Source organism: Oncorhynchus mykiss, chromosome 28, assembly GCF_013265735.2.
Source record: "Oncorhynchus mykiss isolate Arlee chromosome 28, USDA_OmykA_1.1, whole genome shotgun sequence".
NCBI lineage: Eukaryota > Metazoa > Chordata > Actinopteri > Salmoniformes > Salmonidae > Oncorhynchus > Oncorhynchus mykiss.
Window position 1 is genome coordinate 8,309,771 of NC_048592.1, and position 70,230 is coordinate 8,380,000.

At 43.3% G+C, this 70,230-nt stretch overlaps 2 protein-coding genes and 1 long non-coding RNA gene across 6 annotated transcripts in view; 1 reads left to right on the plus strand and 2 right to left on the minus strand.

Annotated features, from left to right (window-relative positions):
• Positions 1–2,710: 2,710 nt before the first annotated feature.
• Positions 2,711–15,122, plus strand: LOC110508447 (dynein, cytoplasmic 1, intermediate chain 2a). Of its 2 annotated transcripts, XM_036966833.1 has the most exons (17): positions 2,711–3,187; positions 6,264–6,384; positions 9,245–9,362; positions 9,622–9,676; positions 9,830–9,892; positions 10,157–10,281; positions 10,393–10,494; positions 10,600–10,762; positions 10,851–10,950; positions 11,110–11,235; positions 11,315–11,461; positions 12,988–13,101; positions 13,190–13,323; positions 13,428–13,572; positions 13,830–13,970; positions 14,046–14,171; positions 14,266–15,122. In XM_036966833.1, the coding sequence occupies exons 1-17, from the start codon at positions 3,174–3,176 to the stop codon at positions 14,377–14,379; spliced, it is 1,908 nt and encodes a 635-aa protein (XP_036822728.1). In that variant the 5' UTR covers positions 2,711–3,173; the 3' UTR covers positions 14,380–15,122. The 2 variants fall into 2 exon arrangements, with proteins under 2 accessions (XP_036822728.1, XP_036822729.1); XM_036966834.1 differs by lacking the exon at positions 9,830–9,892 and having other exon boundaries at positions 2,717–3,187.
• A 1,002-nt stretch (positions 15,123–16,124) lies between these two features.
• LOC110509207 (calcium-binding mitochondrial carrier protein Aralar1-like) lies at positions 16,125–25,574 on the minus strand. The gene is made up of 17 exons (XM_036966855.1): positions 24,493–25,574; positions 22,989–23,134; positions 21,741–21,856; positions 21,002–21,141; positions 20,564–20,710; positions 20,301–20,439; positions 19,933–20,026; positions 19,766–19,850; positions 19,609–19,693; positions 19,316–19,474; positions 18,800–18,852; positions 18,567–18,647; positions 18,277–18,417; positions 18,030–18,168; positions 17,767–17,925; positions 17,577–17,667; positions 16,125–17,486 (listed from the first exon to the last, which is right to left on the minus strand). The coding sequence occupies exons 2-17, from the start codon at positions 23,096–23,098 to the stop codon at positions 17,243–17,245; spliced, it is 1,983 nt and encodes a 660-aa protein (XP_036822750.1). The 5' UTR covers positions 23,099–23,134; positions 24,493–25,574; the 3' UTR covers positions 16,125–17,242.
• Positions 25,575–48,057: 22,483 nt separating this feature from the next.
• Positions 48,058–70,230, minus strand: part of LOC110508449 — a 25,763-nt gene continuing 3,590 nt past the window's right edge. Inside the window, exons 1-3 of one of the 3 annotated variants that reach the window (XR_005040288.1) lie at positions 59,279–59,332; positions 51,170–51,291; positions 48,058–48,999 (exon numbers count right to left, since the gene is read on the minus strand). This is a non-coding gene — a long non-coding RNA (uncharacterized LOC110508449). Of the gene's footprint in view, positions 49,000–51,169; positions 51,346–59,278; positions 59,333–70,230 lie in introns of those variants that run through there. The other 2 variants (XR_005040287.1, XR_005040286.1) reach the window with 2 other exon arrangements.

Here is a 70,230-nt window from a genome sequence, read left to right on the forward strand (position 1 = left end):
AAGTTTCTCTCCTCCTCCCACATACAGAATATATAATTAAATAGTATAGGCTAAAAACTAAATTCAATATGACCACAATAGGTTTTCCTTATTATTTTATACATAGAGATAAATGAATGCCTTTAAGTATAGGCTACACATTAAGTATTAAGGCATAAATGCATTTTCAGATGTTAGCATTTGTTTAGCTACACAGGCTGTCAGAGATAAAGCAGTATTTTAATGAATAGCTAGAAATGTATTGTTTCTTACATGATTCTTACCATGTGTATTACACTATTTATAAATATTCAATCGCTTTGTGTGTGTGTGTGTGTGTGTGTGTGTGTGTCAAATCAAATTTTATTGGTCACATACACGTGTTTAGCAGATGTTATTGCGGGTTGTAGCAAAATGCCTGTGTGTGTGTGTGTGTGTGTCGATACTTGAATTCTGCTACCACACATGGTGAGTTGAAAACATGAGTTTTGTTGTATTGGAACATGTTCTAAGGCATCCTATAAAATGAAAGAGGTGAACATGAATGTAGCAGGAAGACAATGATAGGATCTCGATGGAGAAAAAGCTTTGTTCCAAATCTGGTGCAATGCATCAGCCTGCAGCTAGGCCTATGTGTTATGTTGTGGTGAAGCCTTTGTGACATCACTGTGGAATTCACGCACACAGGGACACCTGCACACACATTATTATCTTTGGACTTGTTTGTGTTGTTTACTGGGTGAATGACTGAATCCTTTACACCCTAATGGAGCCGACCAGGTGAAGGCAGGTCAATGGCACTGACTGAACAATAAGAAACTCACAGTGGGTTCCGCTGCCGAGGTCTGCCTCTGTAACAAAAACAGACGGGCCGTTTCTGATTCTGACAGCACAAAGTTATCATAGAGAAAGGATCATCACACACATGCACACACACACACACCTGCCTAAGTAAAGACTCACTCTTGTGGGGGTGTGTGTTAGTGTGTGAGAGCCTACAGTAGGTCTGGGAGTAGAGGAAAAGCATAAGATTCACAATCACTGAACTCACTCATTTTCTATCTATGAATACATATCTGCAGGCTTGAATGAAACGTGTGAATATTTCATGGGTTTTTTTCTCTGAATGAGAGCTTGTTTTTTAAGTTTGTGGGAGAGAGTGTGTATGTTGGGGGGGGGGGGGGGGGGGGGGGGGCGGACGGTATTTTACCACTTGTTTCAGTTGCAAGTTACACCATGAAACGGGTTATATTTGGTGGAGAAAGTGAGTGAGGCACAGACACACATATGCACACATATGCACACACACACACACACACACACACAACCGATATGCACCTGCTCAGTCATGGTAACCTGATTTTTAAATCATGAGATGAGTTTCCATGGTAACAGAATGATAACCCTTTACAGTCATTGTTACAGAGGAAGATTGAATAAATACAGTAGATTGAACAGAAGCGCACACGCTCTTTCTCTTCCCATCCACACACAAAGAGCCCGAAATAACATTACAGTTTATGCTGTATAAACATGACAGTCATTCCCTATAGAAATTTAGTTCACTAATGTTGAGAGATCAAGAGAGAGAGATCAAGAGAGAGAGAGAGAGAGAGAGAGAGAGAGAGAGAGAGAGAGAGAGAGATCCTAGACGACTGCCTGTTGCCATGTGATGAGAACCAGAGCCAGGGCATTCCAAGAGCATCAAATGTCCGCCAGTCTATAAGAAAGGCATAGAGAGAGGTGGCAGCCATTTTGAAAAGCAGCTGCAGTGAGCAAGTGAATAGGGAACGTGGGGTCATCAGTATCTGGCCACGCTTGAGCGGAAGATCAAAGTACAACGCTTTCAAACCAACATAATTTCAACCTTTAACTCTTACCCCAACCCACTACCCTTAACTGTAAACAAATAGCTCATATACTTGCTCAACAGTTCTCTTGATATAACAGTTTAGCCATTCTAGCAGAAGTACAAAGCAATGAACTGAACAACAGTTGAGGTCCAATGTGTATCCACTAATTCCTTATTTTACATATCAATCACGTGTTATAACAAATGTACACAAACTCAAAGACATGTAACATCAGAAAGAGAGCATGATGACCCCAAAGTACAGATGTCTGTAACCTGATCTACCTTGGAATATAATGTTTATCCCAGACGTTTAATGTTGATGAGAGCCAGGGTTTACAGGGAATGACTCTCTTAACTCCTTGATGAGAAAAAGCCAGGGTCAATCTGCTATTTTATATTAACCATTGGCTCCATCTAGCGGTACATGAGGCTATTCAAATGCAATTTGTCCATCCTTGTAGCTAAATGGTTCTCGCTATTATGGGTCTTTGGGACGTCCCTTAAAAATGGTTACGGTTAGTGTTTGGTTATGATCCTAGGGTAGCACTAATTTGTGTGGAAGTTGTTCACAGATCTAGAATCAGATTATCCACCCGAATTCCAAATTTAACCAGGATGGGATAAACACAAAACTGACCTTGGATTAGCTTCTGTGTGGAAAGTATTCCTTACTTATTAGTAACGACCCAGGGTCGGTACAATATGTTGACATCATCCATTCATCATCATTGTTTGGGCCTGGGGAGCTGTCAGTTTCACCTACCTAGTACTGTACTGTTAGCTAGCGATCTACTGTAACCACGCGATTTGGAGTTCATTTACAGCATTGTTTATATAAAGTGCATGCAATATTAGCTACTTTCATGTTTATTAGTTTAAAAACGTGATACGCGAGTTGATCATGTTTGATGATCACCTTAAAACATACTGACTGTTTGTTCGCATTTAGCTAGTTTGCTAGCAGGGTGGGGAGTAATGGGATACAAAAAACTGTAATTGTAATCCGTTACGTTACCAGCAAATATATTGTAATCAGATTACAGATACTTTTGAAAAAGTACATTATTACTTTGAGGATACATTTTAAATTCAGAAAGGAAAAAAATATTTTACACTTCTCTGTTTTCTCAATGACATTCAAATCAGCATTGAAAAAAAGGCAGTTTTAAATGTGTTCAACGTGAGCGAGTCTGACCATAACTCAGAGACCACTATAATGACACAACTAATGTGTTTGATGGATTGCGGGAAAAGTGCAGGAATAGGCTTTTATAGGCTACTGTCCAAGCTATATCTTCCAATGGAGCGATTGATGGCATCCTAAGATTATCCAATTTGAATGGACGCTTGGAGGTAAGGATGACAATGGTGGTGTAGTCCACGGCAATAAGGATATCACTTATTATTGATATCTACATAGCGCATTGATGTGAATCACACTGCTGCTCTCTCATTTAACTATTTGCGCCTTACGGATTGTGGTTGATGTGGATGGCTGTTCACAAATCTAAATGTGTATTTGAAACCAATAATGGATGAATTCAAGAAGTTTAAACTGCCTATCAATTGTTGGTTTTGAAACCAGTGAAAAATGCGATCTTGCAACAGCAGCATAGTGCGGATCCCAGCCTAAAAATGAGTATTTTATTGCACAATCTAATTCATGCTGATAAAAAAATAAATAATCCATTGGCCTAATGGACACATGCTCAAACTCGCACACTTTTGATAGATTTAAAGGGGAAATCGGTAGTTGCATAAATTTTTGGAAATTATACATATATAGTAGCGACCCGCACAGACAGCTGTGTGTTATGTGTTAGGCTAGTAGGTGGTTGTGTTGTACTTACCAGTACCCAGTGTTCGCGGGGTCCGACATGCCAATCAACCTGCTATCTGCCAATCACGGGAATGCCTGGAATGTTCTGATGCTGCGCATCCTGGCGATTGGCGGAGAAGCGTGGAGGGGGGTTGGGCAGGGGGGTGGAGCATTGGAAGTTAAGACCAGGTTTAGCCTTTGTTCTCTCTCTTACCTATGGGCTTCACAAGAGAAGGTCACGATTGGCTTGTGGGCTACGGCCAAACAGTAGCCTGTGTAAATGTAGCCGATGTGAAATTGCTAGCTAGTTAGCGGTGGTGCGCGCTAGTGGCGTTTCAATCGGTGACTTCACTTGCTCTGAGACCTTGAAGTAGTGGTTCCCCTTGCTTTGCAAGAGCCGCGGCTTTTGTGGAGCGATGGGTAACGATGCTTCGAGGGGGACTGTTGTCTGTGTGCAGAGCGTCCCTAGTTCGCGCCCAGGTCGGGGCGAGGGGACGGACGTAAAGTCTATACTGTTACATTGGTGCCGTGACCCGGATCACTGGTTGCTGTGGAGGAGGAGGTCAAAAGGGGGGTGAGTGTAGCCAATGTGAAATTGCTAGCTAGTGGTGTGCGCTAGTGGCGTTTCAATCGGTGATGTCACTTGCTCTGAGACCTTGATGTAGTGGTTCCCCTTGCTCTGCAAGGGCCGCGGCTTTTGTGGAGCGATGGTTAACGATGCTTCGAGGGTGACTGTTGTCTGTGTGCAGAGCTGTTGTCTGTGTGGTTCGCGCCCAGGTCGGGTGAGGGGACGGAAGTAAAGTCTATCCTGTTACATAAAGTTGGGTTAATAAACTCAATTCGTAAACTCAATCCTCTGTCTGGACAATTGTTCCTTTATTCAGGTCATTACAATATATAATGTCCAGAAACAAAGTACTTTCTTCTGAAACTCCTCAGTCTATTTTTGTTCTGAGAATTGAAGGTTATTCCATGTGAGAATTTAAGTTTCAGAAGAAAGTACTTTGTTTCTGGACATTTTGAGCCTGTAATCGAACCCACAAATGCTGACGTTCCAGATACTCAGCTAGTCTAAAGAAGGCCAGTTTTATTGCTTCTTTAATTAGAACAACAGTTTTCAGCTGTGCTAAGATATATATGTATATCCATTGATTCTTGAAGAATATAACTTATAAATGAACTCATGAACTTAGTTCAACTCCACAAGAACCCAAAATGTCAACTTGTTTTTCTCCAATGTTTGTAAATGTAAACAAACACTGTATAGCCTCATAACATGGTTAAAACAATAGTGTTGATATCATGGATGGTCAGTCCTTGCATCCATAACTCTGTCTATTAATCTGAGAGTGGTTACATTTCTCCAGGCAGCCGTTTTGTATTTGTTTCATCTGTGGATTTGCTGTATATTATCAAAATATCAAAGTGTCACCAACAAAAGTTAAACAGTAGGCCTATAGCAAAAAAACGTTTTTTCACATGTAAATAGCACTTTTTAGTAGTGCTCAAAACATGCCATTCCATGAGCACAGCATTTATTTTTCATCTCGATTCAATGAGCCCAATCAGTCCTCCATGACAACAAAATCATAAACAACAGAGTAGGGCTGGCTAATAAGTCCTTAGTTTTAGGGTTATGGTGAGGTAAAGCCATTTGGCTAATCTATATTTCCAGATTTCTAAATCCTATCCTGCAATAGATGTTGTTCAATTGGTAACATACATTTTTTTGTATTTTTCTAATGCCTCTTAAGGGGAAAGTAATCTAAAAGTAACTGAATGTAATGAGATTACGTTACTGGTAATCCAAAAGTTACATTACTGATTACAGTTTTGGACAGGTAACTAACTAGTAACCGTAACAGATTACATTTAGAAAGTAACCGACCCAACCCTGCTACGGTTAACTGTCAGTGTCACTTTCAGATTTATCACCAGTTAGCTGTAACGTTAGCTATTTAGCTAACGCCCTTCCCTTGCAACAATGCCAAGGAGATCATTGCCTTGTGGATAAATAGATTACTATTGTACAATGTAGCGGCGTCTTTCGATGCAGTCAGTGTGCTCTGTTGCTGGCTAGCTTGGCATCGAACAGGATATAGATGATGACTGTTTGCCAGAGACCAAGCTCCTGCTCTCGCAGAATCAGATGGTCATACTGAGATGTGATGTGACCAATCATTCAACGTCCCACTCAACCCGTTTCCAATAAACCACCTAATTAATTTGGTGTTCACTGAACTGTTAATAACAAACCGTTGATTAATGTTGTAATTTCATGATTCTATCTGCTGCATGAATCAACAGACAAAAAGTAGGCCTACATTAATCAATATGAAATGTATGGGGTTATTTCTATCCCGCGCTGTGCCCGTGATAAGATCTGACCGAAATCGTTTGTTCAACATAACAACCCAGCTAAACATAGGCGTAGCATATTATTTTCCATGTCACACTCAGATAAAGGACACATTGTCATGAACAGTTATCCCATTGTGTTCACATGATTACAGTGTGATACCACCAGCAGCTACCATCACACACACACACACTCTAGCAGTTAGATCTTCAAAACTCATATTGACTTCTCTTGTTCCCTCTCTCTTGTAGCATGGCGGATAAACAGGATAAGAGTGAGCTGAAAGCAGAGCTGGAGAGGAAGAAACAACGCCTGGCCCAAATCAGAGAGGAAAAGAAGAGAAAGGAGGAGGAGAAGAACAAGAAGAAGGATGTAAGTAGAGAGAAGAGAAGTAGAACATGCTAATGGCTGGCTTGATGCGGAGGAGTTGTGGGGGCTCACATCCCTGTAACATTCATCTGTATGCAGATTAAATGTATGTATTCTATTGCCCCTACTGCTGACCAGGCTATGCTAGAGATTCAGTCCGATTTAGTCGCCTTGCAGAAAGCCCTTGTTGATTTCAAATGGTTAGTTATTGCTCCAAAAACTAAATGTGTGTTGTTTTCTAATTCTCATAGGGATATTTCAGATGGTTTACACATTTATGCATTGGATGGTTCTCTCGTCGAGCAGGCTGCCGCCTATAAATATCTGGGTATTTGGATTTCCACAAATGTTATGTTAAAAAAACATATGGATGAGCTAGATACCCACTGGGCGCACACATTGGTTGAATCAATGTCATTTCAATGAAATGACTTTGAACCAACGTGAAACAGACGTTGAATTGACGTTTGTACCTAGTGGGTAGTTTAGAAGCTGAGATTTAAAGTAGACTTCTTTTATAGAAATAAACTCATCAAAAAAATAAACGTCCTCTCACTGTCAACTGCGTTTATTTTCAGCAAACCTAACATGTGTAAATATTTGTATGAACATAACAAGATTCAACAACTGAGACATAAACTGAACAAGTTCCACAGACATGTGACTAACAGAAATGGAATAATGTGTCCATGAACAAAGGGGGGGGGGGGGTCAAAATCAAAAGTAACAGTCAGTATCCGGTGTGGCCACCAGCTGCATTAAGTACTGCAGTGCATCTCCTCCTCATGGACTGCACCAGATTTGCCAGTTCTTGTTGTGAGATGTTACCCCACTCTTCCACCAAGGCACCTGCAGGTTCCCAGACATTTCTGGGGGGAATGGCCCTAGCCCTCACCCTCCGATCCAACAGGTCCCAGGCGTGCTCAATGGGATTCAGATCCGGGCTCTTCGCTGGCCAGAACATGGCTCACAGAACATCGCTCACACTCACAGAATGAGCAGTATGTCTGGTGGCATTGTCATGCTGGAGGATCATGTCAGGAGGAGCCTGCAGGAAGTGCACCACATGAGGGAGGAGGATGTTTTCCCTGTAATGCACAGTGTTGAGATTGCCTGCAATGACAACAAGCTCAGTCCAATGATGCTGTGGCACACCGCTCCAGACCATGACGGACCCTCCACCTCCAAATCGATCTCGCTCCAGAGTACAGGCCTTGGTGTAACGCTCATTCCTTCTACGATAAACGTGAATCCGACCATCACCCCTGGTGAGACAAAACCGCGACTCGTCAGTGAAGAGCACTTTTTGCCAGTCCTGTCTGGTCCAGTGACGGTGGGTTTGTGCCCATAGGCGACGTTGTTGCCAGTGATGTCTGATGAGGACCTGCCTTACAACAGGCCTACAAGCCCTCAGTCCAGCCTCTCTCAGCCTATTGCGGACAGTCTGAGCACTGATGGAGGGATTGTGCGTTCCTGGTGTAACTCGGGTAGTTGTTGTTGCCATCCTGTACCTGTCCTGCAGGTGTGAGGTTCGGATGTACCGATCCTGTGCAGGTGTTGTTACACTGGGTCTGCCACTGCGAGGATGATCCGTCCTGTCTCCCTGTAGCGCTCTCTTAGGCGTCTCACAGTACGGACATTGCAATTTAATGCCCTGGCCACATCTGCAGTCCTCATGCCTCCTTGCAGCATGCCTAAGACACGTTTACGCAGATGAGCAGGGACTCTGGGCATCTTTTTTTTGGTGTTTTTCAGAGTCAGTAGAAAGGCCTCTTTAGTGTCCTAAGTTTTCATAACTGTGACCTTAATTGCCTACCATCTGTAAGCTGTTAGTGTCTTAACGACCGTTCCACAGGTGCATGTTCATTAATTGTTTAAGGTTCATTGAACCAGCATGGGAAAAAGTGTTTACAATGAAGATCTGTGAAGTTATTTGGGTTTTTACAAATTATCTTTGAAAGACAGGGTCCTGAAAAAGGGACGTTTCTTTTTTTGCTGAGTTTAGATCATGCCTCTCCTTAAACAGCAGGAAGCAGGTTGTGCAGGCAACCTTCCGGCCAGTTCTTGATTATGGTGACACCATTCATCCGAATGCAGCAGCCGCTACTCTAAAACCCTTGGGTGCAGTGTAGCGCACATCACTTTAAATCACAGTTGACAGGTTTAATAATCACTGCCGTGTCCTTGATCAGAAGGTCAGCTGGACCGCTCTAAATTCCCATAGATCACTTAATTTTCCCCTTTTTACATAAGCTCTGCTGCGCAAGCTTCTAACATGTCTCACTTCTCTGGTAATGTATAAAAACAAGAGACCCCAAGCCCGCTTACAGGGTTAGTTAACACTTGAAGTCCCTCGTGTCTCTACCAACCTAGGACAATCAGCATTTAGTTTTAACACCCCCTATGTTTGGAATAATTTTACAATCCACGTTACGTCTTGAATCCCTGGTGACAATAGGGCACTTTAGAACGCTGATGAGGAATGAATCCACTGACGTTTGCACGGTTTTTTTTTTTGTTGGTTGATTGTAGTCATTTTTGTGTTGTGAAACGTACTGTATCTTCTGTATCTTGTCGCTCTTTTATTGTATCATCATGTTGATTTGTGAATTGTTTATTCTCAGGGCACTATTGAGAATGAGACCCTGGTCTCAATTGGGCTCCCCTGAATAAATACAAGTAAAATAAATAGTATATTATTATTAGTGTCATGTAATAGCCTATGCAGTATTTATACATGGTTATATTGTATTTATTACGTTATCTTTTTCCCTGTCTCTCCAATTCAACGGATCCCTCTCACGCTGCCTCTCCTTTTCTACCCATTCTCCCTCTTCCCCACTTCCACTCTCTCCCCCTGTAGGGGTCTGACTCGAAACGGGAAGGGGCTGCAGCAGATGACTCTTCTGACCTGGAGAAGAAGAGGAGAGAGGCTGAGGCTCTTCTGCAGAGCATGGGGATCACCCCAGATATACCCAACAGTAAAGACACACACATGCACACACACACACACGTACACACACACACACTAACGTACACGTACACACTCTTGTTTTTTAACAAGCATTTTTGCATGAAGCCTCAGCGTGCCACTTGTCCCCTGCTTTTTGTTCTCTTTTCTTCTCTCCCGTCATTTACTACTAACCAACTGACTCTCTCATTCACTCCCTCATTCTTTGACCCCCCCCCCAGCCCAGCCTCTGTTTCACTATCTAGTCACTACCCTTATGTCTCCCTCAGCCAAGTCAGTGGGCAGCGAGTCTGGAAGCCAGGACTCTGGAGATGGAAACTCAAGGTCTGTATGTGTGTTTGTGTATTTGTGATTAAGTACTTGTATGCTCAGTGTATATTATTAACCTGCCAGCTTTCTCTCTTTCTTCTGTGTTACTCACTCTCTCTTCCTGCTCTCTCTCTGCTTCCCCCTGGTGGTGTGTTGTGGCTGTATCAGGACATTACCCTGGGATCCTGACCCCTCTACTCTGCAGCTGTACTCTGACTCTGAACTACTGGGGTTCACCTCTTTCTTACTCTATAAGACAGATTCCCCTACTTGGGCTGTGGTTTTGCTCCTCTCTTCTGTTTCTCTTGGTCATTTCTTTGGTAGGCCTGAATGGCCCTTGTTAGCATCATACACATTGCTGTCTGCTAGCACATGTAGAGTGTTCGTCTTTGTAATGGTGTGTTTGGATGTGGAGTGTGAGTGTTTGTATAATGGTGTGGCTGTGTTTTTAAGTTTGTATGTGTCTCTCTGACTATGTGTGTGTCTCCTGTCCAGGCGAGGTTTTAGGCTTGGCATGGCAAAGGTGACCCAGGTGGATTTCCCTCCAAAAGAGATGGTGTCCTACTCCAAGGAGACACAGACCCCCGCCGATACACAAACACACACCCAGGCTAAACCAGGTAAACTTTGTGTTTCATGGGTTAGCGGCAATTCTACACACTTTTAATGTTTCAATGTACGTTGTGTTGTTGTGAGCATGATGTTGTGGGTGTGTGCGCGTGCGTGTGTAGCAGAGGAGGAGGAGGAGGAGGAAGAAGAGGAGGAGATGGACGATCCCAAGCCAGCAGAGGACTCCCAGGAGGAGAAAGCTGATGAGGAGAAGCAGGAAGAAGGTGAGATTGACTTTACCCTCCTGCCTCTGTAAGTTGACTATCCCTGCCTACACCACTTCCGATATTCATGTGTGTGTGTGTGTGTGTGTGTGTGTGTGTGTGTAGTCCCTCCCAAGGAGCTAACTGAAGAGGAGAAGATGCACCTGCTCAACTCTGAGGAGTTCATGGCCTTCTTCGATCGAGGGAGCAGGATTGTAGAGAGGGTTCTCTCTGAGCGAGTGGACGTCTGCTTCGACTACAGTGGCCGAGACCTGGAGGACAAGGAGGGGTGAGACACACCTGAACACACAACTATAGAGAGTGTATGTTCTTATTTCTCTCTCTCTTTCTTTCAATATTCCTTTCTTCCTTTCCAGTGAGATGCAGGCGGGGGCTAAGATGTCTCTGAGTAGGGTGTTCTCTGACGAGCGCTGGTCCAAGAACAGAGTGGTCACCTGTCTGGACTGGTCTCCTCAGGTAGGAGTGTGTGTGTGATGATTCGGATTAGGGCCTATCTTTTAAAGAGTTACATAATCTCTTGTGTTGGACTCTGTTCGAGTCATGCAAATCTGTGTATTTGATTCCTGATACACTTCTGTTTTACCCCTGTTGACTGCTGTCTGCTGTTTGATTCAGTACCCTGAGCTGCTGGTGGCCTCCTACAACAACAATGAAGATGCTCCTCATGAGCCGGACGGAGTGGCTCTGGTCTGGAATATGAAGTATAAGAAGACCACACCTGAATACACCTTCCACTGCCAGGTACACAGACACACACACACACACGCACGCACACCACCTCTCTGTGAATATAATTCTCTTCTCTGTGTCTCTTCCCCAGTCTGCGGTGATGTCAGCGGCGTTCGCCAGGTTCCATCCTAACCTGATTGTGGGTGGGACTTACTCAGGCCAGATCGTCCTATGGGACAACAGGAGCAACAAAAGAACATCTGTACAGAGAACTCCCCTGTCTGCATCCGCTCACACGGTAACTCATGTACACTACAAAGGAACGTTGCTGACAGGTGTATAAAATCAAGCACACTGCCGTGCAATCTCCATAGACAAACATTGGCAGTAGAATAACCTTACTGTAGAACTCAGTGACTTTCAACATGGCACCTTCAGTCAGTTCGTCAAATTTCTGCCCTGCTAGAGTTGCCCCGGTCAACTGTAAGTGCTGTTATTGTGAAGTGGAAACGTCTAGGAGCAACAACGGCTCAGCTACAAAGTAGTAAGCCACACGAGCTCACAGAACGGGACCAGTCAGTGCTAAAGGACATAGCATGTAAAATCGCCTGTCCTCGTTTGCAACGAGGGCTGTTATGGTGACCGTATTACTGCTACACCAGCGGTCACGAATCATGAAGGCAGTCAAATTACACATGACAATTTAGTCACGGTAATTAGGCTTCTCCAAGCTCTGATGGTCATTAGTAGCCTCCCAAACGTGCTAACTGCCTGGTACTCAGCCCTCTATTGTCCCTCTAATCACTCTGACATCAATGCAAATGTATTCGAAAATCAAATCAAACACTTCATGAGAACCCATGAGCTCATGTTGCACACATTTCTATAGGCTAAAAAAAGGGAGTAATGGCCTCTATTAAAAAGAGGAGGATTCTATCAGTTTTCTATAGGAAAGGCCTATTATATTTTTTCTCAACTTTCCTAATATTAAGCACATTGCTTATCTTTACAACAGGAGTATAGCCTACCTGGCATGACAATTAACCACAGGAAAAGCTTCCTCCATTCCCTATTTAAGTGTAGAGATTACGTTTTTTTTTCCCCTGCCCATGTTGAGACAATATAATGGTCCATTCTAAATCAAAGCGAATTTCACACACATATTATTTAGTACATGCAAAGACGAGATTAAATCAAGAATAGTCTTATGGGTGACAATATTAGCCTATCACTTGTGAATGATATATCACTTGTGAATGATGTCCAGTTTAAGGCAAGAAACAATGCCTTTTGTTTAATCATAGTCACACACCTCATGTAGCCTAGCCCATAGGCCTATATGTTTTGATAAGGTTTGTATCACAACTAAAGTGGCCAGATATTGGTGTGGAAGAACTTAACTGGTCTGCACAGAGCCCTGACCTCAACCCCATCGAACACCTTTGGAATGAACTGGAACGTCGACTGCGAGCCTAATCGCCAAACATCAGTGCCCAACCTCACTAATGCTCTCGTGGCTGAATGGAAGCAAGTCCCCGCAGTGATGTTCCAACATCTAGTGAAAAGCCTTCCCAGAAGAGTGGAGGCTGTTACAGCAGTAAAGGGTGGACCAACTCCATACTAATGCCCATGATTTTGGAAGGAGATGTTCATATACTTTTGGCCACGTAGTCAACATTGAGTGCTCAATAGCTTTCAAATTGTGAAAATGTTTAGATATTATTTTACGGGTACAAGCTACAATCAGCTAAATATAGACTGGACTGTGTCATGTTAGCTACATGGAAACATCACCCATTTCTAACGGTGTCCTGTGATATTCAGCACCCGGTGTACTGTGTGAACATGGTCGGGACCCAAAACGCTCACAACCTCATCAGCATCTCTACTGACGGAAAGATGTGCTCTTGGAACCTAGACATGCTGTCTCAACCACAGGTACGACTGCAGTGTGCGTTTGTGTTCTAGGACATTGCGAAGTTAGTGTTTTGGCAGTCTTAATGCTGTGTGTGTGTGTGAGATACAGGACAGTCTGGAGCTGGTGTTTAAGCAGTCTAAGGCAGTATCGGTGACCTCCATGGCGTTCCCTCTGGGCGATGTCAACAACTTTGTGGTTGGGAGTGAAGATGGATCAGTCTACACCGCCTGCCGCCACGGGAGGTGTGTGTGTTCAGAACTTTGCTTTGTGGACATAATTTTGTGGCCAACACCAATATATGTGTGTGTGTTCAAACATTGTGTTTGTGTGTCTGTGTGGGCTACAGTAAGGCAGGCATCAGTGATGTGTTTGAGGGACACCACGGTCCAGTCACTGGACTGAGCTGTCACAGTGCCGGGGGTCCCGTGGATTTCTCCCATCTCTTCATCTCTGCTTCCTTCGACTGGACCGTTAAGCTGTGGACCACCAAGGTAACACGCACATCTTCTTCTGGGAGCCCTCGTAGTAGAGTATGATCTCCCTCCAGGTGTCACGGGTCCCGGTTGTTGTGTGGGTCTGGCTGGCCATGGGCCCGGGGGTGGCTGGGCAGGTTGAGCCGTGATCTGCAGCTTCTGTGGCAGTGGGGGCAGGAATGGTTCGTTCTGTGTCCCGGGCGTTGTTACTGGCACCGGTTACTGTGCTTTGCGGCGACACACACTTACACTTTCTCCCAATTGTCTCTCTGTAGAGTACCCGTCCTCTGTATTTGTTTGAGGACAGCTGTGACTATGTGTATGATGTCATGTGGTCTCCCATTCACCCCGCCCTCTTCGCCTGTGTGGATGGATCAGGACGGCTGGACCTGTGGAACCTCAACAACGACACAGAGGTACACACACATTTCAACGCACGGTGCAAAACAACAGATATGCATATGAACAATGCAACATTGTGCGTGTCCTAGGTGCCCAGTGCCAGTGTGGTTGTGGATGGGTCTCCTGCTCTGAACCGTGTGCGGTGGGCTCACTCAGGGAGAGAAATCGCTACAGGAGACTCAGACGGGCAGGTGCTGGTCTACGACGTAGGAGAGGCGAGAGATTCCTCCCTTATACTACACCTCAATATACTGTACATGTCATACCAGTATGTAACCCATGTGTGTGTATATTCTCTCGTTTCCACAGCAAATCTGTGTGCCCAAGGCAGATGAGTGGACCCATTTTGTGCGCACGCTCGTGGAGATCAACGAGAACCGAGACGAAGGAGACGAGCTCGCCGCGCAGCGCCTGCTCGCCTGATCACCATGGTAACAGGGTTACTTTGGGGACCACGCCCCTGTTGCTTCCAAATCCTCCCTCTGGTTGGAGCAGGCGTGATGTCTATGCCTCAGGGTTCTAGAACGTCGACAGTTCTGTCCACAGCTCCTCCAACTCCAGTCCTTTTCTAAATATGCAAAACGTACCTTTTCACTACTTTGTATTTGTACATTTTCCAGACGTATGTATGTTCCCTATGGGCTGACGATGTGTGTTTAACTGATGGTGAAGAACAGAAGAATATCACTCATGCTATGCACATTCCAATCTTCATAGACAAGGACAGCCATGTCCTCAGATTTTAGCAACAATTTTATTTATCCATGCTTTTATATCACATTCGGTTGCACATATTTTAAACATATTTCTGCAGACAGCTTTACTAATATCCAAGACAAAAAGGCTTTTTAAATTAACAAAATATTCTTCATGGCAAGTTATGAACCAAAGTTATTACTTTTTCTTTGAAAATGTAATGTACCTGTAGGTCTCTTAATAGGAAAACAGTTTCGGTCTCCTTCCTGAAAGCATGAATAATGAAGTCTTCCCTCATACGAAGATGTGGACCCAAGCAGAGCCATAGATACAGTACAGTGCTTCCGGGAAGTATTCAGACCCCTTGACTTTACCCACATTTTGTTACAGCATTATTTTAAAATGTATTAAATAAATGCAAATCCTCAGCAATCTACACAAGCAAAAACAGGTTTAGATTGTCGCAAAAATAAAACAGAAATACCTTAATTACATTAGTATTCAGACCCTTTCCTATGAGACTCAAAATTGAGCTCAGGTGCATCCTGTTTCCATTTATCATCCTTGAGATGCTTCTACAACTTGAAGTCCACCTGTGGTAAATTCAATTGATTGGAAAATGATTTGGAAAGGCACACACCTGTCTATATAAGGTCCCACGGTTGACAGTGCATGTCAGAGCAAAAACCAAGCCATGGAGGTCGAAGGAATTGTCCGTAGAGCGCCGAGACAGGATTGTAGAGGTACAGATCTGGGGAAAGAGTACCAAAAAATGTCTGCAGCATTGAAGGTCCCCAAAAACACAGTGGCCTCCGTCATTCTTAAATGGATGTTTGGAACCACCAAGACTCTTCCTAGAGCTGGCCACCCAGCCAAACTGAGCAATTGGGGGGAGCAGATTCTCTGGTCTGATAAAACCAAGATTGAACTCTTTGGCCTGAATGCCACGCACCATGTCTGGAGGAAACTTGGCAACATCCCTACGGTGAAGCATGGGGGTGGCAGCATCATCCTGTTGGGATGTTTTTCAATGACAGGAAGATCAAGGGAAAGATTAACTGAGAAAAGTACAAAGAGATCCTTGACGAAAACCTGCTCCAGAGCACTCAGGGACCTCAGACAGGGGTGAAGGTTCACCATCCAACAGGACAACAACCCTAAGCACTCAGCCAAGACAACGCAGAAGTCTCTGAATGTCCTTGAGTGGCCCAGCCAGAGCGTCTCTGGAGAGACCCGAAAATAGCTGTGCTCCCCATCCAACCTGACAGAGCTTGACGGGATCTGCAGAGAAATTGAATAAACTTCGAATACAGATGTGCAAAACTTGTAGCGTGATAGCAACTACAGCATCAAGCCAAAGGTGCTTCTACAAAGTACTGAGTAAAGGGTCTGAATACTTACGTAAATGTAATATTTCCGTTAATAAATTAGCAAAAATTCCTACAAATTAGTTTTTGCTTTGTCATGGGGGGGGGGGGGGGGGGGGGAACTATTTAACAATTTTAGAATAAGGCTATAACATAAGGGGTCTGAACACTTTGCCAAACTCCATGTACAGTGCCTTCTGAAACTATCCTCCACGTTGGGTACCGAATTCTAGTTAGTATTCCAACAAGACTTGTCACAACATTGTCCATTATAATTCTTTGGAGTTTACCAAACTCTGTATAGATATGTTGTGTATCTAATTACATTTTATCTAGTTTTCCACCAAAACTATTGGTTAGCTTTAGCTTGGCCATTTTTGCTGTTCATTCTCCTTGATATAAAATATTTTCAGGTGTGAAAATTAAATCATTGTTTATTTCAATAAAATACACAGAATGAATTTAAGTTACCTAATCCTTTGCCGATGATTCTCCTCAAAACAGTTTGAAAAGGTCTGTAGATCAGTAAGAGTGATTCTCAAGAGACGAAGGCCCAACGTCAATCTAACGTAACTCCAACATGAGTCACGTTGCTTTTTAACATTACCGCAACATTTCTGTACCCGAAACGTTGCGCTAACATTACCATAACATTGTTCTCCAATGTTACATTAATATTGCTCTAACATCAGTAATGTTCCTTTGCAGCTGTGTCACGTCTCTGTACAGCAACTTCCTGTGCAAGGCCCACTCAGAATAAAGGCTTACACATGCCGTCCAATCAAATATCTCCCACACACTGTCCAATCATAGTAGCCCCCCAAATAATTATAATCAGTTATTCATAAGAGGAGCCACCAGAGAGATGGAGAGGAATGGGAGCGAGAGCGCAAAGGAATAGAGAGAGAGAGAGAGAAGGCTCCTTTCAAACCACTGATTTCATATGAAAAGCAGAATGGAAAGAAAATGAGAGCCACTGGAGATCCAACAGTAGTGTTCAGGTTGATGCCTGCTTCAACAATGGACCTACAGTCATGTCTCCAGAACCAGGGTTAGAGCACTAGAGTAGACCCTGGGGTGTTGGTGTTTATAGCTGTGCACATGGCCCCTAGGACTGTACGTGTGTGCATATCGGTGTACATGGCCCCTCAAAATGTGTGTGTTGATCAGTATGCATGTCTGTCTACGTGCATAGCCCTTAGTGGAGTGGTGGTGGCAGGCAGTTAGAGGCTAGTTTTTAGGGGGGCGGCAGCCTCCTCTTGAAGGGGGGTAGAAGAGGGGTCAACGGGGTCAGGGTGAATGGAGAGCACTCCAGAGGACTTGAACTTGGGCAGGTGGAGGCCAAACTTGTTCTCCACACCAGCGAAGGTGGCTGCAGCCAGACGGTAACCTCCCACGTGGTCAGCACTGACCGGAGGAAGCTCAGAGACACGAGATTTAGGAGTGGGCTCAGACCCCGCCGGACGACTGGAGAAAGATCGAAGGAAATGAGACATTGGAGCTTAACTAACAGTGGTATCTTGGGTTATAACAGTGTGTGCGCGCGCGTGTACTCACTGTCCTCCGAAGTCCACATATAACCACCTCTGTAGAAGCTCATAGGTCACCAGAGTTACTCCAAACTGAGGAGAGGATCGACATATACGAGCTGGGGGGGGGGGGGGGGGGGGGGGGGGGGAGCGAGACAGAGAAAGTGAATTCCTATGTGTAGTCACTTTGACAGACAGACAAACACCACAACACACACCTCCAGCTCCCTTCCACAGTGCTCCGAATCCCTCCTCCTGTGTGATTTTCCTGAAACAGTCCATGACTCCAGTGTAGGTGGTATGTCCCGCCCTCGCTGCTACCTGCAGGCGTGTCTTGATGACATCAGCAGGTGTCACCAGGGAGGCAGCAGGGATGCCTGGGAAATGGAGTTAGAAAGGGTGTCACTTGAGGCCATGACTGTTTTTGATAATCATATCAAGTAGAATAGAAAATGTGAATAGGTCTGTGAAGCGTGTGTACCTCCGATGGCTCCAGAAGCTAGCAGCTGTAACGGGCCTAGTCTACCCTGCTCGTCGGCAAACTGAGCCTTGGTGTGGGCATACACTGGGAAGAAGATGGCTGAGAACGGGATGTCTCGCAATAAACATGCTTTAGCACCCTACATACACAAGAAAATAAAAGACATTACTTTCAATGAAAAGGGCTTTCGTTTACCAAAATACAAGAACAATGGCACCAGACGTAATGGCCACACACACACGCCTACCTTGTAGAGGCCAAACAAGCCAAGGTCTCGGATGACACTGAGGGCGCCAATTCTGGGTCCTGTCGTGATCTCTCCTGCCACCTGCAGTCTGATCTTGACAATCTCCAGCGGGTTCGTAAAGACCACTTGGGAACCCCCTGCCTGCAGAGAGAGAGACATAAGGTGAAATGAGTGTGAAAGACATGGAGGGATGGGAGGCTACCACAGCTTCCCATTCAGGTAGAACAGAATGGGACGCGTTTAGAGTTGGGAAGTTTGACAGGAGCAGGTTTGGTCGTCGGGTCACTCACACAGGCTCCGGCCAGCACCTCAGCAGCGAAGGGAATGGTGTCGTCTTTACCAGTGAACTTATCTCTCACAAAGTCATTCATCTACAGGGAGAACAGAGAGCGAGGAGATAAATGAGCAAATAAGTACTACAGAGAGAATAGTCAGGCATGTCTTCAACAAAATAAGTGTTGCGTTATCTTAAGGTGCACGTCCATCGCGATTGGCTGAGTGGAGGGGGAGGAGTGAGACTCACCGTAAGTTTGATTGCCTTCTCTGGAGCCACGCCTATGAGCTGGGGAAGAAGACCTGCAGGGCAGCATGGGAGATTGAGTCCACATATGACATGAACCACGTCTCATGACGACAACAGTTTCTTAGGGGAGAAAGGGAGGAGAAAAAGAGTACGAGTAATGAAGGAAAAGGTGAGAATTAAAGAACAAAGGAAGAAGTGAATGGATGGAGGCCGGTTGAGTGATGCAGTGTGGGTGAGCCAACAATAAATGGCAGTCTCGCAGTCCTTTTTCCATCAACAGAAGAGACAGCAGAAACGCAAGGGCAGTGCAGAAAGGCAAAATAGCAGGCCATTTTTTTTTAAAGAGGACCGGGAGGAAAACAGCAGCCAAGAGGGGAGGAAGACAGCAGCCAAGAGGGGAGGAAGACAGCAGCCAAGAGGGGAGGAAGACAGCAGCCAAGAGGGGAGGAAGACAGTAGCCAAGAGGGGAGGAAAAGCGAGCAGGAAAGCAACCAAGAATGCAGTGTCCGTCCGTACCTCTGTAGAATCCAAAGAATCCTTCGTAGCGCAGCACCTTCTTGGCACAGTCAAAGCTGTTCTTGTACATCCGTTCTCCTACGAACGAGCCTGTACTCCTCTGGTTCTGCATCCTGGTCTTCACCAAGTCTATCGGATACACTGCCGTAGCTCCCATAGCTAGGAGACACAGTGTGCTATTGAAACTAGGCAAAACTTCTTTTTTTAACCAAGTCACTTTTTATTGGGGGGGTGGGGGGGTGGATATATTCCATGAAAGTATTCCTTACATCACACCACCCCCAGTCCCTTACCTCCAGCAAATGAGCCCAAGCTGAACCGGTAGGCCGACTCTGCGGCCTGCAGCAGTACGGACCTGGAACCATCACCCTGGCTCTGCTACACAGAGAGAGGAGAGTTTGACTCACATGCACACTCACGCGCAGTCACACACAAATGCACGTCTCTTACCCGTTTCTGTAACTCGGCCAGGTGATAGGGCAGCACTCCCTCCTCCAGCGGGGCTATCCTCTCAATGTCAGCAAAGTTCAGGCGCCTGAGACAACACCGCGTCATTACCACAACACTCTGAACAGGTGTGTATACAGTACGAGGCTTTGAGAGCAGTGCATGTTTACCCAGAGTGGGAGTGTAGGCCTGATAGCTGGTACAGGATGTCAATCTCCATGGGAGAGACCTGGCCAAACTTGTTCGCAGCATGGGCAAACTCCTCTAGAGAGAGATGGGTTAATAGCCTGCATAACACACGCTGTGCATCCACACATACTGCAGAGAGATTGAGAGAGCTTGCCAATGACAGTTCCCCTGCTGACAGACGACTGGCAAAGTGGGATCACGCTACTCCTCTCACACGTCTGGAGCACTTCTGACCAGTGTGGCTGTGTCAGTACAGAGTGTGTGTGTGTGTGTGTGTGGAGATATACGATGGGAATGTGTGTGTGGGTATACACAAGGGCCTGTATAGCTTAAGGTGCACGCATGTTACCTTGAGTGACCTGTGTGTCCTTGCGGGTCCCGGCCAGCGTGCTATAGATCTTGCGGATCAGCTCCATGTTGTTGAGCAGAGCGTTGAAGGCGTTGAAGTAGGAGAAGCTGACCATGTGAGAGGTGCTGCCCCCCGCAGCCTGGGAGGACAATCGCACCGAGGAAGGCGTTAGAACAGGAACAGGGACGCCCTCTCCATTACTCCCCCTGTTTGTTAACACGCGGACTCTCTTATCCCACACACAATCATACACTCGCTCTTACCGAAACCAGGTTTTCCTCCACAAACACTGTAAGCATGTGGTGTCGGATTGTGGCCATGATGTCACTGAAGTCCATGGCAGAGATGGTGCCGCTCTTGTTCTTGTCCTTCTGGGCAAAGGCCTGGCGCGCATGCTCCAACTGCAACTCCTGTAGGTAGAGAAGAGCGTGTGCAGTGCTTCCCCTAGGATATTTTTCAACCGTGGTGGCAAAGTTCACGTGGGCTGTGGTAGCGGGCGAGGCCACTGGCATAGTTTTAGATGCCCTCCTCTTGGCCCGAGACAAAACAGGACCGTTTTATAAAGCTACATTTTCTACACATTTGCCACAGGGCGGATTATACACGTTCATGCCGTGTTGTTATGCTATTGGAATTTCACACGCGCAATACGTCACCGCGTGAGCGCCATGGAGCGCGTGCATGCATGACTGAGTGTATACCTGTAGAAACTGGGTGAACTCCAGGTAGCCGAGGCATTTCTTGCGGTCGTGTCCAAAGTGCAGGCAGATGAACTCACAGTCCCAGTTAAAGGGGATGTGGTGGTGCACAGTGGTCTGGCTGAAGATGTCCCGCACATTCTCTGTTTGAGGGATGGACAGATGGAGAGAACCGTAGAATTAGAATGAGCAGAATGGACATTCCCATTCAATGCAACGTTATGTGACGGGGAGGAAGGGCAGCCATATTAGTTGTGCCATTTTAAAAACGTCTTCGCATCATCTCACACTTTCTTTCTGTGCATCTGTGAACACCGGGACAAGAATCGGTTCTGCTCAGTCTATGACAGACCAGCGTTAACCTATATTCAGACATGAGATTAAAACAGTGGCCTTCAGGCTGAGTGACTGTACTAACGAACCATAATTGGTTCCCTTTAATTAGGCGTGCCATATGCGTGCGTGCACTAAAAAGTGTTTGAATGTGAGTGTATATAAGAGAGCATATTAGTGTGCCAAGTCTCAAAGAATAATCCTATTAAAAAATTAAAAAAAATAAAAAAAAAGATTCTCTGGTACTTGTCTACTTTTTAGCCAGTAGTTCTGAAAGAAGCGCTGCTCACGAGCCAAAAGTGGCCCCCGAAAATTGCGTACTACGTCACATATCTGCATTCTTTTGGGGGCTGGAAACAGTTGAAAGCAGGTAACGCCACCACCCCAACACACACAGTCACGTACGTACCAAAGGAGATGTCTCCAGTGCCGGTCTTGTTAAACAACTGGAAGACTACGATAAAGAGAGCGTCCGGAACACACAGCGCTGACTCAAATGCCAAGAACTCCTGGAATGAGATCAGCCTGTGTGTTAGAGAGAGAGAGAGAAAGAGAGAAGCAACATTAAAACAATATGCGCGATGCCATGAAGAACAACGCTTCAGATACAGATCCAATCAGAGGGAGAAAGGTTCAGTTTTCACTGAAACATAATAAAATGTCAGCAGTGATGTAGGGAGAAATTAGGCCATGCACTACTTCTTCAAAATGACTTCATGCATTTCAAATAGTGTAAACCAATTGCAATGGATTTCAGGTCATTTCTCTAGAGACTTAAACGAAAAGACTCGCTGCTTGTAGGTTGTTACTTTTAAACAGCGCTGAATGACAGACATGTGCGTCATCCCCCTGCAAGACACACACACTTGTATCCATTACATGACTGACCTAGGTTACAAACTTCACTTAGTATTTTTACTCTTTACGTCTTTATTTTTTTAACCTTTATTTAGCGAGGCAAGTCAGTTAAGAACAAATTCTTATTTACAATGTTGGCAGGTACCCCACAATTCCCCGGTAGGCCTTGTTCGGGGGCAGAACGACAGATTTTTACCTTGTCAGCTCGGGGATTCGATCCAGCAACCTTTTGGTTACTGGCCCAATGCTCTAACTACTCTAGGCTACCTGCCACTCAAAACATTAGTTCCCTGACCAGGAATCATACCCGGGCCGCGGCGGTGAGAGCGCTGAATCCTAACCATTAAAGGCACACCTGTTACTTTGAGACATTTGACCTTGAAGGAGTAAATGTTTTCAGAATCATGAACTATTTAAGCCTCTCATAAGAGTGGATTAAGTGTATTGAAAGGGCTTGTGCAGTGTGTGTGTATAATCTAATCTATGAGCACCCATTAAGGCTGCTTCTGTTCTTAGACCAAATAACATCCTAATGAACTGATCTAAGCATCACCATTGTATATGTGTGGGTATGAAACCTCTATCATTCATTACTGCAGGAGCCTTCTGCACAATGAAAACAATCTCCCATGGTTGATGTGGAGAGGGAGCACGACAGGAGACAAATAGAATGAGGGAGACAGCAGTCTAAGCATAATCAACTGTTAACCATGTACTTGGTGGAGACAGGATAAGGGAGAGAGAAAGATAGCGAAAGAGACGGATGAGAGAGAGAGGGTTAACGTAGGCAGCTCTTCACCCGTCCTTGGTTGTGTCGGCTACACCGGCGATGAGCTGGACAGTTTTGGGGTTGTGGTGGATCTGTGTGTGCAGGCCCAGGTACTTCTGCACAAAGTCCCCTGGGGTCATCAACTTCTCGCCATCTGCATCCACAACACTGGCATGCTGGGGGGGGGGGGGGGGGGGGGTTAAAACAGAAATAGCCATAGTGTCACTTTGGGTTTCCTGCTAAACACTGACACACTAAAGGTGGATTAGGACAGAAAGGGTCCTTGACCTCACCCATCACACTGGCATGCTAAGGTGGTTGAGTGTGATGAGGTAATGTGGCATTGATTTTGTTACGGCAGTGAATAACTGAAATATCTACGAACAAGCCATGAACAATCAATAAAATAGGCCATCGCTCTAAATATAACTTCCAAAAAAAAAAAAAAAAGGTAATTATGAAGGACTTGTCCTGCTGACATCCCACGGTGAAGTGTTATTTATAAAGGGTTCCGTGTCAAATCCCTCAGACAAGGAATTTTGCAGAATATTTTTTGTGTCCCTTTATGTAACCTCTCCAACACCTTGAGAGACATCTTTAGACATTTGTGTAAAGCCCACCTGTCTTCACCAGCTTTGTTAACCCACACGAGGCACTGTCTGCTATCAAAAGTGCGAGGGCGTGTCGTTGAAGCACAACATCATGAAACTACAGTACACAACAGAGAATACACTATAGAAGAGTCTTCGCTCAGGTTCCCGCTCAGGACCTCACTGTAGAGCCTAATGTACAATCTGCTGCCCCGCACTCATCTTGCAAGGTGAGACATACAGTTTGGACACACCTACCTCATTCCAGGGTAAAAAAAAAACAAACTAACACATATGGAATCATGTAGTAACCCCAAAAAAGTGTTAGACAAATGAAAATTATATTTGAGATTCTTCAAAATAGCCACCCGTTTTGCACACGCTTGGCATTCTCAAGCATTCCTAATGAAGCTAGTTGTGAGAATGCCAAGATTGTGCATCTGATACTTCTAAAATATTGCCGGGTTACTACATTATTCCATGTGTCATTTCATAGTTTGTCTTCACTATTATTCTACAATGTAGAAAATAGTCAAAATAAGTAACCATTGAATTAAGTGTGTGGCACTGTAGTGTGTGTGTGTGTGTGTGTGTGTGTGTGTGTGTGTGTGTGCAGTGCTCAACTTGGACTGAAATGGGTGTCGGTACTCATTGTGGGTTTATATTTAGGTGTAGGCGCTCCACAATACTTTTGAGCTAATAATTCTGTAAGAAGATCAGGAGTTCAAGCAGCAGAACATTGTGAGATTCCGGTATTCAACTCCAGCGAACTTCTGCCCAAATCAAGCACTGTGCGTGGTAGGGGATTCAGTCACACAGCTCCTCACAAGACACCCGCAAGCTAAATGATGTTAGACCTCTAATTAGTTCAGTCTAGCCCAAAATCTTTCCACACTGAAATGAATTCTACAGCAGACGTGAAGGACAACCAGAGATGTTCTTACCTTCTGAAAAATAACCTTCAGCTCGTTCGGGTCCGCTCGTTTGGTGGATTGCACCTGCCAAGCATTACGAATAATAGTACAACGTTAAGGTAACGTTTCCCAAACTCGGTGCACGTTTTGGTTCTTGCCACACAGCTGATTGAAATAATCAACGAATCATCTAGCTTTGATCATTTGAATCAGCTGTGTAGTGTTAAGTAAATAAATAAAACGTACACCGAGTTTGGGAAACGCTGTATTAACGCATCAAATGACGTTGTGCAGCGAAAACACAGTGAACGTATTTATATAGCTGAATGCAAACAGATCAGCAGTTTTGGTTGATGACAACTAACGTTATCAGTAATAAATATTATCTAGCTGGTGACAATTGGATAAAACTGGAATGCCTTGAGGTTGTGTCCTTGCAACTAGAAATAACAAATTAAAATATTCCAAAAGCAGGCAGAGGACTTGAAAGATTGCGATAATACGAGACCGACAATTACTTGTCAAAACGAATGCTAATGGAGAAAAAAAACATCACACAAGCTATTACTGTGTAGGCGAGTTGACCATGAACAACAACGTTTCTAACTAACGAAAGTAGTTAACTGTTTCCAAGTTGTGTTGCTATTCTTATGTCTATCTACTCAGATGAAGACACAAACCATTCCAATGACTCGTTGGGTTTAAAACCGCAAAGAATAGATCAGACGAGTGGGTAGTTGAGTGATGCGGTTGTCATCATTGCACAATATTGCCAGTTAGCTGTAGTATTGCAATGATAATCAAAAGATACAGCTGCTAGCCCTATCGCCAACTGGTTTGTGGCTGTTCATTCAAGGCAAGAGACCGGGCGTTAGCGCAGTCAAATGATCCCAGAAACGATGTACAACGAAACAGATAAAGCACGTAGACTACATTAAAAACTATTTCTATAAACGTAAAGCAAGCAATGCCGAAGTCACCTCGAACGTCATAATGGTTTTGACGTCACGTATAGTCGCTGGCGCAAACGCTTTCACTGGAGAATCCCAAATAAATTAAATTTAAAAAAGCGAGCTCCGGTGCAATTTGGGACGATTGCAACAAACCCGCTAGTCTAGTGCAATGTGTCCCATCTGTCTTTTTTTGTTAAAGAAAAGGTGTGTTAGCTGTAGTAATCGTGTGCCAACATTCCACGGTTTGAGCATTCCGTAGATGTTGTAAGGATACGTCTTTTTGCACAGGTTTGAAATCGGAGCCTGAAAATAGACCAACTCACTGACCACAATCCAGATCATTTGACCAATTAACCTGGCCACACATCATTTTGAGTTTGGGAAAACGAATAATAAACCAGGTGTATTCTGCATGCATAGACCTATAGGTTACACATCAACCAATTATTTAAAGACCTGTAGGCTCTCTCTGAGACTGAAACTCACTCAACCTGGTAGACTGGAAACCCTGAAGTAGTAATCCAATAAAAACCATTTTTTTTATGTATATATTTTTTTAAATACAACTACAAGAGCCTGCTCTCAATATTCAAAATGCACCAGAGAGCATCATTTAGCAACAGATGATCAAAAAGCACATTTATCTGCCAAAACTAAGGAAACACCAACATAAAGGGTCTTAGTTTTTATTTGATTTTTGATTTTACAATTGCTAACAAGTGTTCAGCTATACTTTAAGATGCTTTTTCTAAACTCATAACACAGCAGCACATCAACATCACACAATTAGCCAAATAGTTCATTTTCTGCTCAGAACCACATTTTGTTCATTAAATACATTTAAAAATGCCCAAAACAACTCTCTCTACAAACACTAACTCTCAAAACACGGCAATCCCGACTCAATATCTAATCATTCTGTCACAACACTAGCACATGTTTTCTATCCAAGAGGAACATATAGTCAATCATAACACAATGACTTTCAAAATACTAACAGTTGATGGCATTACGAAAACTGCATTACTTTTCATGTTTCAGTTCTACCTGCATACAATAGACAATATAAAATCCATAGTTTTTTATAATTCAGTTTCCTTTTACTGTAAACCATTCTAAATTGTTTTGGTTGAGTGTCTAATGTGTGCATGTTTTGGGTTGAGTGTCTAATGTGTGCATTTTTTGGGTTGAGTGTCTAATGTGTGCATTTTTTGGGTTGAGTGTCTAATGTGTGCATTTTTTGGGTTGAGTGTCTAATGTGTGCATTTTTTGGGTTGAGTGTCTAATGTGTGCATTTTTTGGGTTGAGTGTCTAATGTGTGCATTTTTTGGGTTGAGTGTCTAATGTATGCATTTTTTGGCAACATGCTATCTAAAAGTGAATGAGTCATATTTACTTCATAGAATGTACAGTACAAAAAAAATTGTAAGTGACGGAATTGCTGCCGTAAAAGCTTTATTAGCAACATGAAATTGCTGCCGGTGATCAACAACACATCCAACATACATGGCCTTTGGTTCCAAATGTGTACAAAATAAAACACAATTACAGTAAAAACAAGGCACAGAAGTGAAAAAAACACAAAAATGCAGTCCTGCTCTAATCTATACCATCTTCAGCAGTCTCGTCCACGTCACATCTTATGTCGTCTCTCGCTATGCACCTTGGATAGAAACGCTTGTCATGCTTTACCCACCCCTGGCAGTCTTCAGCTGAGATGTCTCTGCACCTTGGATAGAAACGCTTGTCATGCCTTATCCACCCCTGGCAGTCTTCAGCTGAGATGTCTCTGCAGCCGGCTTCCATTGCATCCAGGAGGGACATTTGGTCATGTGGCCGATGATCATACACTTTCCACCTCCAGGTAGAAAAATATTCCTCAATGGGGTTGAGGAAAGGCGAGTAGGGGGGGAGGAAAAGGGAAACCATTTTTGGATGGGCTGCAGACCAGTTTGTGATTGGTGGAATGCTCTGCAGCCGGCTTCCATTGCATCCAGGAGGGACATTTGGTCATGTGGCCGATGATCATACACTTTCCACCTCCAGGTAGAAAAACATTCCTCAATGGGGTTGAGGAAAGACGAGTAGGGGGGGAGGAAAAGGGAAACCATTTTTGGATGGGCTGCAGACCAGTTTGTGATTGATGGAATGCTACATTGTCCCATGCAATCATAAATGTCCTCATGTTTCCACCCAGCTGTTCCCTTTCTGCTTCTGGCACCAGTTGTTGGTGGAGGTCATCTAAAAACAAAAGAAAGTGCTCAGATGTTGTAGGGACCAATCTGGCATTTCTGCAGGACCAAACCAATCTTACTCCTCTCCCCCTACCTCCCCTTCTCCCTTGTCCTGGTCCGACTACTCCTTTGCCTGGTCCAGTTACTCCTCTGCCTGGTCCAGCTACTCCTCTCCCTGGTCGAACTACCCCTCTCCCTGGTCCAGCTACTCCTCTGCCTGGTCCAGCTACTCCTCTCCCTGGTCGAACTACCCCTCTCCCTGGTCCAGCTACTCCTCTGCCTGGTCCAACTACTCCTATCCCTGGTCCAGCTACTCCTCTCCCTGGTCCAGCTACTCCTCTCCCTGGTCCAGTTACTCTTCTCCCTGGTCCAGCTAATAAATCGAAAGAGTCCCCTTTTTACTGTGTATGTCCATGTAATTGAGAGAACTTCAACATCTGGCTATGTCTTCGATTGAGATTAGAATCAGCTGTGGTTGGTCTATTTTACACAATTTACAGTAAATCAGCTTTTTCTCAATGTTTCAATTATCTGTTCATTCAAAAATGCTTATCAGCTGTTTCAATATAGCTTTTGAGCTGCTGTTGTTGCAGAAGTAGAGGCTTTATATTATATTTAAGGTTTTGAACACTATGTCTTCATTTCTGGCATGCTGTGTTCAAGCATTTGTAATTAAGACAAGAAAGATCCGTAATTTTGGCATTGCGTAAGCTTGTATGTTAAGAAAATGTAAGCATTTTAGAAACCTGTTGCATATTCTGGGAAAACAACCTAAATTGCATTAATGATATGGTCCACAACAGACAGATGTTGTGCTAATTGTGTTTAGAGTTTTGAAAATGTGACTACAGATTGTAGAAAAGGATGTTAGCGATTGTAAAAAAAAACTGTAAAGTGGTGTTGTATCACCACGAGATGCCAGAACAGCTTCAAAAGTGCCTTGGCATAGAGTCTACAAGTAGACATAAACCATGCCAGGAGAATGCACCCCACATCATGACATATACTTTGTATCCCTTGTTTACTCAAGCTTTTCCTTTATTTGTGGCAGTTACCTGTATGCCTATGGGGCTATGCATGCAGAATACACCTGGAATACACCTGGTTTATTATTTGTTTTCCCAAACTACATTTTTTTGGGTGTGACCAGGTTAATTGATCAATAGATCTGAATAGCGGTCAGTGAGGTAGTGGTCTAATTTCATGCTCACATTTCAAACCCGTGCAATAAACGTATCATTACATCACCCATGGAATGCTCAAACCGTGGAATGTTGTCACGCGATTACTACAGCTAAATTAACACAGGACACGGCCCAACCTTTAGCACAAAAAGACAGATGGACAGACTACACTAGACTAGTGGGTTTGATGCAATCGTCTCAAATTGCACCAGAGCTCGCTTTTTTATTTAATGTATTATTACTTATTTTAATTTATCAGTCCAAGTCGAAGTTAATTTATTGAACAATAAAATATTAAATGTCTTAAGAGGAAAATACAGTCTATTCCTGAGCATCATCGCCTTTTTATAGTGTATCAAAGCATACTTCTTGGCTTTACTCAGCCAGGACCGGATTAAGAAATCATAGGCCCCTCATCTTGGCAATAGCCTGTCTCAAAATGAGCTACTTTGAAAAATAGTGCTGCTGTTAGCTACAAATTGGGAGGTGTTGAGAAAAAAATGGTTTCTATTAGTTCCACGGACAGATTAGTCTTCTGATTTCTAAACTGTACATACAAATATAAATACATCTGCAATACGAAAACCGACAGCCCCAATCAACCATAGAAATATAATCCATAGATGGCACTTTCCATTCAAATCAGGACTGGCATCCATTGCTAGTGTACCCATTAGTTTAACAGTCAAATTGCCAGGGTAAGAGGTTACAAAACCCTTTTATGGATTATAAATCTATGGCCACAAGGAACAAGCTGTAGCCTATATTTGGCGTGCATACTGCCCAAACTGCAGCCTTCCTGACTGTAGGCATACAGGTAACTGCCAAAAATAAAGGAAACACTTGCGTAAACAAGGGATACAAAGTATATGTTATGCTGTGGGGTGCATTCTCCTGGCATGGTTTAGGTCCACTTGTACAATCTATGCCAAGGCACTTAGAAGCTGTTCTGGCAGCTCGTTTTAAGACACTTTATTTTGGTGTTTCCTTCATTTTGGCAGATACATGTATGTGCTTGTGATAACATTTATTCCACAGTTATTTTTTATAAACTATTGATCATCTGTTGCTAAATGTTGCACTCTGCTGTATTTTGAACATTGAGAGCAGGCTCCTGTAGTTGGATAAAAAAAAAAACAATTATACATTTAAATGTTTTTATTTTTGTTTATTTTATTTTTTTTGCCTCTTGGGCCGTCTACGGGCTTGGGCCCAGCCCGACGTCAACCAATGATTTAATGCCCTGTAGGTTCTCTCTGACACTAGAACTCACACAACCTGGTAGACTGGAAACCCTGAAGCAATATTCCAATAATTAGCCTAATCCAAATGCTGTAATCCTATACATTGTGAAGGCCAACTAAATATTCTGTTTCCTAGATTGTCTATAGGGCCTCATCTCAAATTCCAAGTTTTTCACATCCCATTGTTCACCAGGTTGAATAAAAATCATAACCAAATTTGAAACACTGTGTGTAAACTTTCCCCCTTTCCGCTGATCTGACATCAGTTTAAAACGGACTCTCTCTCTCTCTCTCTCTCTCTCTCTCTCTCTCTCTCTCTCTCTCTCTCTCTCTCCCGCTCTCTCTCTCTCTCTCTCTCTCTCTCTCTCTCTCTCTCTCTCTCTCTCTCATTTTATGGCAGGCAGCAATGTAGTGCGCTGCCAACCCACAGCTCTCTGCGTCCTCCCCCAACAGGACGGGTAGCCTATCCTCATCAGAGAGGTATTTGAAACCTTGAATAAAGGTTTCACATTTAGGGAAATTACACTCTAATTGTTTAATATATTTTTTTACATTTTGTCAGGAAATGCAGCTGTCTCAGGTTCTGCTGTGGTGCCGTGGTTGCACAGCCTTTCCTCTAGAGGGAGCCATGTTTTCATGTGTCTACCCTTCTCAATGGCAAGGCTGTGCTCGCTGAGCCTGTACTTTGTCAAGGTTTTTCTAATGTTTTGATCAAGAACCATGTTCAAATAGTTTGCCACGGTGTACTGTCATTTTAGGGCCAGATAGCACTGCATTTTGCTTTGTGCTTGTGTTTTCCAATAAGTAATTTGTTTTGACTTTGATGTAATTTGGTTAATTCTGATTGATTGGATGTTCTGGCCCTGAGACTTCAGTGTGTTAGTAGAACAGGTTTGTGAACTCAGCTGGATGAGGGGACTCTTTTCTCTGCTCAGCTCTTGGCATTGCATGGCTTGGTAATGTATGAGAGGGGGTCACTGTATTTTAGATGTTTCCAAAACTTAATTGCTCTTTTTAAAATATTTTTTTACTAGATGATATTGGCCTAATTCTGTCCTGCATGCATTGTTTGTAGTTTTTGTCGTGGAGAATCGTTTCAAAATATAACACTTACAAGAACTTGTGAATTCAATATAGGCTTTTAATACAAACATACAGTATCAGAAGCCGAGCTGGTCCGCAGAACAACTCCCTTCCCTAAGCTCTGGCTCTGTATTTATACACATACAACATATGAGTCCATCTCACATGCAAATGAAGTTACTTCCCTCAATCCATCTGCCACCATTATCTTTCTATCTGTGCTTCCTGCTTGTTCACGCCCAATAACACCCATATCTGCTTTCAGTTAAGTTATAATGGTGGCAGGACCTCTTCATGTCCCAAAAATAATACATGCCCATCTTATCCTATGGGCCCCTTATGTTTAGCTTGGTGTGTTCTCTGGTATGTCTGTCCTTGTTAGGACTCGTAGGCTATATGTCTCTTCTAACATTCCTTCAGCATCTTCATGTCCTAAAAATAATATATGTACTATGTCTATAGTCCATCAGTTGGTCATTTGGCTGACCCCCTCCTTTGTGTGTCCCTCTGACCTCGGTATGTCCAGCTGTCCTATGCACTCATGGCCTTGCTTTTGTTTCCTGTCCTCTACAATAGACAATGCATTTTACCCTAAACATTTATGCATTTTATCGCTTTGGCCATTACGTCTGTTATTTTTTGGTTTCCTGTTTTTACCAGAATGGCAAATGCACTCTAAGTGTGTCCTCTTCCCCTTGTGGTCTAATGTACACCTTTGCTCTACAGTATTATGTTTATCCCTATATGTACCGTTTGCTCCCACATTTTCCTCTGGACATGTAGGATAATCTTACAGAACTCTGCATGCAGGGTTTCAATGGGGTGTTTGTCCCATTGGGTGAAATCTTGTTTTGCAAGTGGACCCCACATCTCGCTGCCATAAAGTGCAATTGGTTCAATGACACATTCAATTAGTTGTAGACAAACTTCAATAGGTATTTCAATTTGAATTAGTTTTTTAATGTCGTAGAATGCGTTGCGTGCTTTCTCTCTCAGTTCATTCACTGCATCATTAAGGTGTCCAGTTGAGCTTATTTTTAAACATAAGTAATTACAGTGTGTGCAGTACTCTATATATTTTGTACCAATTGAGAACTTTTGTCTTAATTCCCTGAGATCTGGATCTTCTTTGGAAAATTATTTTAGTATTTTGGGGGTTTATTGCCAGGGCCCAGGTGCTGTGGGTGACAGCAGGCATGGGTCATCGGCGAGCAGGCATTTAACCTTTGAATTGTGGAGACTAACACAAGGGGCTGAGATTTTTTACTAGAATAGTGGCCAATTCATTTATGTAAATATTGAAGAGTGCAGGGCTCAGATTGCAACCCTGGCGAAGGCCCCGCCCCTGGTTAAAGAATTCTGTTATTTTCTTGCCAATTTTGATGCTGCACGTATTGCCAGTATACATTTATTTAATTATTTAATATATTTTACCCCCTACAACACTTCCAATAACTTTGTAGAACAGTCCTGTATGCCAAATAGAATCAAATGCTTTTTGGAAGTCGATAAAGAAAGCATACATGCTGGTATTACTTTGGGAGACATTTTTATCTATCAGGGTGTGTAAGGTGTAAATATGATAGGTCGTGCGATGTTTTAGTATAAATCCAATTTAGCTTTTACTCAAAACATTGTGCTTATTAATTAAGGAAGTTTAGAACTCTTACATTTATAATACTACAGAAAACCTTCCCCAGGCTACTGTTCACACAAATGCCTCTGTAATTGTTGGGGACAAATTTGTCTCCGTTCTTAAAGATTTGGGTTATGAGTCCTTGATTCTAGATGTCAGGGAAATAACCCACACTCAGGATCAAATTAAACAGTTTTAATATAGCCAATTGAAATTGTGCACTAGTGAACTTGAGCATCTAATTTAGGATGCCATCAGGTCCGCATGCTTTTTTAAATTTGAGGGCCTGAAGTTTCTTATTGGTCAGTAATTGGGGAGTCCAATGGATTTTGATTGTCCTTTATAGATTTTTCTAATCCATCCAACTTCTCATGAATTTGGCATTGTTCTGCGTTTGCATCAATTTGAATGATGTTCCATAGTGTTTTAAAATGGGTTGTTCATATGTCAACATTCTGTATCGCTAATTCCTCTAGTTTAGATTTATTTTATTTTTTTCTCCAATTTTGCTAGAAGTTGTTTGTGTTTATGGACTTCACAATTAGTGTCAGCTGCTTGCTTTTGTGCTGTGCTTTTTTGGTTCTGAGTGTACGTTCATAGAGTTTTAAAGTCTCACAGTAATGAAGGCGTAATTCACCATTATTTGGGTCTGGATGGCTAGTTTTTTCCTTATAATTTTACAAACTACATCAAACCAGCTGTCATCTGTGGTCTTTTTTAAATATATATTTTTTAATCAATTTCAGTTGTGCTTCTTTTGCTGTTTGCCTGAATATGTGGTTTATGTTTTTTTACTGCCAGATTGATGCCTTCTTTACTGTGAGTGAATGTGGTATCCAGAATGTTATCTAAGAGTGTTTGGATATTTTGGTTACTGGTTGCTTTCTGGTATTCTTCTATGCTGTTTTGGGCCCATCTGTATGAATTTCAGATGTTGTACAGCTTACTGGGCTGTGAATGTGTGGTTGTTTCCAAACGTGTTCTTTTGAGGAACAACGTAATTTGCCTGTCATCAGACAGAGGCGTTAATGGCTTGACGGTGAATGAACTGAGAGAGAAAGGGTCAATGTTTGTAATCATATAGTCTACTGTGCTGTGGCCAAGAGGTGAGCAATGGGTGAATCTCCCCAAAGAGTCCCCCGCAACCAACTATTGATAAAGCACAGACCCGGGCTTCGACAGAGTTGCAACAGATCCCTTCTGTTTTTTGATGGTGAGGTCACTGTTGTTTCTATTGGGAAGATTACATTTTTAAAAAACAGTGTGGCCTGTAATGAAGCTGTCCCCTCATGTGGTCGTTAGATCAGGTAGTGTTCCCACAGATGAGCAATATTTTTTAACCAAATGTGATATTTACCCATTTTGAGGGGATCTATTAGATTTTGTAGTTCGGATTTGTACCAAATGATCAATCCTCCAGAGTCTCTTCCTCTATTGACAGAGCTGTGTTTCTGTGAGGGCACAGTTACCTCTCTGTAGCTTCTGGGACTGTGAGTGACAATATCTGCCTTACACCATGTCTCCTGCAGTGTCATGGACTTCGTAAGAAGCGGACCAAAGTGCGTATGAGCGTACATATTCCTTTTTATTAGAATGTCGCCAACAAAAACAATAAACAATACAAAACGACCGTGAAGCTTAACAGGGCTATGAAGCCTCTAACAAAGACAACTTCCCACAAAATACAAAAGGGAAAAAGGCTGCCTAAGTATGATTCCCAGTCAGAGACGATAGACAGCTGTCCCTGATTGAGAACCATACCCGGCCAAAACAAAGAAATACAAAAAACATAGAAAACAGAATATAGAATGCCCACCCAAATCACACCCTGACCAAACCAAAATGGAGACATATAAAGGCTCTCTAAGGTCAGGGCGTGACGTGCAGAATGATGACGTCAACATCTTGAAGATTTTTTTAAAACTCCAGTCCAATGTTTATGAGTTTAGGCCCTGAATGTTCCACATGCTAACTGATAGCGATTTCATGTTGCAAAAAGAAAGAATAGCACAGTCAGAAATACAGTAACTACTAACTAATAAGTTGTTAAGAGTGAGATAAAAAGGATAACAGCAAACATTTATTCTGTTATATATATATATATATATATATATATATATATATATATATATATATGTGTGTGTGTGTGTGTGTGTGTGATCCTGGATGGCAGGGAGCTCGTTCCCCGTGATGTATTGGACCCTTTTTAGCACCTTGCGTTTGGTTGGACGTCAAGCAGTTGCCATACCAAGCGGTGATGCAGCCGGTCAAGATGCTCCCAACTATATCACTTTTTGAGGATCTGAGGGGTCTTGCCAATTCCTTTCAGATTCCTGAGGCATTGTAGTGCCCTCTTCACGACTGTGTTGGTGTGTTTTGACCATGATAGATCCTTAGTGATGTGGACACAGAGGAACTTGAAGCTCTCGACCCGCTCCACTACAGCCCAATCGATGTGAATTGGGGCGTGCTCGGCCCTCCATTTTCCTGTAGTTCACAATCAGCTCCTTTGTCTTGCTGACATTGAGGGAGAGGTAGTTGTCCTGGCACCACACTGCCAGGTCTCTGCCCTCCTCCCTATAGGCTGTCTCATCATCAATGATCAGGTCTATCACCATCTCATCGTCGGCAAACTTAACAATGGTGTTGGAGTCTTGCGCACGCAGTTGTGGGTGAACAGGTAGTACAGGAGGGGACTAAGCATGCACACCCTTGAGCTCGGGACCCTGGGACTGGTCACCTCCCTCTGCAACTGCATCCTGGACTTTCTGACGAGCTGCACCTATGGGGTGAGGATAGGCAAGAACACCTCCGCCACGCTGACCCTCAACACGGAAGCCCAACAGGGGTGTGTGCTTAGTCTCCTCATGTACTCCCTGTTCACCCACAACTACGTGGGCATGCATGACTCCAACACACCATCATTAAGTTTGCTGATGATACGACGGTGGTAGGCCAATCACCAACAGCGATGAGCCAGCCTACGGGGAGTAGGTCTGAGACACTGCCAGGACAACAATCTCTCCCTCAATGTCAGTAAGGCCATGGAGTTGATCGTGGACTACAGGAAAAAGCAGGGGAAGCACATCCAGGATCTTAATACCAGGCAATGTCTAAGGAAGGTCCAGAAAATTGCCACATATTTCAGCCACCCAAGCCATGGACTGTTCTCTGTGCTACCGTCAGGCAAGCAGTATTAGAGCATCAAGTCTCAGACCAACAGGCAATTAGACTGTCGAATTGCTAATCAATGGCCACCCGGAGTCCTGGAATATCTGTATATCTGTAGACTAAATCCCACCATATACACTGCTGCTACTATCCTTTAACCCTGCGTACATGTGAATATCTACATCAATTACCCCGTATCCCTGCATATTGTTATGGTATTGGTACACCTTGTACACTGAGTATACAAAACATTAAGAACACCTGCTCTTTCCATCACTTAGACTGACCAGGTGAATCCAGGTGAAAGCCATGATCCCTTATTGATGTCACTTGTAAATCCACTTCGATCACTGTAGATGAAGGGGAGGAGACAAGTTAAAGAAGGATTTTTAAGCCTTGAGACAATTGAGACATGACTTATACTAGAGGTCGACCGATTAATCGGATTAATTAGGACCGATTTCAAGTTTTCATAACAATCGGTATTTTTGGGATCCGATTTGACGATTTAAAAAAAACGTTTTAATTTGTATTTTTTTATACCTTTATTTAACTAGGCAAGTCAGTTAAGAACACATTCTGATTTTCAATGACAGCCTAGGAACGGTGGGTTAACTGCCTTGTTCAGGGGCAGAACGACAGATTTTCACCTTGTCAGCTCTGGGGATCCAATCTTGCAGTTAACTAGTCCAACGCAATAACGACCTGCCTCTCTCTCGTTGCACTCCACAAGGAGACTGCCTGTTACACAAATGCAGTAAGCCAAGGTAAGTTGCTAGCTAGCATTAAACTTATCTTATAAAAAACAATCAATCATAATCACTAGTTAACTACACATGGTTGATGATATTACTAGATATTATCTAGCGTGTCCTGCGTTGCATATAATCTGACTGAGCATACATGCATACAAGTGTCTAAGTATCTGACTGAGCGGTGGTTGGCAGAGGTGTAAACATTCGTTCAAACAGCACTTTTGTGCTTTTTGTCAGCAGCTCTTCGTTGTGCGTCAAGCATTGCGCTGTTTATGACTTCAAGCCTATCAACTCCCGAGATGAGGCTGGTGTAACCGAAGTGAAATGGCTAGCTAGTTAGCGCGCGCTAATAGCGTTTCAAACGTCACTCGCTCTGAGCCTTGGGGTGGTTGTTTCCCTTGCTCTGCATGGGTAAAGCTGCTTCGATGGTGGCTGTTGTCGTTGTGTTGCTGGTTCGAGCCCAGGGAGGAGCGAGGAGAGGGACAGAAGCTAAACTGTTACACTGGCAATACTAAAGTGCCTATAAGAACATCCAATAGTCAACGGTTAATGAAATACAAATGGTATAGAGGGAAATAGTCCTATAATTCCTATAATAACTACAACCTAAAACTTCTTACCAGGGAATATTGAAGACTCATGTTAAAAGGAACCACCAGCTTTCATATGTTCTCATGTTCTGAGCAAGGAACTGAAACGTTAGCTTTCTTACATAGCACATATTGCACTTTTACTTTCTTCTCCAACACTTTGTTTTTGCATTATTTAAACCAATTTGAACATGTTTCATTATTTACTTGAGGCTAAATTGATTTTATTCATGTATTATACAGTATTAAGTTAAAATAAGTGTTCATTCATTATTGTTGTAATTGTCATTATTACAAATACATTTTAAAAAATTGTCCGATTAACCGGTATCGGCTTTTTTGGTCCTCCAATAATCGGTATCAGTATCGGCGTTGAAAAATCATAATCGGTCGACCTCTAGCTTATACCATTCAGAATGTGAATTGGAAAGACAAAAGATTTAAGTGCCTTTGAACAGGGTTTGGTAGTAGATGCCAGGCGCACTAGTTTATGTGAAGAACTGCAACGCTGCTGGGTTTTTCACGCTCAACAGTTTCCAGTGTGTATCAAGAGTGGTCCACCATCCAAAGAACATCCAGCTATTCATTGGAGTCAACATGGGCCAGCATTCCTGTGGAACGCTTTCAACATCTTAAAAAGTCCCTGCCCCGACAAATTAAGGCTGTTATGAGGGCAAAATGGAGAGGTCCAACTCAATATGAGAAGGTGTTCCTAATGCTTGGTATTGCGTCATTCTTGTGTTTTATTTCTCATGTTTTTGTAGTTTTTTTCTTTATCTTCTTCTAACGCTGCATCATTGGGAAAGAGCTTGTAAGTAAACATTTCACTGTAAGGTCCACACCAGTTGTATTCGGAGCATATGATAAATCAAATTTGATTTGATGAATGAAAGATTAATTGGTTGCTCCTTGATAATACAACAGATGAGTACACCCTACTGGACAAAAAACTTACAGCTTCTGGCATTTCCAGGCGGTCTCCAAGTACTAACCAGGCCCGTCCCTGCTTAGCTGAGATTAGACATATTCAGGCTGGTGTGGTCGTAAGCAGGGCCGATGAATGCAGGGACGGATTACTGCAGAGGTTTACCGGGGCTGAAGACCCTGGGCACAGGCTCATGGGTGGCCTAAAAGGCAGCAAAACTTTTAGTTTTTTAATTACAGAAATATATACTGTATATATTATACATTCAGTATTGTCATGACGTTGCCCTCTTTGGGTAAAGCAAGCCCCATCCCCCTCTCCCTGCCTCCTTCTACTAGGCTGCTGTGGTCAGAGAGGTCGTACATTCCAGGAAGATCCTGCCTCATGGCCACACAGTATAGAGACACAGTATAGAGAGTGAAGTTTCATAGAGAACAAGGAATTTCTTCCACTTGAGGTCCGAAAAACATTTATGTTCCGGAGAAGGTATAAAAGATCGGTGAAGAATCCAGCTACGAACTGGTCCGTTTTTTACATTTTGGTGAGGCTCATGGGAGACGGTGCGGCCACATTACCATAACGCTGTTTATTTAATAGCCTCAGATATGAGGTTTACTTGTTGTATAAGATGAATGAGTCAGAATGATACTGTTTGTAAAACTGTGTAATGTGATTTTGGACTTTTTAATGAAGGAAACTCCAATTCCCTTTTGAATTTAACTAAATCAGAGGACCGCCCATGAGCACAGTTATGGTCGGGCATCCTGAGACAGGCCCTTTTCTGCAACTCCTACCTAAAACCCCAACTTTGAGAAATTCTCACTAGACCATGTTTTCTCCATTACGAAAGGACAAAGGTTGCAGACCATTGCTGAATCTTTTAACCATACCACGTGGTTAAACTCTTAGACTATCAATACCGACAGAATAAGAACAAGTCTTTGATATTAATTACTAGTCTGTAGCTAGGAATTCGGTATCATTGAACGCGAAGAACGACAACCGCCGAGACATCTATTCTACAACAACATGAATGAATATCACTCTGAACTACCCACGAGAGAGAGAGAGAGAGAGAGAGAGAACGGAAACTCTCCAACAGGAACTAACTTTTCAACACGATCAAGACGACACACTGAGCGTAAATATATTGATTGATTGCAATTGTTCCCGAATGAGTGAGCGTTCATGTGCAAAGGATTAGCATTTCAATTGTTATAATTATCAACTCTGTAGGGTCTTCTCAGCTGACCCCCACTCCCCTTTTGTCTAACAAGCCGCCATGCCGGTTTAGCCCACTAGGGCACATTCTCCTATCATTTCTTGTAACCATATTTACTTTGTTTGTTTGTTTATGCATTTCTGTGAATGACTTAGTTAGTAAATAAATGCTTTAAGGCAATTGATGTATGGATGACTCATAGTGAAGACTGAGTTCGTGCAGATAACCAACAATTTACAACGTTTGGAATAAGACTAACGTGAGGTAAAGTAAATAATTCATTCATTCGAAGACTAATTGATCAGATATAAAATATCTGAAAAGTTATATTAGGAAATTATGACTTTAATCAGAATATTTTCCTTGGTGTCCCGACTTCCTAGTTACTTACAGTTACATGTTTAATCGCATAATACTAATTACAGAGAATCTTTGATAAAAACTAAGTCTTCAATTTAATGATAGTAAAGACACGACATGTATTTGATTTTTTACTGCAAACGCCAACCACAGGAAGACTCAGGATCCCACTCTCACTGAGTGTAGACAGCCTGCTGCTGCTGCTCTGCTAATCATCAGATGAGGGGAGGAGATTAGTTAGGCGGTCCACATGGGTAACTGGGGGGCGCTGCCTTGATTGGTTAACAGATTTTTTTTTAAACTGCATAATAAATCAATGTGACTGGTCAATTGTGTGAGTCAGGGGCTGGGCACAAGATTAAAAAAAATAAACACCATTTTTTTTTATCCAACAGCAGGATCCCGCTCTCAATTTTATAAATATATCAGAGAGGATCATTTAGCCACAGACGATCGAAGGTTTATAAAAAAAAATAACAGTGGATTAAGACTTATCCCAAGTATATACAGGTATCTGTCAAAATTAAGGAAACACCAACATATAGAATTTTAAAAGGGTGTTGTGCCACCACAAGCTGCCAGAACAGCTTTAATGCTTCTTGGCATAGATTGTACAAGTGGACCTAAACCATGCCAGGAGAATGCACCCCAAACACCATAACATATACTTTGTATCCCTTGTTTACTCAAGTGTTTCCTTTATTTTGGCAGTTACCTGTATGCCTACAGTCAGGAAGGCTGCAGTTTGGGCAGTATGCACGCCAAATATAGGCTACAGCTTGTTCCTTGTGGCCATAGACATATAATCCATAGTAAGGTTTTGTAACCTCTTACCCTGGCAATTTCACTGTTGAACTCATGGGTACACTAGCAATGTATGCCAGTTCTGACTTGAATGGGAACTGCCATCTATGAATTATATATCTATGGTTGGTTGCGGATGTCTGTTTGCCTTTTGCAGATAAAAAAACAGTACAGTTTGCAAAGCAAATGCCTACTGCTGACAAGAGAAGCCTAATCTGTCTGTAAAACCAATAAAAACATTTTTTTCTCAATAACTCTCCATCTGTAGCTCATCTTGAGATTGGCTATTGCCAATACGAGGGACCTATGATTTCTTAATCTGGCCCAGGTCGTAAACCAAGAAGTATGCTTTCGTACACTATAAAAAGGTGATGATGAAGCTCAGAAAATATTATGACATTTAACATTTTGATTGTTTAAGAAATGAACTTCGACTGGGACATGGACTGAAGAATAGCCTACACTGAACTAGACAAGGACATTTCCTGAAGAAAATATGTGTGCTTGCTTGTCTTGAACAGAATTTTATGTTGATTGAATCTATGCAAATCCAATCTATGAGTGGCCTCTGGCTTTCTCATCCAATGGATTTTGAGAAAAAGTTGAGGCCCACAGATGAGGTGGGGGTAAGATGGCGGGTAGGAAAAAAAGGATAAAAGTGGAACATATAAGTAAATATGAAATGGTGGATCACACAGAAGACCTACAGAAGGAAATTGGAAGAGCTACAGAAGGAAATTGAACAAGAGTGAGTTAACTGCAGTGAGTTAACTGCAGTGAATTAACTGCGGTGGCAGGTGCAGTTTTTTGGAGAGAATGGATCCTTGCCTTCTGGCTGATCCATATGTGGTGTCAGGTTGGGTAAAGAAGAGACTGGGGAATGTTGGATCCGTGAAAGTGACTCGTAGTGAAATCGTGTAGATTTGTTGCGTCTTTGTCATCCAGAGGGAGCGTGTGCCACACACCACTTGACTGGGGACAAGAATTGTGACTTTTTTTCCTTTCCAGAGCAGGGCGCCATTGCAAGGAGTGATAACTGGAATGGTGAGGTGTTGAAGAGGATCAACTGAAGTTGAAGATTCCCTGTGACGATTGTCTGTGACGCTCATCATTTGGTGTGACGCAGAGAGAGCGTGGTGAAACAGAGAACACACTATACTACTGACTTCTGATGAAGTCAGGATGTGTCAGTTATCCTGTGATCCTGTGATACCTTTTATCCCAAATCCGGTGTTTAAGGTGTCAAGCGTATGGTCATGTGGCAGCAGTGTGTAGGAGGGAGATTCCTAGAAGTGTGCAGGAGGACATGTGACAAAGGAATGTGTAGTATCGGTGGAAAAGGTAGTACTTAGGTGGACATGATTTTACTGCAGAAGTCAGTTAGCGTTTGCATTTTTTTAAATGTTTATCCTCAAGTTAGGGAGAGGCGAAGGTCGAGTCACGCGTCCTCCGGAACATGACCCGCAAAACAGCGCTTCTTAACAACCGCTCACTTAATCCGGAAGCCAGGATGGTGAGCAAAGTAAAGCCCTCCTGCTCTCCTCACCCGGACAATTGTGCATGGGACTCCCGGTCACAGCCGATAATGACATAGCCTGGGATCGAACCCCAGGCTGTAATGACACTGCAACACTGAAGTACAGATGAGGCCAAAGTAGTGGATGGATGGTTGGCAGGGCAATTTTTTTGTGTTGAATTCAAACTACGGAATAGTAGGCTGATACATAGCCAATACAGAAGGTGGCGACATGCACCTATGTCATACTAAATTCTCCAAAATATTAAATATAAACGCAGAGGACACTATTTCCGTATTTTAGGGCCCATAATGCAATTCATCAGGAAATGGATTTGAATGAAATTGAGGAAATATGCAGTCGAAGTACGAGAGCGGATACAAATTCATTGCTTTAACTAATTATGACAAATGTTAAGAAAATATTGAGCAATGTAATAAAGTAATGACTTTTCAAATAAGTTACCTTTTACAGTTATGTTGGCTGACAATTTGTTAGCTACCCTGTCCTTACGAACCACATAGCGCATCATTACAGCAGTATGTTGTTAGCTAGCTACCTAACGTTATAGTTGACTACTTATACATTACATTTGCCAGTATATTAGCTATATGTTAACTAACTACACAACGTTTATTGACTTGATTAATCCCACCATTGTTAGCTTAGCTGGACACTCGCGTGCTTTCCTAAATTCGCTCTGGCTATCTACTCCGATTTCAGAGCACTCTTGTCTGAGTACCAGAGCGCAGAATAATGAATTAACGTTAGCTAGTAATTTGTTACGCTAACAAGCTAGCAAGAGTTTGCATAGCAACAACATCAACTTCAGAAGCGCGAGGACGCTCAACTGAAAGGATACCTTACGTTTACAGTATACTAAAATTAACTAATGTTGATGATTGAATTACAGGAGAGTTGAGACCAAATCATGGACGCTGGACAGAGTGGATTTCAGTTGTAACAAAAGGCAAAAGGTAAAAGGTTTTAATGAGTCAAAAGATATCTTGTCCTGCAGTTTTACGTGCACGGACCTAGTTCATATAACTCATTAAGTGAGTCAGGTGAAAAAGGGGCCTAGACATTGGTCACAGCAGATTTTATACATGGTATATGTAGGTGGAGTCTTGTCGTGTTGGTCTTCTGACTGGTCCCAAAGGGTTGGAGGCGGACCTGCTCTGGCCAGAGCAGGAGCCCCACTGGTGCACAGCAGAGTCTTGTTCTGAGCACCCGACCAGTAGAGGGGGGTGAGATGTGTGTTTATACAAGGAATCTGATACAGGAGAGCAGAGGGGGTCGTGAAAGAAGAGAACAGAGGGGGTCAGTTTTATGGCTGGGTGTATGTGCTCTTGCGATGGAATGTCTTTGTTTCCTGGGGTGGTAAGACAACAGAGCTGAGGGGGGTAGTTTTATTGCTGGGTGAGTGAGCTGGTTCCTGTTTTAGCAGGGGTAAGTAAGATGACTTGAGTCAGGCGGTTTGGCTTGGCGCTGTATAATATATGAGCTATGTGTATGAATGTTTACATATATATATATATATATATATATATATGACACTAATAGTATATAGTTTTATACTCATTAAATATGTAGTATGGGTATTCGAACACAGCTACTGTCTCGCCCCAGCCTCCCTCCTACTGTGTTAGTGGGGGGCGACCCGTAGACTTTTTCCTTCGCCCCCGCCTTTCGGGCACGGGTTTTCTCTGGTGCATAGCAGGCGGAAGCGACACTGTGCAAGCTAGCAGCCTGCTGTGCTAGCGGGAGGTGGGGGCGACAGATAGACAGGCCTTCCTGGCTGGCCAGACTACCTAGAGATCAAAGACCAGGAGCAGATCCAGGGCCTGATGAGAGCCTGCCAGCTAGCCAGACAAATACTGTTGCTGGCTGGACGCAGGTGTTCCTGTGATATAGTGAGATAGAGTAAGACATTCCAAGATAATAACATCCTTGTTTTCATCTCTGACCCCAGGTTGGCATGACGACAGAGGAGATAGATTTCATCGTCCACCAGGAGACGATTCGTCACAACGCATACCCTTCCCCTCCTGAGATATGGGGGTTTCCCCAAATCAGTCTGCACCTCGTCAATAACGTGGTCTGCCATGGCATACCTGACACCCGGCAACTACAAGATGGAGACATTATCAACGTTGATTTGACCTTGAGTTTTATCCCTCTTATGCACAATCCACATTCCTGATCCCCCTCCCCCATTCATCAGGTCTATCTGGAGGGTTACCATGGTGACACCTCCTAGACATTCCTGATAGGCTGTGTGGACGAGGTTGGGCAAAAGCTAGCAGAGACAGCCAGGAAGTGTAGAGACGAGGCTATCACTGCCTGTAAACCTGGGGCTCCACTGTCTGGGAACCCAAACTCATAAATCTCGTAAATCTCGGGACTGTAGTGACAGTTATTCCCATTATAACCATCACCGGGAAGAAACGAATTGACTTCAAACTCGAGCTGATGCAGTTGGTTAGGGAAGAAATTGCCCCCTGTAGCAGTTGAAATTGGTAAGGTTGGAGATTCCTGTGATTCGTGCATGCTGTAGGGAGTTGATTGCATAGCAGTGGCAACAGTCTAAAGTTATGGCACCATATCCCTATGCAAACCTGTGCGAAGAATTGCCTACTAGGATAATAAAAGTCCTCCAGGGAGAATTCTATTCAAAATGTTGTTCTCCAATGTTCAAGTCTCCATGGATTGCCTCCCATTCATAAATTGATCAGATTGCCCAAAGTTATTGTGATAGCCCGAATTGTAAATAATAAGTCAACCGCTCTTCTGTTTTTAGGACATACTGTAGCCTGTATGTGGTTGAGTGGTGTCATCTTCTGGTATCCAGGAAAACGGAATGAATCTGCTCCTCTGGATGAGACGGTCTGTGGTATGAATAGTCTGGTGTGACATGAACCGGGAGACGGGTGGGCAAGAAGCCAAAGAAAAATCTCCTTGACCTTGTGCACCTTGTCTTCAAAACCCTTATAATACAGTCATATATTGACAAATGTTTTCTATTTATTAATTTTTTGTGGGGGGAATAGGAATGGACAACGTTAACCTTTTCACGCAAATAATGTTGAAGGCTTTGGATATTTGTAGCGCGCTCTCTGCTCCAACTCACCTTCAGATGGTCAAGAGGTGACGGCGGCATCTGGCGGTCTTCGTGTGATACTGCTACAAGCCAGCAAACACTTCGCCACCATGTACACACTTGATAATTACCGATGACGCCAGTGCTCACCCACACAGGTGAGCAAAACAACCATTACAGCTGACTGAGATGACAGGGGGTATATTTACACTCTGTGTGTGCCCACCACACATCGTCTTACCACCTACTCGACTGTAAATACAAAACATTAGCAAGAGCTTCTTAATATTGAGTTGCACCCCCTTTCACCCCCAAGAACAGCCTCCATTCGTTGGGTCATGGACTCTACAAGGTGTCGAAAGCGTTCTACAGGGATGCCGGCCCATGTTGACTCCAATGCTTCCCACAGTTGTGTCAAGTTGGCTGGATGTCCTTTGGGTGATGGACCATTCTCGATATACACGGGAAACTATTGAGCGTGGAAAAACCCAGTGTTGCAGTTCTTGACACACTCAAACCGGTGTGCCTGGCACCTACTACCATACCCAGTTCAAAAGCACTCACATATTTTGTCTTGCCCATTCACCCTCTGAATGGCACACATACACAATGTTTCAAAGCTTAAAAGTCCTTCTTTAACCTGTTTCCTCCCCTTCATCTACGCTCATTGAAGTGGATTTAACAAGCAACATCAATAAGGGATCATAGCTTTCACCTGGATTCACCTGGTCAGTCTATGTCATGGAAAAAGCAGGTGTTCTTAATGTTGTGTACACTCTGTGTGTAAATCATGATCAACAGCAGCAACTGCAAGTGTGGCATAGACTAGTCTGGGCTGCATCTCAATAGTCTAAAGTTGCTTCCTCTTCTTCATCTGCCTTGATCTGTAAACACAGTGAAAGCAACAAGGTGGATGCCCACCAGGAATTGATCATCACCTGTCTAGTTCCAGGTCATTGCCTTCACATCAGCGTTGAGTCATGGGGCTGCGTGTAGGACTACTGTACCTGTTAAGGCATGTAACTGGCCAGTAGATGGCACTGCACTGCTATTTATGCTCAGTCCACTGAGTGTGAAGAAGTGACATTGACAACTGTGTGTGCCACAACTTCTACCAACATGTCAGGATCTTGGCATGTGGTCGTGCACTCACCATATTTCCACAGGGCCACTGGTTCAAACCCAGCTCTGGCTGTTCCCTTAGTCGCTACAGTGTGTTGTTTAGGAAAAGAAACACAAACATGAAGTTTACTGCTACTATATTATCAAAGCAAAGTTGTGTAAGCCAAACGTATGTTTCAAATCAAACTTTACAGTTACCCAGAAACACCAAGAATCTATTGCAGGGCAAATTCCTGGAATAGTTGAGAGGCTGTGGGTGCATCCTTCATCCTTCTGTTCTCTGTTCTGGTCCCAGGTGGCTTTGATAAAGCATTAGAAGTGTGTTCAGAGACTATCCAACCAGAGCTTACTGTAGTGCTGAATAACAGATCAGGGATCATCTTACCATACACACACACATACATATACACTGAGTGTACAAAACATTAAGTGGACCTTCCTAATATTGAGTTGCACTCCCCTCCCTTTGCCCTCAGAACAGCCTCAATTAGTCGGGCCATGAACTCTACTATCATACCCTGTTCAAAGGCACTTAATATCTGATCTTGCCCATTCACCCTCTGAATGGCACACATACACAATCCATGTCTCAATTGTCCCAAGGTTTAAAAGTCCTTCTTTAACCTGTCTCCTTCCCCTTCATCTACACTGATTGAAGTGGATTTAAGAAATTACATCAATAATGGATCATAGATTTCACCGGAATTCACCTGGTCAGTCTAGGTCATGAAAAGAGCAGGTGTTCTTAATATTGTGTGTGTGTGTGTGTGTGTGTCTGTGTGTGTGTGTGATATATATATATATAAAGAATTTGATCTTAACTGACTTGCCTAGTTAAATAAAGGTAAAATATAAAATATATTAAAAAAACACACACTGCAAGATAGTGATGACTATGACACAGTAATTTGGCGGTTTAAGGTGTGGAAAACAGGAAATGTGTCAGCACTGATGCATAAACCTTTACTCTAGTGTCGTACAGTCAGACCTCACAGAGGATGATGCTATTGATCATTCATTTGCTATTCAATTTTTTATCTAATGAGAACGTGAGCTGAGTGTGATGTGAGAGTTTTGCTTTGACTTGCTATGGACAACCCTTACAGTATGTTCACAGTATCCCGAGAGTGGAGTATGTTGTGTACATTAGCTCCACTTTGAGGGAATTGTACCCAGGCTTACTGCAGATAAAGATTTGACCAATTCACTTCTGGTGTGTGTATCTAATGCCAGTCATGAGTGCGTGTGTGTGTGTGTGTTCTTATACTCCTGTCAGTGTGCCAGCTACATAGGTGTGTTCTTCCTGTGGGAAAGACCGGATCAAATAAAGGAGTTATTCTGCTTGTTTGTTCTCGCTGTGAAGGTTCACTCATCTCTATATCATAGGAATCTGGTCCATGCTCAGTTATCTGTAAATGAAGGGATTTTTTAGATCAGATTATGACATTGCAGTGCCTGGCTTAAGGAGAAGCAGAGTTCCCTTCTGCTGAAAAGATAGGATGCACAAGTATAGTGAATGAGTGTGTAAATAATATTAAGACACATCAGATGTTGCTGATGTTTCAGCATTGCCTGTCTCAACTAATGTTTTTTTCCTACCTTGTCAGATTTTGTAAAGCTTGTTGAAACAGTGTAAAACAAACGTCTTTTTTTTGTTATTTGTAAAAAAAATGTACAATTTGTTTCTTGGTTTTCACAACATTCAATAAATCTGTCATGTGAGGTTCAATTATTCAATTTTACAAGCACAGCAAATGTAACTAAAAACATACAGCATACAGATACATCACACGGACATATTATACCCCACAATAACACCTGCATAGACAGTACATACCAACACACCATTCTAGATGTTACCTCAGATCACACACCATACGCACAACAATAAAAACAAACTTCCTTAACAGAACAATTTGGCAAACTTTAACATAGTATGTGGTTTTTGGGGAGAACACACACCACAACGTTTTCATTTCCAACATTTTCTTCTGGTCAACTGTTTTCCTCAGTAATGTGCGGCATGTTATCTCGTTTGGATAAGACAACAGGGTGGGGTTTTCTACTTCGCTGTATTTCTCAGAGAGTAATAGTCGTGTCCCTGTACAGTCAGTTCCTGTGAATAAGTTAGGTAAATAAAAAGGTTGCTGTGCTGCATCTGGCAGACTTGTGGATCGAGGTTTGGACTGTGACACGCAGCACTACGGTGTTGCGCTCAGAATCACTGGCCCGCCAGGGGAATAAACCCGTCAACATGATGCGTCTCTGGGGAGGACAGGAGCCAAAGCTCAGCCATCGTGTTTGAGGAGAATTGTGTGTTTGTGTCGACATGTGAGGGAGAGAGAGGTGAGAGAGAAAGGGTGAGATGGACAGGGAGGAGTAGGGTTGGGTTTGGCTGGGATGACTTGAGGGAGGAACGTAGATTTTTTGGGGGAGAAATAGGGAAGGGTTAGGGTGGGTTTTGGGAGGGAGAGGGAGGAGTAACTGCAGGGTAAGGGAGGGGCGGGGTGAGGTTTTGGATTGCGATTAGTGGAATTCTTTCTTTCTCCCTGTTTTTCTCTCGCTCTGCATGTTGGAACAGATTCTCTCCTCTGTGCTGTTTTCTCTCTGGCCCCTTTTTCTTCATGTTTCAGGGGGCTGTAAACCAAGGGAAGGACAAACACACACTGTGAGATTCAAATCACCTTTAATTTGTCACACACTCCGAATACAACAGGTGTACACTTTACTGTGAAATGCTGACTTTACGAGCCCTTCCCCAACCATGCAGAGTTAGAAAGTAATGAATAAAAAAGGAGATAGTAACACAAAGTAACAACAACGAGACTATATACAAGGAGTACCAGCACTGATTCAATATGCAGGGGTACGAGGTAGTTGAGGTAATTGTACATGTGGGTAGGGGTAAAAGGTGACTCGGCAAGCAGGATAGGTAATAAACAGGGTAGCAGCAGTGTATGTGAAGAGTGGGAAAGTGCGTCTGTGTGAGTGTGTGTGGTGTCAATAGGCATGTGTGTGAGCGTGGGTGTGTTGGAGTGTCAGTGTAGCATGTGTGGGTAGTGAGTTCGCATAGAGCCAGTGTAAGAGAGTCAGTGCAAAATATAAAAGGCAGTCAATACAAATAGTCTGTGTGGCCATTTGATGAACTGTTCACGAGTCTTATGGCTTGGGTGTAGAAGCTGTTCTGGAGCCTTTTGGTCCCAGATCCTCAGCGATGTGGACACTGATTAAGTCCATGCTCCCGACCCACTCCACTTCAGCCCTGTCGATGTGAATGGAGGCGTACTTGCCCCTCCTTTTCCTGTATTCCACGATCACCTCCTTTGATTTGCTGACGTTGAGGGAGGGGCTGTTGTCCTGGCAACACACTGCCAGGTCTCTGACCTCCTCCCTATAGGCTGTCTTATCATCGTCGGTGATCAGGCCACCTACCACCGTTGTGTCATCGGCAAACTTAATGATGGTGTTGGAGTCGTGCGCGGCCAAGCAGTCGTGGGTGAACAGGGAGTACAGGAGGAGGGTCAACGTGGTGGATGTGTTGTTGCCTACCCTCACCACCTGGGGGCGGCCCACCAGGAAGTCGAGGATCCAGAGATTCACAAGAACTTTGGGGCGTGCCAGTCATTGCTCAAATGTGGAGAAGTGTTTACTCAAGGTGGGTCAAGACCAGTTCGTCTAGGGTCACAGTCTAGTACTAGGTTATGATTTTGTCCTTAGTTGGGTCACAACCTTGGGGTACAACCATGTTGTCATGAGCTCATCACCGACTCCACTGGCCCACTCGGTAGTATGGGTAAGCATATGTTGTTCTCACACCCTGGAATGAATGTACAGTTGTGCATAAGCTCTGGGCATTCTGCATACTGCATGCCTAAGCTCCATATGATCCATATGACAGACCCTGGACACGTGTGTCTAAGCTCCAAATGACAGGGGGAGGATTAACAGAGGAAGTTCCCCATCTCAGTGGGCAGACACAGCTGCTCTGGGCAGACACAGCTGCTCTGGGCAGGACGAGGCACACAGTTCTCCCTACATGGAGGGGCACCAGCTATAGAATTAGGACCAAATAGAACAGACATTCCAATGCAAATGCAACGTTCTACTGTGGCAAACTCGATCCAAACATTAAGGCAGAGGCCATTTATGCGGGGGAGATCTATCTCTGATTTCATAGGTGAAGAACTCAAAGCATAAATGGTTACATGTCCCTTATAGAGTGGGAGGTGATAATACAATCATATTGTTTACACAACAGTTACTTGATACAAGCAACAGTTCCAGAACACAATGGCCTTGTGTAAGGGTACAGACATAACAGGAGTCTATGAAAGGCATAACATCACAGTCCATCGAAGAACAATAGCGCAACCCTTGAGAAGTTATAACGGCTCACCAACAGCAGTTCCACAATACGTGGAAAGGCTGTGTTACTGTGCATTTAGGACGATGTTAGTTATATACATTATCTTTCTGTGGGACCAGGTTAACTTAACTCTACAGTATTTTCATTCAAATGGGGACAAGGAGGATTAAGTGTAAAAAAACCCACATATGCTCACATGCGGAAACGCACACACTCCCACATGGTAGGCGGTGTGAGGAATGCAGGTGATATGAACATCATGTGTGACCGTCTGCTTGGGATTAGCTTGTCCATCCCCCCCGTCCGTTCGAGATAGAGATCGTTCTCTACTCATCAGCAAATGTTGCAGACAATAAATATACCAGACACTCACAGTCCAAGTGTGCATAGGATTTATGTGTGTCTGAGTATGTGTTAGTCAACCTGTGAAATCACACCTACCTGGGACTGCCCTGCCCTAGACCTCAGGAATCCTTGGTCTCCATGGTGACCCGTGGAATCCTTGGTCGTGGCAGTGTCTGGACATTCCAAGGGACTTGTGCGGGAAGGTACAGATTAAAAACCTGAGAGAGAGAGAGAGAGAGATGTAGACAGGCTGTAGACAGGATGTAGGGTGTGGCGGTTGATGGGATAAGCTCTCCATCCAAGTCAGAACATACCATAGCGAGGACACACCTCCCTGACCTGACTATGTTAAGAGTGCAGAACCTGTGGGCAAGTTGAGGCAGGTGTGAGGGTCTGACAAGTCAACCGACACACATTCACTCATCCCTCTGTCAGAACACACTCACACCCACACACTCGCTCCAGGAAGGCACACATGCACAGTCACAGCCAAGGGGAGCATCCAGGTCATTACCTGTAAAAACATGAGGAGGTGACCAGTGTGTGTGTTTGTGTGAACATGTGTTTGTGTGTGTGTGTATGAAGAGGAGACCAGCAGAATCAGGTTGACTGTTGCTACCCATAACATTTAGCCTGCAAAGAGCCCGTCTCTAAGGGGTGTGTCCAGACCACGGGCTTTGTCATGGGATCATTTGAAGTGAGAGCATTGTCATTAGTAAACTCAGTGAAAGTAAGTTACTGTAAGTTCCTTAAAGTGGCACTGCTGTCATAAACGTGTTTTCCTGTTTCTACATTATGAGGTCAAAATAACACTCGGAAATTGTGAAAATGATGATAATGCTATTTTTGTGTAAGAGCTGTTTGAAAATAAATCCTGTAATTTCAGCCTGTTCAGGTGGGATGGAGTTTTTGGCCAAGATGATGCCATAACAATCTGATCGGATTATTCTGACCAATGACTAGTCATCTTTTATTTGCATATGTATCCTCTTACTTTTAAGGGGTAAGCGAGGTAGGCTCTAGAGTCTAAATGACCCTATCCGCCAATAAGGTTTGTGAATTTAAATATATAAAAATGTGTATCAACACGCCCACATTTCAATAGCAAAAGGAGGCTCAGGGAAATAAAATTTGGAGTAATTTTAATGAAATATACACACACAGTGATTTATCAGACATTTTCACAATTATTTTAAAATAAGTAAATAATAATCAAATAAAAAAGACTGCATGTGGGCTTTAATACTAGAACTTATCGTTACTCATTGGGTATCTATTATTACTTTCATTATTACATGTTTTACTTTTCATTATTTCTCTATTTTCTTTCTCTCTACATTGTTGGGAAGTAAGTATTTCACTGTTAGTCTGCACCTTGTTTACTTGTTTACGAAGCATGTGACTAAAACACTTTTATTTGACCCCCTTCAAGCTAATGAACAGTCATTCTGAATGCAACATTCTAACAGTGTAATTAATATATTTCATATATCGCACAAATAATTATTTGGTTGTGTGTGGTCGAAGGAATTATCCGTAGAGCTCCGAGGGAGGATTGTGTCGAGGCACAGATCTGTGGAAGGGTACCAAAAAATGTCTGCAGCGTTGAAGGTCTCCAAGAACGGTGGCCTCCGTCATTCTTAAATGGAAGAAGTTTGGAACTTTCTAGAGCTGGCTGCCCAGCTAAACTGAGCAATCGGGGGAGAAGGGCCTTGGTCACTGGGGTGACCAAGAACCCAATGGTAACTCTGACAGAGCTCCATAGTTCCTCTGTGGAGATGGGAGAACCTTCCAGAAGGACAACAATCTCTGCAGCACTCCACCAAGCAGGCCTTTATGGTAGAGTGGCCAGACGGAAGCCATTCCTCAGTAAAAGGCACATGACAGCCTGCTTGGAGTTTGCCAAAAGGCACCTAAAGGACTCTCAAACCATGACAAAAAAAGATTATCTGGTCTGATGAAACCAGGATTGAACTCTTTTGCCTGAATGCCAAAAGTTCTCTCCACTGGCTATCTGGTAAACAGGCTACACTCTAGGCAGTCTCTTCTGCTGATGTGTGTGGGTCTGGTAGTGGTTCTCTCTATTCTACTCTTTTCCTTTCGGCATGGTCAATACCTGCCTGGCGCCCGAACAAAAGCTTTCTTTACCCCTCTCTAATAAATACCGCTACAGAATGGTGGTGGCAGCATCATGTCTGGAGGAAACCCGGCAACATCCCTACGGTGAAGCATGGTGGTGGCAGCATCATGTCTGGAGGAAACCCGGCAACATCTCTACGGTGAAGCATGGTGGTGGCAACATCATGTCTGGAGGAAACCCGACAACATCCCTACGGTGAAGCACGGTGGTGGCAGCATCATGTCTGGAGGAAACCCGGCAACATCTCTACGATGAAGCATGGTGGTGGCAGCATCATGTCTGGAGGAAACCCGGCAATATCTCTACGATGAAGCATGGTGGTGGCAGCATCAAGCTGTGGGGATGTTTTTCAGTGGCAGGGAATGGGAGACTAGTCAGGATTGAAGGAAAGATGAAAGGAGCCAAGTACAGAGAGATCCTTGATGAAAACGTGCTCCATAGCGTTCAGGACTTCAGACTGGGGCGAATGTTCACCTTCCAACAGGAGAATGACCCTAAGCACACAGCCAAGACAACGCAGGAGTGGCTTCGGGACGAGTCTCTGAATGTCCTTGAGTGGCCCAGACTTGAACCCGATCAAACGTCTCTGGAGAGACCTGAAAATAGCTGTGCAGCGACGCTCCCCATCCAACCTGGCAGGATTTGCAGAACTTGCAGAGAAGAATGGAAGAAACTCCCCAAATACAGGTATGCCAAGCTTGTAGTGTCATACCCAAGAAGACTCAAGGCTGTAGTCACTGCCAAAGGTGCTTCAACAAAGTACTGAGTAAAGGGTCTGAATACTTATGTAAATGTAATATTTATGTTTTTTATTTTTAATACATTTGCAAAAAAAATCACAAAACCTGTTTTTGCTTTGTCATTATGGGGTATTGTGTGTAGATTTATGAGGGGGGGGACTATTTAATACATTTTAGAATAAGGCTCTAATGTAACAAAATGTGGAAAAAGTCAAGGGGTCTGAATACTTTCCGAATGCACTGTGTCGATATGACAGCAGTCAATTATTGTCAGTGTTTCCTGCTCTGTACAAACGATCCCGTGACATGGTTTCTCCAAAGAAAGGTAGGCTACGCTATCCCAAACATTTTGTGCTGATAATCAGCCTGTACCATTGTCGCCGACTTGTTCTATCCAAAAGGTGCTGTCCCGTCCTCGCTCCTGTCTCACTGCTTCATTTGGTGCCGAGTGCCTCAGAGGTCTAAGGCACTGCATCTCAGTGCTGGAGGTGTCACTACAGACACCCTGGTTCGAATCCAGCGGTATCACAACCGACCGTGATTGGGAGCCCCATAGGGTGGCGCACAGTTGTCCGGGTTTGGCCGATGTAGGAAGTCATTGTAAATAAGAATTTGTTCTTAAACTGACTTGCCTAGTTAAATAAAGGTTCAATTAAAAAAAAAATGTAAATGGTGGTAGCCCGGTTCAGCTTTTTTTGTGCAATAGGCCTCGAAGGTGTAGGCTGTGGCTCAGAATCAGAAGCATAATCATCAGAAAGGTCCTGATTCATTTCTTCCCCACCATCTGTGTCGTTTTCGTTCAGATTTAGTCAATTACACACGCTCTCACTGTGTGCTCCAAGTAGACTAGTGTAGGCTGATAAAACTTGGACTGCTGTTCTTCATTCACAATTGGGGATTACATAATTGTGCATCATTCGCCTCCGCTCACTCATCAAGTCACTCATCAAGTTAATTTATCTCATCTGTTGTTATATGTGTGACATTTATTTCGGTAGGCCTCTAGTTTAGGTTCAGTTTTGAGACAATTATCGGGGGGGATTATCAACTGGGCACAGCACTTTAATGTCAGAAGGAGCGGAGCAGGCTCTACTGTCAGGAGAAGGAGCGGAGCAGGCTCTACTGTCAGGAGAAGGAGCGGAGCAGGCTCTACTGTCAGGAGGAGCGGAGCAGGCTCTACTGTCAGGAGATGGAGCGGAGCAGGCTCTACTGTCAGGAGAAGGAACGGAGCAGGCTCTACTGTCAGGAGAAGGAGCGGAGCAGGCTCTACTGCCAGGAGAAGGAGCGGAGCAGGCTCTACTGTCAGGAGAAGGAGCGGAGCAGGCTCTACTGTCAGGAGAAGGAGCGGAGCAGGCTCTACTGTCAGGAGAAGGAGCGGAGCAGGCTCTACTGCCAGGAGAAGGAGCGGAGCAGGCTCTATTGCCAGGAGAAGGAGCGGAGCAGGCTCTGCTGTCAGGAGAAGGAGCGGAGCAGGCTCTACTGTCAGGAGAAGGAGCGGAGCAGGCTCTACTGCCAGGAGAAGGAGCGGAGCAGGCTCTACTGCCAGGAGAAGGAGCGGAGCAGGCTCTACTGTCAGGAGAAGGAGCGGAGCAGGCTCTACTGTCAGGAGAAGGAGCGGAGTAGGCTCTACTGTCAGAAGGATGAGCAAAACCATTCAAAAAAGTACATGCCCTCCTTAAACTGTTGATAACACCAGTTCTGTTTTTGATATTACAATTCTAGCAACGGCAGTGTGTTATGTAGACTTATATAGGAAAAGTCAAGGACAGAGGGGGCATGACTTAAAAAATAGCAGAGTAATAAAACAATTAAATTCATGAGCAGTGGTTCTAGTGTTAAGACAGGAGGCTGGGGTTATTACAGGGTGTGGTTAGAGACAGAGAAGATTTACGCCTGGCAAAACAAGTCATAGTGATAGATTTAAGAAGGGTTGGGGACACAGCAAGTAAGGAAGTATGTGGATGAGGAAACAAATATCATATACACATACATATGTTCAGCCTCACACAAACACATATGCGCATAGGCACACACACGCACATGCACGCACACACACACAAATGTTACCGGGCCCTAATTGGTGCTCGTTGAGGCACATTTCTCACTGTCACATGATGCTAATGTACAGTTAACTCTCAGGAATGCAGGCGGTGTGTGTGTGTGTGCGTCTGTGTGTTTTTGTGCGCATGTGTGTGTAGGGCTGCGTGTAAAGTAGAATCGCCTGACCAGAATGAAGGGAAGATCCTGTCTTAAAGTAACTGTCCAGTTAAAAGCTCATATTCTGTTTGCGCATAACTAAATAATGTTGTTGACTCGTCCTTTACTTGTTGTGGCCAGAGCATTAATTAGAGAAGAAACTCAGTAAAACCCCATCTCAGACTTGTTTTTGAAACATGAAATTTGCTTGGATAATGGCATTATCCTCTTTTGCCAAAACAGGCCCGAATGTGATTGATTCATCAGCTTTTTACTTTTTTTTTACAAATTCTCAGGTGGGAAGAAGGATCCTTCTCGAGACTAGAGGAGACTCAGGCTCAGGAGTGCACACTCACTACACACAATCAAGCTAGCTAGCAAGCCAATCAATCCACAGCTGGTATTAGCAATTAAGACTACGCCTATGCAACAACTATTTTGCCAGTTATTTCTATTTCAAAATATGTGATTTGTAAGAGTGGCCTGCTGGCTGTTTGGAAGCAGTCAACTAACGTTAGCATGCTAACATTAGCTATTGCGGCTAGCTGGCTAACCAACAAGAAAACAAGTCAGATCCTCCAGACAACAGCCATCTCGCCATTCCCTTCTATTTGAAACCCTTTGGTTTCTAGCCTAGCTAAAAGTGTTATGTCAAGAGAAACCTTGTTAAGTTGTTGACTGATAATACAGTAGGTAGCAGCAGTAGCTAGCTAGGTAGCTTCACAGCTAGCTAGCTAGTTATGTAGCTAACAACACAGAAATTCGGAATATAGTGACAAAGCAAAGTTCAGAAACAACTCACGCTAGTGAAGTAATCAGTCTGCAGTTACAGTGCCTTCAGAAAGTATTCACACCCATAGTCTTTTTCCACATTTTGATGTGTTACAGACGGAATAAAAAATGTACTAAATTGAGATTTTGTGTCAATGGCCTACACCCAATACCCCATAATATCAAAGTGGAATTATGTTTTTAGAAATGTTTACGAATAAAAAATGTATGGCACGCCTAAATACGTTCAGGACAAGAATGTGCTGAATAATTTGCATGTACTCACTCTGTGTGCAATAATAGTGTTTAACATGATTTTTGAATGACCTCATCTCTGTACTCTATACATACAATTATCTGTAAGGTCCCTCAGTCGAGCAGTGAATTTCAAACACAGATTTATCCACAAAGACCAGGGAGGTTTTCCAATGTAAAAATAGAACAAGCAGACATTGAATCCCTTTGAGCATGGTGAAGTTATAAATTACAATTTGGATGGTGTATCAATAAACCCAGTCATTACAAAGATACAGGCGTCCTTCCTAACTCAGTTGCCAGAGAGGAAGGAAACCGCAGCTGTAATCGCTGCCAAAGGTAATTCTAGCATGTATTGACTCAGGGGTGTGAATACTTATGTCAATTAAATATTTCTGTATTTAATTTTCAATAAATGTGAAAAAATTTCTACAAACATGTTTTCACTTGGTCATTATGGGTTATTGTGTGTACTGTAGATGGGTGAAGAAAAAAACGTATTAATCCATTTTGAATTCAGGCTGTAATACAACAATATGTGGAATAAGTCAAGGGGTATAAATACTTTCTGAAGGCAGTGTTATGCTGTTATAGTAAAGTGCTCTAGTAGTTCCATCGTGCGTCCTGAATCCATCCATACTATTTGACTTGGTGCAGCCATGCTCAGGCAGTCTGCCCCAGTGCCCTCACTTGGGAACTAATTTCAATATCTAACTGTATGTGCATCTCATTGGCTGAGCTGTCAAATATATATTTTGTTACAAGTACACGCCCAAACCACTCTGTTGTTTCCTAACAGGCCAAGAGCACGACCAAGAGAAAAGCTGCTTTTTAATATCCTTAATTAAACAAATTTGGAAGGACATCTATTTAATTCATATTGTAATTAATTTTAGGTCATCTAAAATCTACAACACTGGACAGACACTTTAAATCACTGAAACTAGGCATATTAACTTTCATCTTCCATCTTTTACATGCTTCTTCCTGTCAAAGCTTTGCTCCAACTGCCTAAATGAAAAATAATAGAATAGGATGCAAGTGAAGTAAAGTTGTAGCTCTGTCTGTCAGATATGACCTGCGTCCTAAGGTTTAAAAAACCCACAAGTCTCAGCTGTATTGCTGGAGGTGTGTGTCAGTCTGTGTCTCTCTGTGTGTGTGTGTGTGTGTGTGTGTGTGTGTAAAGTTTGAGGCCACACTTAATGTCTTTGATCTTTTCAGACTCTCTTTGCCTAACTATTTTGTCTGTTCCTCTCAGGCACAACACAATCCTTGGACAATGCCTTGTCTCTCTGCAGAGTGGACTGGGGAGAACCGGTTTGACAACTTCTTAAAAAGAGAACAGTCTTTAAACTGGGCCCCCTCTTTCTCCATGTGTGTGTGTGTGTGGGCTGAGCCTCCAGTGGGAACTGTAGAGAGGCATGACTTAGGGCAAGATCAGATAAGTGTGCGAGAGAGGAATACATTTGGGACAAGCATACTATTACCCAGCAGAACACATCACACGCACGCACGCACACCACAGACAGACACATACACACACACACACACACACACCACAGACAGACATCACTGGCGGTCGGTGCCGTTTAAAATTGATTATTTATATTTAATGAGCATGGCCTCATTCCTATTACAGCATATTGGATGACTGTCATTCATATTCCATTCACCCAGCTCAATGTAACATCGATAGGTTAATGCACAAATTTTCCCTGTACCCATCATGAGGTTGCTACAACCTAGCCGATGAATGAACGTTTACAACGTAGGTGCACAGGTCGAAAGAATTTTGAGTAATCAAAGTGACAGACATTGACACATTCGATACCGCCTTGCACTCTAGCTGATCTAGGGTGTAATCATTAGTCCAACAGTTGCAAATTAGAGTTTCTATTGAACATTTTCAGTTATGTTTATCCCCGTTTTGTTCCGTTTGCTTCCGTTTAAGAAATACGTTTTTCAGCAGAATCGGCGGATTGAATACACCCCGATCACACACAAACAAAGTTCACTTTCATTGCAGCCACATAAAAAAACTGATCACTTTGCTCACTTTGCTAGTATACACAGTATAATTCCTTCTCGCTCTCCTCATCTCACCTTTTCCCTTCGCGTGCGGACATTGAGCAGGCAAATAAAACTTTCCAAGCCAAACAATCATACTGCAAACCGCTACACACAGCCTACATTGTTGTCTCATAGTCAACATAGCTACTAGAAAAAACACATTAGTAAACCCGCTACAATCATGCAGTAGAGTACCGTCAGAAAGCAGTTTAGCAGTTATAGTGGCAGGTCCCGATGGCAATAATTTAATAAAACCAAAAGCCAGTTGTGTAAAGTACTTAAGTAAAAATACTTTCAAGTACTACTTAAGTAGTTTTTTTGTGGTATCTGTACTTTACTTTACTATTTACATTTTTAACAACTTTTACTATCACTTCACTACATTCCTAAAGAAAATAATGTACTTTTTACTCCATACAGTTTCCCTGACACCCAAAAGTACTCGTTACATTTTGAATATGTAACAGTACAAATTTAGACCGTCCCCTCACCCATACCCGGGCGCGAACTAGGGACCTTCTGCACACATCAACAGTCACCCTCGAAGCATCGTTACCCATCGCTCCACAAAAGCCGCGGCCCTTGCAGAGCAAGGAACTACTACTTCAAGGTCTCAGAGCAAGTGACGTCACTGATTGAAACGCTATTTAGCGCCCACGCTAACTAAGCTAGCCGTTTCACATCTGTTACAAATGCTTAGCAGGACAGCAAAACGGTCTAATTCACACACTTATAAAGAGAACACCTGGTCATCCCTACTGCCTCTGATCTGGCGGACTCACTAAACACATGCTTCATTTATAAATTATGTCTGAGTGTTGGATTGAGCCCCTGGCTGTCTATAAATAAAAAATTAAAAAATATATAAAATGGGTCCTGTACTTGTAGTTTTACTTGTGATACTTAAGCACATTTTAGCAATTACATTTACTTTTGATACTTAAGTATATGTCAAACAAAACACTTTTAGACTTTTACTCAAGTATTATTTTACTCAGTGACTTTCAATTTTACTTGAGTAATTTTTGATCACGGTATCTTCACTTTTACTCAAGTAGGACACTCGGGTACTTTTTCCACCACTGCCAAAAGATTACCTTGACTTGGAAGAGTTCCAGTGTTAGCCAGCTAGCTAACATAGCATTCCTCTCCTTTTGAGCCGGGTGTTTGAGTAGGCTAAACTAGCTAACTACATTCAACAAGCTAAGTGAAAGTTAAAGTTTAAAAAAACACTACCAATTATAGCTATCTCTATCTTTCTCTCAATCTCTATCTCTCACCATTTTAGAGCTGGTTGTCAAACATGTGTATCAAAGGCTGTTTTTGGCATTCAATGGACCCTCAGGGCAAGTCCTTTCCTAGAGACATCCACTTGCAATTGAGCAGCCTAAAACAGGAAAACAGCCATATATTATGAGGGTTGTGTATTAGAAGTCCAGTGTGTAAACAGACATCTAAGCCAGACTTTGATAAATGATGTCCGTTTGACTGGCTCTGTCTGGCTCTGTCAGAGGAAGTACTTCTGAACAACAATAGCCTCACAGTACAGTGAGTGTGTGTTTAATGTGTGTGTACCTGTGTGTGTGTGTGTGTGTGTGTGTGTGTGTGTGTGTGTGTGTGTGTGTGTGTGTGTGTGTGTGTGTGTGTGTGTGTGTGTGTAGTTGAGCCCGACACTGGAGTTCCATGGACAATAACACAGGGAAGGAAGCCCTCTCCGTGGTACCAGGATGAATAGGGAATGGGGGAAATTCCAAAGGCTCAGAACCTTCACACGCTTCAAGGTTTCTGTGCTCTGAAATCTATTGTTAACAAAAAATGAGCTGCGTGTGTGTGTGTGTGTGTGTGTGTGTGTGTGTGTGTGTGTGTGCACCATTGTGCAGTAATACTTCTGTGCCATGGGTCCCCTCTGCCACATATCTCACTCTGAGGGAATGCTCACACACAAAGCGGGCACATTTCTTTGTTCCTACTGCCAGTTGTTGAGTCATAGCCTGTTGAGCAATTGTGTGCAGCCTTCAGTGTAGTGTCTGAATGTGTGTGTGTGTGTGTGTTTGCGTGTGTGTGTGTGTGCATGTGTGTGCATGTTGGTGTGTGTGTTTGCGTGCGTGTGTGTGTATGCATGTGTGTGTGTGTGTGTGTTTGCGCGTGTGTGTGCATGTGTGTATGTGTGTGTTTGCGTGTGTGTCTGTGCGTGCGTGCATGAGTGCTGTGTGTGTGTGTGTGTGTGTGTGTGTGTGTGTGTGTGTGTGTGTGTGTGTGTGTGTGTGTGTGTGTGTGTGTTTGCGTGTGTGTGCCTACTAAGGGCTGGGACGTTGTTAGTACATTTTTTGCATAAATAACACTCGCACAACTCAACAGGTCCAGACCAGAGTGTGAGACTGAGAGATGGCAGAGACAGTAACTACCTGAATTACGGCATCAATCACATACTATCTTAAAGGACAATTCAACCCTAAAACTATCTTTTGGTATTTGTTTCATTAATCCATTGTTGATATTGCCCCAAAATATTTTGCATGTCAGCAATCAAGTTTCCAAGATATGTAACTTACAAAATACAGAAATATAGCCGGTATGATGCATTTTGCATCATATGTTGCAAAACCTGTATATGAGAGAGAGAGAGTAATATAGTAAGATTTTAGGAATTCCATGTTCCTGAATTAGAGAAACTGTCAATTCTCTTATCAATGAAATAGAGAGGCAGTTAAATGTGCTTTATCAGTACATGCAGGTCTGAAATGTCATAGTTTGTTCCTGTGGTAATGTGTCAGACTGGCAGTTATCGGAGTGAATATCAGTTAAGTTTCATAAGTTATATTATTTAGTGGAGACAGGTACATGTAGCCACCAATGACCTGCATCTGTCAGTAGAGGAATGCACAATGCCTGCTTTCCCTTTCTCAGATTACCTGTTACACGTTCTCTGTTCTTAGTGATCCGGAACATACAGTTGAAGTTGGAAGTTTATATACACCTTAGCCAACTACATTTAAACTCCGTTTTTCACAATTCCTGACATTTATTCCTAGTAAAAATTCCCCGTCTTAGGTCAGTTAGGATCACCACTTTATTTTAAGAATGTGAAATGTCAGAATAATAGTGGAGAGAATGATTTATTTCAGCTTTTATTTCTTTCATCACATTCCCAGTGGGTCATAAGTTTACATACACTCAATTCGTATTTGATAGCATTGCCTTTAAAGTTAAATTGTTTAACTTGGGTCAAATGTTTCGGAGTAGCCTTCCACAAGCTTCCCACAATAAGTTGGGTGAATTTCGGCCCATTCTACCTGACAGAGCTGGTGTAAATGAGTCAGGTTTGGCCTCCTTGCTCGCACACGCTTTTTCAGTTCTGCCCACACATTTTCTATAGGATTGAGGTCAGGGCTTTATGATGGCCACTCCAATACCTTGACTTTGTTGTCCTTAAGCCATTTTGCCACAGATTTGGAAGTATGCATGAGGTCATTGTCCATTTGGAAGACCCATTTGCAACCAAGCTTTAACTTACTGACTGATGTCTTGATATGTTGCTTCAATATATCCACATAATTTTCCTACCTCATGATGTCATCTATTTTGTGAAGTGCACCAGTCCCTCCTGCAGCAAAACACAGCCCACAACATGATGCTGCCACCCCCGTGTTTCACAGTTGGGATGGTGTTCTTCGTCTTGCAAGCCTCCCCATTTTTCCTCCAAACATAACGATGGTCATTATGGCCAAACAGTTCTATTTTTGTTTCATCAGACCAGAGGACATTTTTCCAAAAAGTATGATCTTTGTCCCCATGTGCAGTTGCAAACCGTAGTCTGGCTTTTTTATGACGGTTTTGGAGCAATGGCTTCTTAATTGCTGAGCGACATAGGACTCGTTTTACTGTGGATATAGATACTTTTGTACCTGTTTCCTCCAGCATCTTCACAAGGTCCTTTGCTGTTGTTCTAGGATTGATTTGCACTTTTCGCACCAAAGTACGTTCATCTCTAGGAGACAGAACATGTCTCCTTCCTGAGCGGTATGACGGCTGTGTGGTCCCATGGTGTTTATACTTGTGTACTATTGTTTGTACAGATGAACGTGGTACCTTTAGGCATTTGGAAATTGCTCCCAAGGATGAACCAGACTTGTGGAGGTCTACAATTTCTTTTTCTGAGGTCTTGGCTGATTTCTTTTGATTTTCCCATGATATCAAGCAAAGAGGCACTGAGTTTGAAGGTAGGCCTTGAAATACATCCACAGGTACACCTCCAATTGACTCAAATGATGTAATTTAGCCTATCAGAAGCTTCTAAAGCCATTACATATTTTTCTGGAATTTTCCAAGCTGTTTAAAGGCACAGTCAACTTAGTGTTTGCAAACTTCTGACGCACTGGAATTGTGATACAGTGAATTACAAGTGAAATAATCTGTCTGTAAACAATTGTTGGAAAAATGACTTATGTCATGCAACAAGTAGATATCCTAACCGACTTGCCAAAACTATAGATTGTTAACAAGAAATTTGTGGAGTGGTTGAAAAACGAGTTTTAATGACTCCAACCTAAGTGTATGTAAACTTCCGACTTCAACTGTACCTGTATAATCCCCAAAACACACACTCATGTACACACACCACATGCACACACACACACTCCCGTACACTCTGTCAGACACCAACAAACTCTCACAGTCTTACTGCAGATTCTGAAAATTTTCCATAAAAGCTACATTTTTAAGCTAGTTTGCAGTGAGCATGTTGTGCTGTGACGAGACAGTCATTCAGCCCTGAAGCACAGTAACTATCCCCTCTGAACCTGTCTCATTTTGGTTGACTTACGTAAGACTGTAAAGTAAAACAGTGAAGTCAACCAACCATGTTGTCCTGTTTAACCATGCTGTCCTGTCTTCAGGGTGTTAGTGTTATGCTGGGTGACAGAGCAAGGAGGCATCAATTACTCCTTAATGACTGTAATCAATACACCACTAATCAGTAGGATCTGCTTGCTCATGTAGGTGCTGTGTGTGTGTGGGTGTGTTTGCGTGTGTGCGTGAAGTGTGTGTGTTTGCGTGCGTGCATGAGTGTGTGTGTGTGTGTGTGTGTGTGTGTGTGTGTGTGTGTGTGTGTGTCAAACACTGCTTTTGTATGTTGCCACTGCTTTCATATGATGTCATGTTTATGTCATAGGATTTAAACCTATATTGAGAACTGGGATATTGTAAATCAAATGCTGTAAATCAATATTGCAGATATTGTAAATCAATATTGTAAGTCAAATGGCATCCCTTGGGAGATGCCTCATCAATAATGATCTGTCCTTGTTTTATAATGAAGGTACATTTATTCATACATCTTTTCCCAAAACAAGTCTTCTGTCGTTCTGTTCAACTCAATGACATGGGGAATTGCTACTGTTGTCCTTCTGTATTCCTCCTGTCCCGTTCAGACATGCCAATATGGCCTCCCCGTTTAATCCTCTGTACCCAAGGGAGAGACGAGGTCAGAGGTCACTGCTCTACTAAAGCCCCTCAGAGTTATGGGAAATTGAGTCATTGATCAGAAAGATGATCTTCCTAACTCTGTGGTACCCCAGCGTATGCATGCACACACTACATATTGATGATCTGCTGTGGCTATCTCAGTGTGTTGAGTCAGATGTCTATAGTAGAGGGCTGAGTCAGCAGTATTGACTGTATGGACCAATCCTGTCTGTCCCTGTATTAACCCCTACTGTCTGTGTCTAGACTAAGATGGCGCTAGGCAGCTCTGCTTCTAGCTCCTAAGCAACTTTGCAGTATTTTGGGGGGAGGGGTGTTATTTCTTACATTATTAGCCCAGAAAGTTTTTTGTGTTATTACATACAGCCGGAAATAACTTTGGGATTACAGAGTGGTGGTAACTCTCCAGCATTCCGACCAGAAATATGACTTTCCCAAATTGGATCCTTTGTTCGTACCCCCCCAAGGCAATTGAACTTATCCTAGAGGCTGCTCCAAGACGCTGCTGGTGGAGAAGAGGTATTCGGAGTGGACTTCTAGTCCAACTCAAGGGGTGTGCACACCATCCACCGCTTCCGAGTATATTAATCGCTAATGTTCAGTCCCTGGACAATAAAGTAGATGAGCTCAGGGCAAGGATCTCCTTCCAGAGAGACATCAGGGACTGTAACATACTCTGTTTCACGGAATCATGGCTCTGATATATTGTAGCTGGGGATATTACCAAAGGAAATTTGAGGAAAACACTAAGTTCTATGTAAACATTGCCTGTAGTACTTAGCGCTTCAAAAACTCTTGACCATTGTTACTCTCCCTTCCGGGATGGCTACAAGGCCCTCCAACGCCCTACCGTCTGCAAATCAGATCATGACTCCATTCTGCTCCTATAGGAAGCAACTCAAACAGGAAGTACCTGTGCGAAAGCCTATTCAACGCTGGAAGCCGTGCTTCAAGGTTGATTTGATCACGTGTACTGGGATATGTCCCGGGTTGCCTCTGAGAATTACATTGACATATACACAGACATGGTGACTTGAGTTCATCAGGAAGTGTATAGGGGATGTTGTTCCCGCTGTGACTATTAAAACCTACCCAAACCTAAAACCTTGGATAGATGGCAGCATTCTTGTGAAACTGAAAGTGTGAACCACTGCATTTAACCACGGCAAGGTGCCTGGGAATATGGTTGAATACAAACAGTGTAGTTATTCCCTCCGTAAGGCAATCAAACAGGCAAAACGTCAGTACAGAGACAAAGTGGAGTCGCAATTCAACGGCTCAGAGACGTATGTGGCAGGAACTCCAGACAATTATGGATTACAAAGGGAAAACCAGACACGTGGCAGACACCGACAAGCTGAACACCTTCTTCGCCCGTGCCACTGACACGGCCCGCTCCCAAGGACTGTGGGCTCTCCTTCGCCGTTGCCGACTTGAGTAAGACATTTAAGCTAATATTATTAAAGCTGATCCACCGCCTAAAAAATTAAATAAAATTAAATAAAAATAAATGTAAAAAATACATTTCAGCGTGTTAATCCTCTCAAGGCTGCCGGTTCAGACGGCATCCCTAGACACGTCCTCAGAGCATGCGTGTTTACGGAAATATTCAATTTCTCCATATCCCAGTCTGCTGTCCCCCCAGTGCCAATTTTAGCATGTAAATCTTGGTGTGGCAAACTAAAAAATTAAATATTTAAATGCATGCCAGCAAAGCCACAAAACAACACTCAACAATACATTAATTGCATTATAACGGTGACAAACGGTGCCCACAAACTGTTAGGGCCTACATAAAGCTGTCCCAACAGCAGAGTCCCAACAGCAGTCCCAACACCTTACCACTGCTACACCTGGCTGTCAGCAGAGCCTTGTCTGGCAGTGAAACAGTTAATTCAGCCTAATTTACTGTCTTTTAAAAAGCAACATAGCTGACTTGGTTAAACAAATGTGGTTTCTACTAACAATTGAGATGTACAAACTATGGCATAAGGGGATGACGAGCGTATAAGAGTCAATCCGTAATTTTGATTAAGACATTAATGAGCGAGCGATGACAGACGTAGTCATAATAACTACTTGTTCAGCACTTTTGAAATGCACAGCAACAGAATTCAGAACATGGGCTGTTCTTACAGTATTATCCCTGTACACCAAGTCAGAACCATATGATAAATAAAGGGGGCATATAAGCAGACAACGAAAGCTCTTACAATATTCAATGATGACATTTCTCTAAAACAGGCTATAGGCTAAATGTGCACCACCAAGTCAGAACAGTAGGCTAAATTATGTGGGGAAAAGGGAGCATATTATTAGGTTGAGGCACAGGGGCTACTGACAGCTTACTACACAACATGCTGTACACTTACATGTAGTATTACTTCCTTAGCAACAGTATACATATCTCCCTGGCATATTACATAATTTATACAATACACTTTTGGACTCACCTTGTTGTGCTGTGCTCACTTGAACAGGAAGGTCGTGGCATATTTTGTGGCAAATTTTGTCATCAAACTTTGTCATCAAAGTCTGGCATTCTTTGGATTCATGGTGCTTTCAAGAAAACTGGGAACTTGCAAAAAAACAAGGTCGAATCATGACGTCAGTGATCTTCAGGTCGTAGCTCTAGAAAGAGGCCCGAGTTCCTGACTTGGACCGTTCAAAACGTATTTTCCCAGCCGCAGCTCTTTTTTCAGAGTTCCCAGTTGTCTTGAAGTCACTGAAGTCTGAGATTTCCTAGTTCCGAGTTCCCAGTTGTTTCGACGTGGCAGAATTTATGCTAGATTGACAGCATGGCCCATGTTGAATGTTTATCCTTTTAAGCGTGGAAAAGAGACCCTTAAACCCAGACCTGGACCACACACCCACTCCACTAAATAGCAAGCTAGTGATTGCTTTGCAATGCTTGCAGTTAGCCACTGATTCCTTCCAAACCACTCATTGTTGAATTTCTCTTAATAATTCATATGACAAAGATGGAAAAGGATGTGCCAGTAGATGTGCTACTTGATTCATGATGATGACTGCTAACTTGCTATCTAAGAATTTAAAGTATGATGCTGACATGAACAGTCCAATCAAAGCTACGGTAAATATAATGTGATTTGACGTCATTTTATCTGTGGCCAATGACCTTAAGCCTTCTTGGATGGGCACTTCTAATGTAACTCTATGGCAGAACCCAAGGGGCGTGAATTTTCAAGCTCTCCCCATAGATTTTGCAGTGACGTAGTGTCCCCATGAGTGACAGAACACTGAGCCAATCACGGCGCAACTAGAGAATATTACCAACCCCAACGCTCCATATTTTTCGCTGGCTGCCTCACCACCACAGAAAGTACTGAGCTAGGCTGAAACACCTGCATTTTGGAGCTGCCTTACTCAAGAAAGCAAAAAAAAGAGACCATGTTTGTATGCAGCTTTATTAACTCAATTAACTAATTATTATTTATTGCTAAACAGATGGGGCTCCTCTGTTCAAGATGTCCACCATTGTTCGTTGTACCCGAAGAAAGCAAAGGCAACTGAACTAAATTACTATCACTCCGTAGAACTCACTTCTTTCATCATTAAGTGCTTTGAGAGACTAGTTAAGGATCATATCACCTCCACCATACCTGACACCCTAGACCCACTTCAATTTGCATACCGCCCCAATAGCTCCACAGATGATGCAATTGCCATTGCACTGCACACTGCCCTATCCCATCTGGACAAGAGGATGTAATACTAATATGTAATACTATGTAAGAATACTGTTCATTGACTACAGCTCAGCCTTCAACACCATAGTACCCTCCAAGCTCATAATTTAGCTCAAGGCCCTGGGTCTGAACCACGCCCTTTGCAACTGGGTCCTGGACTTGCCGACGGGCCACCCCCAGATGGTGAAGATAGGAAACAACACCTCCACTACGCTGATCCTCAACACAGGGGCCCCAAAAGGGTGCATGCTCAGCCCACTCCTGTACTCCCTGTTCACCTTATGACTGCATGGCCACGCACGCCTCCAACTAAATCATCAAGTTTGCAGACGACACAACAGTGGTAGGCCTGATCACCAGCAATGACGAGACAGCCTACCGGGAGGAGGTGAGGGCCCTGTCGAAGTGGTGCCAGGAAAATAACCTCTCCCTCAACGTCAACGTCAACTTTCCTGAAGTCGTGGAAAAGGTGAAAAGCTTCAAGTTCCTTGGTGTACACATCACTAACAATCTAGAAGGTGCTCCACCCACACAGACAGTGTGGTGAAGAAGGGGCAACAGCACCTCTTAAACATCAGGAGGCTGAAGAAATTCGGATTGGCCCCTAAGACCCTCACAAACTTTTACAGATGCACAATTGAGAGCATCCTGTTGGGCTGTATCTCCACCTGGTACGGCAACTGCCCCACTCGCAACCGCAGGGCTCTCCAGAGGGTGGTGCGGTCTGCCCAACACATCACCGGGGGCACACTGGACACCTACAGTACCCAATGTTACAGGAAGGCTAAAAAGATCATCAAGGCCATCAACCACCCGAGCCACGGCCTGTTCACCCTGCTATCATTCAGAAGTCGAGGTCAGTACAGGTGCATCAAAGCCGGGACCGAGAGACTAAAAAGCAGGTTCTATCTCAAGGCCTTCAGATTGTTAAATAGCTATCAATAGCCGGCACCTACCTGGTTACTCAACCCTGCACCTTAGAGGTTGCTATCCTATCTACATAGGCATGGAATCACTGGTCACTTTAACAATAGAAGTAGTAGTAACTTTATAATGGACGCTAGTCACTTCATAATGTAACAATGGTCACGCTCTCTGTAGTCTATGTGAGCAAGACCTTTAAACAGGTCAACATTCACAAGGCCGTGGGGCCAGATGGATTACCAGGACGGGTACTCAGAGTATGTGTGGACCAACTGGCAAGAGTCTTCACTGACATTTTAAACTTATATGTTATGTTATATGTTAACTTATAATACCTATATGTTTCAAGCAGACCACCATAGTCCCTGTGCCCAAGAAAGCGAAGGTAACCTGCCTCAATGACTACCACCCTGTAGCTCTCACTTCGGTAGCCATGAAGTGCTTTGAACGCTGGTCATGGCTCACATCAACACCATCATCCCAGAAACCCTAGACCCGCTACAAATCGCATACCGCCCCAACAGATCCACAGATGAAGCAATCTCAATCGCACTCCACACTGCCCTTTCAACACCATAGCGCCCACAAAGCTCATCACTAAGCTAAGGACCCTGGGGACTAAACACCTCGCTCTGCAACTACAGTAGATCCTGGACTTTCTGATGGGCCGCCCCCAGGCGGTAATATTGATATGTTAATGAATTCCATTCTTTTACTTTTAGATTTTTGTGTATTGTTGTGAATTGTTAGATACTACTGCACTGTTGGAGCTTGGAACACACGCATTTCGCTACACACACAATAACATCTACTAAATACAGTGCCTTGCGAAAGTATTCGTCCCCCTTGAACTTTGCGACCTTTTGCCAC

Excerpts from the sequence above, each read along its gene's own strand:
- LOC110508447 (XM_036966833.1), top strand. Across the intron at positions 10,282-10,392 it reads ACACACCCAGGCTAAACCAG|CAGAGGAGGAGGAGGAGGAG; the intron begins GTAAACTTTGTG and ends GTGCGTGTGTAG. Across the intron at positions 10,495-10,599 it reads TGAGGAGAAGCAGGAAGAAG|TCCCTCCCAAGGAGCTAACT; the intron begins GTGAGATTGACT and ends GTGTGTGTGTAG.
- LOC110509207 (XM_036966855.1), bottom strand. The coding sequence starts at position 23,098 with ATGACCCCAGGGGACTTTGTGCAGAAGTACCTGGGCCTGCACACACAG. Across the intron at positions 21,142-21,740 it reads CACTGGAGACATCTCCTTTG|AGAATGTGCGGGACATCTTC; the intron begins GTACGTACGTGA and ends TCCCTCAAACAG. Across the intron at positions 17,668-17,766 it reads ACTGTGGAAGGGAGCTGGAG|CTCGTATATGTCGATCCTCT; the intron begins GTGTGTGTTGTG and ends CCCCCCCCCCAG.